This window comes from Lactuca sativa, chromosome 5, assembly GCF_002870075.4.
Source record: "Lactuca sativa cultivar Salinas chromosome 5, Lsat_Salinas_v11, whole genome shotgun sequence".
Lineage (NCBI taxonomy): Eukaryota > Viridiplantae > Streptophyta > Magnoliopsida > Asterales > Asteraceae > Lactuca > Lactuca sativa.
In genome coordinates, this window is record NC_056627.2 from 242879262 (window position 1) to 242951350 (window position 72089).

Consider the following 72089-nt stretch of genomic DNA (forward strand, 5'->3'; position numbering starts at 1 on the left):
TGATTCCTTTGACATTTCTGATTTCTCATCTGCTTCGGTTGATGATGGATGTTGGCTTTTGGTTTCGGTTTTTCTTTGGCTGGTTCACTTTGGCTTTCGGTTGATGATGGATGTTGGCTTAAAGATGTGACTTCTTTTGCTGGGCTTCCTTTTTCTTGAGGAATGTCTTTCGTACCACTAGTACTTGGCACATCAAAGTTATCAGGCTTATTCAAGGGTTCTGGCACGTATCTGCTTTTGCTTTTCCATGAGGTCCTTTCAGACAAACCTACTGTTTCATCAGCATTATCGATTGGAGCTGACCAGAAGAACTCATTGCATCCATCAACATTGTCTTCATTTACAATAGCTGTGAGTTCAGCAGTCTGATGTTCGGTTACGCCAGTGACCTTGTACACATGATTTGGAGTGGTTCTAACTTTTTCATATACAACGGCCTTTTCTGCAAGAATCGGGGACTTTTGTTGGGACAAACGAGCGAACTCCACTGAATTTTCTGAAATTAGATTTTTGTGGTTTTCAGGTTCGCTTTTTACAAATTCTGAGCAGTCAACCGTGTCCTCTACAGAAATTTCACTCATATTGTCATCCTCATTAAGCTCAGATGCATTTTCAACATCAATTTTGTTTTCTAAGCTCAAGTTGGCGTTTAAAGAGTCAAATTTTTGTATGGTTTCGGTTCTCAGTTTCAGTCTATCATTTTCATCCAAAAGGTTTTTAAGCATGTCCTTATGGTCCTTGGATTTAATGAAAGATTCTATTTTGTCCAGTCCATACATATAGGTCGGATTAACATCCTCAGATGATATCACACTCTCACAATTATACGCTTTGGCATCAATTTCATCCTCCTTAAACTCAAGGAAGGGTAAAATCATGCGATGAATCTTTTGTCCTATTTCACAATCCAAATGAAGCTGAGTAATATTAGAGTAAAGGCGTTTAGCAATCAGACAAAACACATTTCGCTGTTTCAAAAGCTTTAAATTGTCTCTTTGTAAATAAATGTTTTCATCTTTTATTTTGATTAATTCCGACTCCTTCAGTTCGATCCACATGCGTCGTTCCTCACTCTTCGAAGATACCCTGCTTAATTGGTCAGTTAGGTTAGAATTGGTGACTCGAGTTTGAGTTAAACTACTATCTAGATGAGAGATTCTTGAATTAACACTTTTTAGTTCTTTTTCATATGAGCATTGTGGGACTTTAAATGAGACAAAAACCGATTGTACCTTCTTAATCAGTTCATCGAGCTCGTTGAACTGCACACTGAGTAGTTTGGCTGTAAAGCACATATCCTGTTGCTCCTTCGGTTCATTATCCCCACCATAATTCACGTAGCCTGTCCCATATCTCTTTTGCGTCGTGCATGAGATCACCAGCCTGAAAGTATCGGACTGAAGGGCGAATCTGATCAATTTTAACGCCTTGATATTGCACTGAAATTTATCTTTTTCATCTTGCGCAATATCTTTAACATCTTTCAGAAGATCATTGTACTCCTTTTGAGTTTTAATAATCCTTGAAGTTGCAGAATGAGAAAACGGTCTAGAAACAATTGCTTCCCAGATGAGGTATCCATTATCCTCAGATCCAATAACATAATCTTCAAAGTGATGCGCCCAGACTTCATAATCATGGGTTTATAGGATGGGAATCTTCGTGGTTGATCCAATGTTGTTCGAAATATTGATGGGATTCGATTGCGACTCATCCATAATGATCGAATAACCTGTTCAAAGATCAGACTTGTAATAAATCAAATTAGGGCAAAACAATAAATATCGAGATACGTCAATAATGAGATGACGGCTCAATAAATATCAATAATTGCGGAATAACCCTAATTGAAACCTTTTTCATAGAAAAGAAGTGTATCGATTACACAGCCTCCTGCTCCGATACCAATTGATAAGTTTAAAAATAAACTTGAAGATCGATTAGATCTATAAAACAGGTAAAGAAATAAATACGTAAACAGCAAGAACACTCGAATGGATCAAACGTGTCGAATGATTAATAGGTAATCCTCAGAAGAGCTCGATAAAGAACATCAACTGTAGAGGATTAAAGGGTTTACAAGAACGATGAAAGAAAATATTTTGTGATCTATCGTAATGCTATCAATCGATCTATCAAACGTTAACCTAATATGCATGCAAGCATATTATTATATACTAAACCCTACAGCTCACGGTTGGACAGGCCCAAACCGGAGATCAAAATATTTGGACTATTAACCGAGCCCAATGACGCAATACAAAAACTGATCTGCTACCCAACACCCTCCAGCCAAAAACCCTTATTTGTGAGTCTTGACCTCTATCAACTTCTAAGCCTCGTAAACCCAAATATGCGACCTTTGGCCACCATTTTGGAGTTCGCAAGCTTTTATGTGTGATTTTGGAGTGTTCCTGAGCATTTGAGGAGGTTAAAGATTATTAAAGGATCATCTTTTGGAGTGGGGCTTGTAGATCCAGAACTTTCTCATCATTTGCCATCTATTGGAGTCCCTTTGGTTTGCATTTATGAGTTTGAGTTTGCCCTAAGAGTTGGACACTAGATTTGGACGTTTTAGGTGTCCCAAATGCATAAAAATGTGATCTTGATTGTTGATATCATCTCTTGCATGTGGTTTAACCATTTTGATGAAGTTGGAAAGTAAGAACTTAGATTTATGACCCATTGAGCCATGGAAAAGCTCAAATTTATCAACTTTATGGATTAAGGCGTGTTTTGGGTCCAGATCTGAGAATTGGACGTCTTGGCTTAAGGGATTAAGACATTTTCTAGGTTAGGAATGGACTGGCTCAGTACGTGGGGCGTACTGAGCTTGTTGTGCGTACACTTAGTGTACCCATTGAGTACGCGGGGCGTACTCAGTTAGAGGAAACTTTGCATTTTGGGCTTTCTTTTGGGCTTAGATGTTTGAGTTTTTAGTGGGTCATTTGAGTATAAGTGTTCTGGACTGGGAAGAATGGTTAGGCTTTAGGCTAAGGCCCATGTAAGGGGTTTGGGCCCAATTTGGTAAATTGGGCCATAGTTGGGCCTTGGTTGATTAATTGGCTTTTGGGCCTTTTAGATTGTGAGTTTGGGACTTAGTCTTAAACCAAGCTAGGTTAAGGTTAAAATGGTCTTTTTACCCTAAGTATGGATTTATGGATATGGATTGGGACCCAAATGTTGATTTGGTGTTGTCTTGATATTGCCGGTTTAGGGATCTGTCAGCTAGCTGCCAGGGATCGTCTGTGTGATTTGGCAGTGCGAGGGTGAGTCACCTCACTATGTTTAGTGGGTCGAAGGCACCAATGCCAGCCCTCGAATTGTTATGCTTAGTATGCTTGTTGTCTGCATGAATCTTGCATGTGTTATGTGTTTTATGTTTACCGAGCGGGGCCCGATGCTAGCTGGGGCCTGATGAGTACATTGTATGTTAGATATTTGTATGTGTTTTATCATTACCGGGTACGACCTGATGCCACACGGGGCTCGAAGGCTAGTCTGTATGCTATTTATCTTTGTGATTATGGCATGTGTTGTGTGTTTATATGTTTACATGTTTATATGTTATATGTTTATATGTTTATACCGGGCGGGGCCCGATGCCATGTGGGACCTGAAGTTGACTAATCTTTATACCGAGCGGGGTTCACTATCGGGGCGGGGCCTGATGCTAGACGGGGTCCGATGACACGGCAGGGCCCATTATGTGTTTATTTATTTATGTATAGTATGTGGTATTTTGGGGAACTCACTAAGTTTTATGCTTACGGTTTTCAGTTTATGTTTCAGGTGCTTCGTTTTTCTAAATTGGAGGAGATCGGGATGATTGCAAGGAACACACCACACATTTCCGCATTCTGTGATTTACTTTCATTTAATATTCATAAAAACATCATTTTTTGTAATTCATTTCATAACATATATAAAAACCCCAAGATCACATAATATAAAAATCCCGCGTGTGTGCACTGATCAGGCCGGCGCCTTCTCGCGATCCTCACTAGTACCTAAAACAATTAACACCAACACTGTAAGCATAAAGCTTAGTGAGTTCCCCAAAATACCATATAACACATATCAGCCACTCGAGGCTATAACTCTGTGGGTCCGTGCACCCATACTCTGTGAACCCTCAGGTTCTAACTCTGTAAACAAGCATAACATAAATCACATAGAAGAATGCAGTGCAACACATAACATACATAGCATACAAATACTCTATCATATAACTCTGGTTACCTACTCAAGGTAAAGTATAGTGAGAAGACTCACCTCGCGTGTCTCGATATCTCACAACCTGGGAATCCCTCGTGCCCGATTCTCCGAGCTCTAATCCTCCTATAACATCATAATGTCCCTAGTTAACACTTTATATCTCTAATGTTGACTATCCCTAAGAAGTCAACACAGGTCCACTCTAGTCAACGGTCAACTTTGACCGGACTCGACGAGTGCTAGGGCGACTCGGCGAGTCTACACGTTCTCACCAATTCTCTAAGATTCCCTTTCTACACGTCGAGTATCCCCCCTGACTCGACGAGTTCCTCCTGGAAGAATCGCGGGGCCACCCCGACTCAACTCGCCGAGTCTGAAGAACAACTCGGCGAGTCCCAGTTCGACTCAGACCACCTATTAACCCTCTCTAACTCGCCCTGACTCACCGATCCAACTCATAACCCGGACAGGACCATTCTAAGGCAATCTTCAAGCTACTCGCCGAGTCTGTTCATCGGACTCGGCGAGTCCATGCCATGCAACCGCTCAAACTGCTTTCTAAGGTCAGATCTGCTCCGACAATTCACAGGTCTGGCCTTCCTAAACTGGTTAATTACGTAAAGCCCTCATTTCGGTGCTCATAATACACCCCATGACTCATAATTTACGTTTTGACCTAAGGCATAAGGATTCCAATCCAAAACCTCCATTGATTCCCTAAATGCTCAGGCATGGGACATTCTGGACTTCCAAGGGTCCCAATATAGGGTTCCAATCGCTTGGGGGACTAAGGAAACACTCAATCTAGCCACAAAAGGGTTCAATAAACCCTAAATCCATATACACATCAACATAGAAGAATGCAACTCGAAAATATTACCTGAATAACGTTGCTCTGTGTCCCCAATCCTCAGAATGTGGCTTCTCTTGTTGTTCCCTTAACCAAGCCTCCTCCTCCTTGCAAAATAACACTTCCAAGATCAATAATGGTCTTCTACCTTGCTCCAGATGCTCACAATCGAATTAGGGTTTCTCTCAAAGGACTAGGATGAACAATGACGGCCATAATGCCCCTTATATGTCCCAAACCTGGACGGTTAGGGTTTCGCTAAACAGCGCAGACTCGCCGAGTCCATATCCGGACTCGTCGAGTCCAGTCGCAAACCCGCGACCAGATCTGCGATCCTACTCGGCGAGTCTGAGCTCCAACTCGCCAAGTCCCCTCTTAAAACACCCAAAAATTATAAATATAACGATACCTGGAATTCCGGGCTGTTACAACTCTCCCCCACTAGGACTAGACTTCGCCCTCGAAGTCTCACTCTGAAAATAGCTCCGGATGCTGCTCCTGCATCTCATGCTCCGGCTCCCAGGTCATTTCCGATCCCTTCCGGTGCTGCCACTGAACTAACACCAGAGGTATCTCCTTATTCCTCAGAACCTTGATCTTCCGATCTCTGATGGCCACTGGTCTCTCAGCATAATTCAGGCTCGCATCCACCTGAATGTCCTCTAATGGAACCACTGCCGACTCATCGGCTATACACTTTCTCAATTGCGACACATGAAAAGTGTTGTGGATCTGACTCAATTCCGCTGGCAACTCCAAACGGTAGGCCACCCGGCCTACCCTCGCAATCACACGAAAAGGCCCAATATACCGGGGCCCCAACTTGCCCCTCTTCCTGAATCGAATCACTCCTTTCCAAGGAGAGACCTTCAGGAGTACGAAGTCGCCGACCTGAAACTCAAGCTCGGATCGGCGTCTGTCTGCATAACTTTTCTTTCGGCTCTGGGCGGTCAATAACCTCTGTCTAACCTGCTGAATCTGCTATGTCGTCTGAAGCACTATCTCTGTACTGCCCATCACTCTCTGTCCCACCTCTCCCCAACAAATGGGGGTCCGACATCTCCTACCATACAACAGCTCAAAGGGCGGCATACCGATGCTCGAATGATGGCTGTTGTTGTAGGAAAACTCTGCCAAGGGCAAATACGCATCCCAGCTACCCCCGAAATCCAACACACACGCCCGAAGCATGTCCTCGAGCGTCTGAATCGTCCGCTCACTCTGACCGTCTGTCTGGGGATGATATGCGGTACTAAAATGCAATCTAGTACCCAACTCCTCATGAAATTTCTTCCAGAACCTAGAAGTGAAACGCACATCACGATCTGAAACAATCGAGATCGGCACCCCATGCCGAGATACTACTTCTCTCACATACACCTCCGCCAATTTCTCTGCTGAAGAACTCTCACTAATGGCAAGGAAGTGAGCGCTCTTCGCCAATCTGTCTACAATCACCCAAACTGCATCAACTCCTCTGGCAGTCCTCGGCAATTTGGTGATGAAATCCATAGTGATCTCTTCCCACTTCCACTCGGGAACCTCTAATGGCTGCAACTTGCCATGCGGTCTCTGGTGCTCGGCCTTAACCCTACGGCAGGTCAAGCACCTCTCTACAAACCACGTGACATCCCTCTTCATGCAGAGCCACCAATATTCTCTCCTCAAATCCAAATACATCTTTGTAGCCCCGGGATGGATCGAGAATTTCGATCGATGTGCCTCCTCCATCAAAGTAGTACGCATACCGCCCACAAACGGTACCCAAATCCGACCCTGAAAGGTCATCAACCCTCGAACATCAGTAACGAACTCTGAAACCAACCCAACGACCCGTTCTCTCTTTTGCATCTCCGGTTGCATAGCCTCAGACTGTTCCCCACGAATGGCATCCAGTACTGGAGCTATCACGGTCAACCTCAAACATACATTTCCTAGTGGAGTGCTCTCCCCCTTACGGCTCAACGCATATGCTACCACATTAGCTTTGCCCGGGTGGTACAGGATCTCGCAATCATAATCCTTGACCACATCCAACCACCTCCTCTGACGCATGTTTAGGTTGGGCTGGTCCATCAAGTACTTCAAACTCTTATGGTCCGTGTATATCGTGCAACGAACCCCATACAAGTAATGACGCCAAATCTTGAGGGCGAACACTACCGCCCCCAGCTCTAGATCATGCGTGGGATATCTCGTCTCGTAAGGCTTCAGCTGCCTCGATGCATATGCTATTACATGCCCTCTTTGCATCAGAACTGCACCCAACCCCGAAATAGATGCATCATAATAAACTACAAAATCCTCCATCCCTTCTGGGAGAGCTAACACCGGGGCTTCGCACAGTCTCTGGCGAAGTGTCTCAAAAGAGGTCTGCTGCTCGGGTCCCCATGAGAATGCAACCCCCTTTCGGGTCAATCTAGTAAGTGGCACTGCAATTCTGGAGAAGTCCTTAATAAATCTCCTATAATACCCTGCCAATCCAAGGAAACTCCTGATCTCAGAGGGTGACTTCGACACCTCCCAACTCATCACCGCCTCAACCTTGGCCAGATCGACCAATATCCCTTCCTGATTAACAACATGTCCTAGGAATTGGACCTCCCGCAACCAGAAGTCACACTTGGAGAACTTTGCATAAAGCTTCTCCGATCTCAAAACCCCAAGAACCTCCCTCAAATGTTCCTCATGCTGCTCTCTAGATCTCGAATACACCAAAATATCATCGATAAATACAATCACTGACCGATCCAACATCGGCCTACATACCCTGTTCATGAGATCCATGAATACAGCCGGGGCATTGGTGAGCCCAAAAGGCATCACCACAAACTCATAATGCCCATATCGCGTCCTGAATGCTGTCTTCTGTACGTCCTCATCCCGCACTTTCACTTGATGATATCCCGACCTCAAGTCGATCTTGGAAAACCAAGATGCTCCCTGCAACTGATCAAATAAATCGTCGATCCTCGGTAATGGGTAACGGTTCTTGACCGTCAACTTGTTCAACTCCCGGTAATCAATGCACATCCGGTGTGAACCATCTTTCTTCTTGACGAACAGAATAGGTGCTCCCCACGGCGAGCTGCTCACCCGAATGAATCCCTTCCCCAGCAACTCCTGAAGCTGCGAGGATAACTCTTGCATCTCTGGAGGTGCAAGATGATAAGGCACCTTAGAGATAGGCGCGGCTCCCGGAATCAAATCAATACCAAACTCCACTTGCCTCACAGGAGGTACTCCCGGCAGCTCCTCGGGAAAGACATCTGGAAACTCATGCACCACCGGTACCTCCTCAACTGAACTCGGTCTCTCGGAAGTCGCTCGCGTATCCATCACATACGCCACAAAACCCTTACAGCCCTGCTGTAGACACTGCCTCGCTCTGGCGGCCGAACAAAAGGCTGATCCCGAATGCGTACCCTCACCGTACACCGAAAGAACTCCCCCACTAGGGTCTCGTATAGTCACCAGCTGACGCTCGCAGTCGATGACTGCGCTGAATCGGCTCAACCAGTCCATGCCCACAATGACACAGACATCACCCATCGCGATAGGAATTAGGTCAATTGGAAACTCAACCCCAAAAATCTCTAACACACATCCCCGGAAAACCCCCGTGGCACAAATCACTCTATCATCAGCTATGGAAACTCTCAGAGGCCGACTCAATGCCTCACGACTAACACTGATATGCTGACTAAAGGCCAGAGATACAAAAGACCGACTCGCACCCGAGTCAAATAACACTAAAGCAGGCACAGAATTCACAAGGAAGGTACCTACGTATAACCTAATATAAGCATAATATTTCAACATCAATATAAATACATGAAAGGAAACGTACCAGCCACCACCTCGGGCGCAGCGCGGACTTCCTCCGCAGTCAGCTGGAAGGCTCTCCCTCGAGCTCTCGGTGCCTCGGTCTTCATAGGCCGACTCTCTGTAGCTCTGGTGGCGGCAGGAGCAGATCCCTGAGGTGCTCCGCGCAGCTGCGGACACTCAGCCTTCCGGTGTCCAGTCTGGTTGCAGTGAAAGCACACTGCAAACCCCTTGGGGCAGTCCTTGGCCATGTGCCCCTCCTTGCCACATTTGTAGCAAGACCCCGCTCGGCAAACTCCGTCATGCCCCTTGTTGCACTTTCCGCAAGTGCGGCCCTTCTGGCTCCCTGGTCTGGGATCAGCAGGCTTGGCCCGCTTGGCGGCCGGCTGCGACTGTGCTGGTCGCCGATCCCTCCCCTGAGACTCCGCCTCCTCCCTGGCCTGAGTCTCAAGCTCGATCTCCCTCTTCCGGGCATTTGCCTGAAGCTCGGCAAATGTCCGGTACGAGGAGTTTGCAGCGAACTCCCAAATATCCCGCCTCAAGACGCTCAAGTAGTGGCTCATACGTGCCTGCTCAGTGGGCACGTGCTCAGGGCAGAACATCGCCCTCTCGTGGAACATCCTCGTGATTGCTGTAACAGACTCAGTACCCTGCTTGAGGGTCAGAAACTCCTGTGCTAAACGCTCCCTCTCCACCTGGGGAACGTACTCATCTCGAAACATGGTGGTGAACCTCTCCCAAGTCACCGTAGAAAGCTCGGCAGGCGTATAATGCGCCGTTGCAAACTTCCACCAGTCCTTCGCTCCCAAGCGAAGCTGGTTCAGCGCGAATCGGACCTTCAAATGCTCAGGAGACGAGCAAGTGAAGAAGCACCCCTCAATATCAGATATCCACGTCATCGCTGCCACCGGACCCGGGGTCCCATCGAACTCTGGTGGTTTTGTGTTGCTGAATTCCCGGAATAGTAACGCGTCCCCACCCTGCGGCCTTGCAGCAGTCACCGCTGCGGTAGCCACTGCAGCAGCAGCCTCAGTAATAGCGGCATAACGCTCGTTGAACGTCTCAATCAGTGTGGTCTTTATGGACCCAAACATCTCCGGAATCTCGGCCCTGATGGCTGCAGCTACCTTCTCCTGGATGATCCGGCGGATATCCTCCTCACTGGTACCACTGCTCTCGGACATGAAACGTGTCCTCACCATGATCTACCGCTAAAATACGACATACAATAAATTTAGAATCCCCACGAACACACTCACACTCGTCAACTCTTTCCTCCTTGATTCTTGGCATTCCAAAGATTCTTATTTGGGCTGCACCCCGCTCCGGTGCTTCCAGTAGTACGGGCCCAATACTACTGTCCGCACCGCACCAGAATACACTCCAAGTCCTCCTCTTCGGATTCCAGGTCTCAAGTACTCTATCATGCGTAGACCACTCTCTAATATATCTATCATAAGTCCCTCGCTGCTACCTACTCACTCTCAAGCATCTCATAGCAGCTCACCTCTCCCTAGACTAAGGCATCACAAATCAGGCCAATCTATTCCTAGTAGCAATGCCTAGCCTACTCTAGCATGCAGATACATCATATCAATATTAACATCACATAATGTAAGGGTATTTTGGGAAATCACCGTTCGGGCACGGACTGATCGTACACACATCTCTTGCTCTACGTCTTTTCAAAAATCTTTTAATCTTTTGAAAATTACATCTCAAATCCTCAGTTTGAGTTCAAATACGCCCGAAGGTGTACTCGAATCCCTCAAACCAAGGCTCTGATACCAAATTGTAACGCCAAGGATTTAAAAATAATTTTTCGCATTTAATAAAGACAAACTTCATTTAATATTCATAAAAACATCATTGTTTGTAATTCATTTCATAACATATATAAAAACCCCAAGATCACATAATATAAAAATCCCGCGTGTGTGCACTGATCAGGCCGGCGCCTTCTCGCGATCCTCACTAGTACCTGAAACAATTAACACCAACACTGTAAGCATAAAGCTTAGTGAGTTCCCCAAAATACCATATAACACATATCAGCCACTCGAGGCTATAACTCTGTGGGTCCGTGCACCCATACTCTGTGAACCCTCAGGTTCTAACTCTGTAAACAAGCATAACATAAATCACATAGAAGAATGCAGTGCAACACATAACATACATAGCATACAAATACTCTATCATATAACTCTGGTTACCTACTCAAGGTAAAGTATAGTGAGAAGACTCACCTCGCGTGTCTCGATATCTCACAACCTGGGAATCCCTCGTGCCCGATTCTCCGAGCTCTAATCCTCCTATAACATCATAATGTCCCTAGTTAACACTTTATATCTCTAATGTTGACTATCCCTAAGAAGTCAACACAGGTCCACTCTAGTCAACGGTCAACTTTGACCGGACTCGACGAGTGCTAGGGCGACTCGGCGAGTCTACACGTTCTCACCAATTCTCTAAGATTCCCTTTCTACACGTCGAGTATCCCCCCTGACTCGACGAGTTCCTCCTGGAAGAATCGCGGGGCCACCCCGACTCAACTCGCCGAGTCTAAAGAACAACTCGGCGAGTCCCAGTTCGACTCAGACCACCTATTAACCCTCTCTAACTCGCCCTGACTCACCGATCCAACTCATAACCCGGACAGGACCATTCTAAGGCAATCTTCAAGCTACTCGCCGAGTCTGTTCATCGGACTCGGCGAGTCCATGCCATGCAACCGCTCAAACTGCTTTCTAAGGTCAGATCTGCTCCGACAATTCATAGGTCTGGCCTTCCTAAACTGGTTCATCACGTAAAGCCCTTATTTCGGTGCTCATAATACACCCCATGACTCATAATTTACGTTTTGACCTAAGACATAAGGATTCCAATCCAAAACCTCCATTGATTCCCTAAATGCTCAGGCATGAGACATTCTGGACTTCCAAGGGTCCCAATATAGGGTTCCAATCGCTTGGGGGACTAAGGAAACACTCAATCTAGCCACAAAAGGGTTCAATAAACCCTAAATCCATATACACATCAACATAGAAGAATGCAACTCGAAAATATTACCTGAATAACATTACTCTGTGTCCCCAATCCTCAGAATGTGGCTTCTCTTGTTGTTCCCTTAACCAAGCCTCCTCCTCCTTGCAAAATAACACTTCCAAGATCAATAATGGTCTTCTACCTTGCTCCAGATGCTCACAATCGAATTAGGGTTTCTCTCAAAGGACTATGATGAACAATGACGGCCATAAGGCCCCTTATATATGTCCCAAACCTGGACGGTTAGGGTTTCGCTAAACAGCGCAGACTCGCCGAGTCCATATCCGGACTCGTCGAGTCCAGTCGCGAACCCGCGACCAGATCCGCGATCCTACTCGGCGAGTCTGAGCTCAAACTCGCCGAGTCCCCTCTTAAAACACCCAAAAATTATAAATATAACGATACCTGGAATTCCAGGCTGTTACACATGGTTTTATGGAATGATATGTATTAACGATTTATTAATTTAAAAATGAAATTTTATGTCATTCTTTTCGGGGTGTTACATATATTTTCTACTCATCTATTACTTAACTCATTAAGTACTTAATATTTATCTATGTTTAATAAAATATAAGTATTCTACATAATACCAATAGTGTCTAGACTTACATACACACTCTTATGATTATACTACATTTAATCATCTTTTAACTCTTTCTACTTTCTCTTAGGTATTTTAAAAAATACATTATCTATCTCTAACCATACATAGGATTATATTATATATAATCCTACCCTTTCTTTATTTACTCTTATGAGTATAACTCATAATACTCATATCTTCTCCTTATACATCTACATACATGCTCATATACATGTCTTACATGTATAACCACATTTACATAACCTTGCATAGGTTTATAATCAATATAATGCTAGTCTTATTCCTTTATGTCTTACATGCTACTCTTATTCCTCTATCAACATAAAATGTATAATATAATTTAAAGAGAAAGAGTGAGAACTATAACTCACATTATCATTTAGTGAAGACTAATTGTCCCACTTTAGCTCCTTTCTTCAAGTGATGCATCTTGATCCATCCTCTTTGCTCTTAGGCCTATTCATACATGCACACAAGTATCTTAATACTTGTTTTAACTTATTTATAACTTATTGACTCTTTAAGTCAAAATAACCACTTAATGGATCATAATTCTATATTTTCATTCTCTGTCTCTTAATCCTAATCAATTAATGAATTAAGCAACCCATAATACCTAATTCATTATAATCTAACATCTAATGAATCACGTAAATATAATCACTAGTTAGGGTTTCAAACCCTGACTCTCATTGGATTAATCTCACTCATGAGGATTACATACACAGCTTGTTTAATGCATCTAAACACCTTCATTAACATTACTAACAAACCTTCTTAATATAATCTAACTTTATTAACTCAAATCATCAAGAACACCATTGAAGCGCTACTAGCATAAAAATGGAGGAGAGGATTACCTCATTAGCTTTTCATTTGTAATCCAAGCCTCAAACACCCTTAATCGACTCTTGATTGTCTCCCATACTCGGAATCGTCGGAGCTTAGCTCGAAAGAGTTTTGGGGATGTTTTTTCGAGAATGAACACTTAAGAGCCTTTAAATCTGATACGTAACCGTGCCATAATCATCTGTTTACCGTGCTGCGGTAACCAGTTGACCTCGGTTAATGATCGCCACTTGATTTTCACGTCGTGGTGCTCTTCCTCTACTAGCATCCTACTTTGACCACCGCATTATGGCACATATATACCACCACGGGGTAAAGTACATTTCCATTTTTATTACAACGGAGTACCGCCGTGCTGTAGTGATCTATACACCGCACCGTGGTAACTACTTGACAGTAGCTCCTTGGCTGATTCTATTTTCAAAGCTTCATGTTTTCTTCATCTTAAATATGTTTTCTATGATCTTTATATCCACGTGAACGTGGGGACATAGTCTACACTTATATTAAGTCATATTTCATTAACTTAATACATGTCTTAATCTATTAAGTCACAAACTTGTCCAAAAAGCATAAAATTCCCATTTTACCCCTTTTGACAATTAATGCATCTTCTCATGCATTCTTTCTCTTGAACATACTCATTTAATCTCCTCTAAGTTACTTAAACTTATTTTGGCCATTCCCATGAAGTCACAACTTCATTTTCTCGAATTTTTCTTATAATTGACCATTTTGTCATTTTAGTCAATATTCAACTAAAAGTTAACTTTCTCCAAATTTCAGGTTCTTACAAAAAAATGTGAAATCTAATATTTTTTTTTAAATAAAAAGGTTAGTTTAAACAGAAAAAATAAATAAATATATTGGCTTCATACATAAAATCTTTTAATAATTGTGGTTTTATAAAAAAAATCTTTTAACGCATATAAATCATATTTGCATTAAATATTTTCTTCTTCCTATTATAATAAAAAAACAGTATTCATCCTATTAGTCATCTTAATTAATGTGATGTCATTTGTCAACCTATTGATTTTTCATTTCAAATTTCTTAGTCTAGTTAAATTAAATTAATAACATTAAAACAAAAATTAAAATAACATTAATACACATTATATGATGATATAATTTCACGTATTTATTTATATCAACGATTATAATTTTATATAACTAAATAAATATCTATTAATTAACAATTTATTTAAAATAATTGATTAATAATTTTTAGTTTTTACTATGAAATTTTAATTAATTTTGTAATCATGGTTCAAACGGGTTATAAAATAGTTTATAATATAAACAAATTATACAATTAGTTTTTAAATTTAAAGACACATAAAAAAGATCTTAAATGTTATTAAGATTAACTAATATTCTTAATTTGTATTTAATATCTCTTTTGATGTTATTACTTTTATCAAACCAAAAAGTAGTTATAAACTAGTTTTTAAAAAACTATTCAAAATAACGTCTCAACAAACTAATCGAACTTTTTAAAATTTACATCTTTCAGCTAGTTTGTCAGTTAATTTTATAAACATTCTTTTTATAAACAAATTATAAATTTGCTCCTACATTTTTGTTTACGTGCTAGTTTTTTAGCTAATCTTTAAAACATTACATAAATATAGAAATCAAAACTCACATCTTCGATCTAATCCATTCACTATTTATTTTTTATCAAAAAAAAAAAAAAGTTCTTCCAATTTACTAATAAGTGATTATTTGTTTCATACAAACTTTATATTGAAACAAACAATGAATGACTCGTGCATTTACAATTAATCACGCATATAACAAATATAACTTGTTCTTTTCAGCTAATTCCTGCACTACAAATAAATCAAAGACTTTCTTTTTCATCATCAACTTCTTTGCTACAAATATCTTTCATGTGATAATGAAAATTTGCATCCTTCGATAGCATCTTCGATTGATAGAAACACACGTTCTTTCCCGATTTTTTCTATAAAATTTGTCACGATTAACTTTTCCATCACTTCAAGTCTCGGATTTACTAAGACAACCTGTATATTAAAAAACATAAATAAATAATTACAAATTAGTCGTAAAATATTTAAATTTTGTTCAAAAAGAAATTAATCTTTAAAATTGAGGGTTGTTAATCACCTTGATATATTTGGCTTCTAGAGTTTTGCGAATTTCAACTAGGGTTTCAACCCCCGTCATGTCAATCGATGAAACTCCTAAATAAACCAAAATAATGATTAACAATATATAAATAATTCCTTAAATTTAATAGAAGAAAATCCTATGGGCTTTGGATCTTACCTCCTAAGTCTAATAAAACATACTCAACATCATCTCCTTGAAGTCGGTTAGCCTTTTCATCTCTAACACATCTCAAAACCCTTCAAAATAGTCCAAAATCATTAAGAAAATAGTAATATTTTAACATTAAGTTTCTAAAATTTTATGATATGCTAAGAATTTATACCTTTCTCTCATGTAACCCGCATTTGCAAAGTAAATTGGAGAACCAATTTGTACAATTACAGTCTTAGAAACGTCAGTGGCATCAGGATATTGTTCTACATCACGATATAAACTGGTATCTGGTATGTTACAAAGCTTCGAACTTGTCGGTCTAGCTATATACAAAAGTGCTCTCACCAATGCCAATCCCACCTACAAAAAATTAAAAAATATATTTATTTACAGTATGTTTGTTACTCATGATAGAACAAGTTATATTGCGTTTGGACTTAAACTTAGGGTTTGTTTTTTTTTTATTTTCTCTATTAAGACCTATATGGGTAAAATGACTTAAGTTTTAACGAGTAATAATGTTTGTGGATAAAGTGTTGTATACGTAAAGCTGTTAATTTTCTATTCATTCTAAAGTGTCTAACCAAAACGAAATGACTATGTTACGTTTACAAAAATACAAATTTAACAATATTCATTGGTTTTAACAATATTTATCATATTTAAAATTCAAGGATTTGAGAGAGAGAGAAAAAAAAAAAGAATAAAGATAAATAGGTAAGGGTTAGTGTCTTAATACACTTTGATTTTCTTTGGCTTAACCCATAAAACTATTTATCCATATTTAGTAAAAGACAAGATTTTAAGTTTTCTAGATTAAGTGCTTATGAAATTTCATTTGAGGAAAAGTTGTAAATGTCTCGCTATAGTTAAAAAAAAAAACCATAAAAAGTCTATCATATTCTATATATTCTGTATACTGTATAGTCCTGTATAGTCCAGTCCAATCAAATTTTATCATATTTTGTCATGTCGAGTCCAATTCTATCAACATGACAATCAAGTAGATAAAAAAAATTATTAGAAAAAAAAAAAAAAAAAAAGTACCGATAACATTAGGCCAACGTCCATGCTAACAAAGGCGACACCAAGGAAAGCAGCCATGCAAATGATGAAATCAAATTTATCGGTTTTATAAAGATGGTAAGCTTTATCATATTCAATAAGACCAAGCATTGCAGACATTATAATAGCCGAAAGTGCAACAAGAGGAGTGTAACTAAACAGTGGTGCTAAGAATAATAATGTTAGCATCATGCATAGTGACATAACTACATTTGCCATTTGTGTTTTACACCCCGCATTGTAATTCACTGCGGTTTTCGAAAATGGCCCTACAATTAAAAAAAATAAAAAGGAAAATCAGTTTAATAACTTTCCTCGATTTTGAATAAATTAATTAACAAACTAAAAAAAACATTATATTTTGGTGAGTAACCTGTAGTTAAATAGCAAGAAGTGAGGGATCCGACAATGTTCATGAGGCCAAAAGCTATCATTTCTTTATTACCATCGATTTGTTCGTTTTGCAATATGGCAAAGCTTCTTCCAATTGCTATTCCTTCCTGTAAATTCCGAAGTTATATTATAAATAAGAATATATTTATCCAATTATTATTATTACAATTAGATTATTATTATTATTATTTTAAATGTATACTTACAGCAAGAGCAACCAAGGCTGTTATAAATCCTGCTTGAAGAGGTGCTGCTATATATTTCCGATCAAAATCTATATTTTTTAGAGAGGGAGGATTAATTCCCTTTTTCAACTCTCCCACCTGTAAAATTATATTTAAGAATTTCTTTATTATTATTATTTTTAAATTCATTAATTAAATTAAATATAAATAATAATTAGACATACGATTGCGATGCCATGTTTCTCTGCATGCCATACATACGCCAAGACGCATCCAATTATCACAACAAACATTGGAGCTATTGCTGAAACCCAAAATAGCTTCGGTTTCTTTTGTTTCTGAAAATATTAATAAATATAAAATAATATTAAAACAATAATTAATCACTCTTTTATAAATCAATCGATAAAAAAATATGTTCGACACTTACTACAAATCTTGCTAGCTGAAGAAAGATTAGGAAGATTGCACCTATAAGCGTGCTTTCCCATATTATCTGATAAACGAAAAATAAATAAATAAAAATTACAAAACCATAATAATATTAAATTATTGTTTTTGTTATTTCTTTTGTGATTATCATTTTTAATTAATTAATTAATGAAAACCTCTTTTCTGTTCTGGAAGATTGCACGAATAACAGATATAACATCAGTATGTGGAGTAAAATGCTTCAAACCAAAAATGCCTTTTAATTGATGAAGGCAGATGATTAATGCTGTTCCTCCCATGAAACCAGTGATTGTAGAATGTGACAAGAAATCTACCAGAATTCCTAACCTGTAATTAAATTTAATTAACAATGTTTGACATCAAATCAAATGATTAGTTATATATGAGGCATGAATTTGAAGTTTGTGTGTGTGAAATGTCAATGAACATGAATACTCACCGGAAAACACCAAGAACTAATTCAATTAGACCGGAGATGAGTGTAGCAGTGAATACGAGATTAAGATAGAGTTGTGGATTTTCCGTTGGGTTGACTTTTGTTGATATGGTTGCAGCTATGATCAATGAGCTTGAAGCTACTGTTCCAACAGCTAGATATTTTGAGCTCCCAAACACAGCGTAGATTAGAGGAGGAACAAAACTCGAATCTGCACATAATAATTGAAATCATGATCTGATAGTGGAAATCAACGTTGTATATGTTTAATCACACTACGTATTCGAGGAAGATCAACGTTGTAATTAATTTATTTATCCTTTGAGGCATTTGGTAGAACACCTTCGGTGCATGTAATTAACAATGCGGAAGAAACTTACATAAACCGATGACAGGGGGAATGTTAGCGAGCTTAGCGTAGCTGATGCCTTGAGGAATGGCGAGGCTAGCGATGGTGATTCCGGCTAAAAGGTCATACAAGAACAGCTTCGCCTTGTAATTAGGAAGCCATTGGAAGATCGGAACGAAATATTGTATAGCTTTCTTAGCCTTCACCGGCAATGACTTCCCCTTGAAGTCGTAGAACGGATCGTCTGGGAAGAACGTTTCCTTCAAATGGGATTTGAACACTGTCGTGAACTTTCGCGGTGCCTCGAAGCTCACTTTGCGAGCTGTATCTCCGGCGTATCCTCCTCTCACCGGCATCATTGAATATTTGTTTATGTATTTTCAATGGATTGATCGATCGAGAGAGGTGATAGAAGTGGAAAGTGGTTCGAATTGGGTATTAATTATACGTGCAAATGTTGGATAAAGCGATGAATTTTGACAGATCCAGAGAAAATTGAAGAATGTCTATATATAGATTCTAATCCAAACTGAATGAACTCGTGGGTGAAGATTGTTGACAGATTCAACAGCAAAATAGTAGGATGGAAACGAAAATGTTTATCCATAAGAGCGAAAATAGTGTTGATCAATTCAGTAATATTAGTAGCCTACCACTACATTATATAACTATTCGTGTCTCAATTACAAAACACAATTCTTATGTGGAGAAATTGTAATTTCATCGACAATTACACCAATGGTTTACGTGGTTTTATCATTTAGTGACTTTTCTCGCCAACTTATTATTATTATTATTATTATTATTATTATTATTATTTTGAAAAAATAAATATAGATCACTCTATGTTTTTAATGCATTTTTGGTCCATATGAAACATAAAATTTAATTTATTTGGTCCCTACAAACTTACCCCAGAATCCTCCACAATGTCGACGAGCACCTCTTACCTTCCACCACCGGCGACCACCTTCAACAACCATTGAGACGCTATGCCTCCTCTTCTCTCTATCAAGAGAAAAGAGAAACACGAAACACATGTGTAGATTTCGCCTCATAACTCATGAACTATGACCCTTGGTTTTTGAAGCAAACCATTGAGAACCAAAAAAACATTCTCTCTCTCTCTCTCTCTCTCTCTCTCTCTCTCTCTCTCTCTCTCTCTCTCTCTCTCTCTCTCTCTCTCTCTCTCTCCAAACTCATCTATTAAACCCTAAAGCCGATGCGACCCCAGAGACTTTTAGACCACTGTCGACCCTGGGAGCTTGAACGATTGACTTGGGGGAGGAGGGGAGTATTAGAAACTAAAATTAACGTTTTTATACATGAAAAAACCAAAAGAAAAATTAGCAATTAAACACCAAAAAGACCTAAAAATTACTTCCAAAAAATACATTACTGTTCTTACACAAAAAAGAAAACATTTTTTTTCAACAATTAAACACCAAAAATAACTGGAAGAAGAATTACAACTCATCCCGACGACCTTTAAGGTCTTTAAATTCATCAATTACCAACTTCGTATCAATGTTTTCAGCAATTTCTCTATGTAAACCACCAAGTTGTTTGCGAGAAAGTCATCTGACATCTTATTGCGAATGCGGTTCTTGAATATTTTCATTGCTGAAAATTGTTACATCCGAGAAAAATAAAGGTATGTCTTGGAACCTTTAAATAAGAATTTTTGGCATAAATGGTCCCTTAGTACGCTGGGCGTACTTAAGTGTACGCTTAGCGTACTACGTCCCTTTCTGGTCGCGGGTGTTTGGGGGTACGCTGGGCATACCATGAGCTACACAGGGCGTAAGCGCCAGAGAAGCAAAACCCTAATTCTTGAACTTGAGGCCTATATAAACGACTTTAAGCTCCTTGGAGTGAACCCTAGAGAGCCTCCACTGCCCTTAAATGTTATTACCCCTCTGGAAACCTTGAGAGAGCATCTTTGAGCCTTATAAGTGTGTATGTGTCGTCTTTAGTGCCCATTTCAAGAGGAGGAGTTGGTGAAGAAAGCTTGGATCAAGTAGGTGCTTCTGGATCTTGCATCATAATCATCTTTCAAAACTTTTGGAGGTAAAAAGCTTGCATCTTTCCTCTTATTTCTTTAGATCTTGCTAGGGTTTTTGTAGTTGGTCCCTTTGATGAGCCTTGGACCTCATTTGTTGGCTTGGTCATCCCTTTTTGATTAAAAAGTCAGATATGGGGTCCTTAAGCCATCTAGAAGCATAAAAATAGGATCTTGGTGGTAGTCTTGACCTTGAGCATGAGTTAAAGACCTTGGGAAGGTCTTGATGATCGTTTTGGAGGTATAAGGAACATGCAAATACATAAAGTTAGCAACTTTATGCCTTAGGACGTGTTAAAGAACTCAGATCTAGCTTTTAGACGTAAAAGATTGGGATATTAAGCAATTAATGGGGAAAGTGCTTACTCGGGCGAACGTCGGGTGTACTTAGTGTACGCTACGTGTAGCCTTTGGGAGCCCAGTACGCGGCGCGTACCAAAGAGGTACACTGAGCGTACGCAAGACAGATTGGGTCGTTCCTGTTTTGGGGCTGGCGACTTTTGGGCCTCAACTTGGTATTTGGGCTGACTGCATTATGTGAAATATGGGTTGTATCTTTGGATTTGGGTCATGGACTTTTGGGAGGGCCTTATTGGGCCAAGAGGCCCATTAGTGATTTTGGACTTGGACTTTGGGCCCATTTTCAAAGAAAGATTAATTGGTTCGCATGAATAGGGTTGGGGCTTGGGTCTTTCCCTCTTGATTAATTTAAGGATCTAATATTAATTAATACTATTATCCAGCCCGTGAGATTCTAAATTATTAGGAGAGCAACTTTGGTTTCAGCAAACGGAGGTGAGTCTCCTCACCATACCCATGGGTCTAAGGCACCAAGGCCGACCCATTATATGAGATGTGTTACGTGTTAGCCATTCTGTGAAACTATGTGTTTTGTGATTATGTTGGTATGGAAGACCTTGGGGGTTCCTGGGGCACTTAGGTATAAGACTTGGGAGGGTTTCCTTAGGGTCCTAGGTTGAAGACCTCGGGGGGTTCCCGAGGCGTTGGGCTAAGACCATGAGGGGGTTCCTATGGCACCCGGAGTAAGACCTTGGAGGGTTTCCAGGGCTTCCCTATGTGTTTGTTTGCATGGTTTATATGTTTTTATGGCCGATTAGCATGTATGAGATACTTTGTGCTTATGTATGGGTGTGCCCTAGGGAACTCACTAAGCTTTCAAGCTTACCATTTGTGGATGTGTTTTAGGTACACTTGAGCCCAAGGGCAAGGGCAAGGCGTGATGGCACGGCGTGCACTCTATCTCTTCTTTCATTACTACCTTTTGGGACACTCTGATGTTTTAAACAAAATGTAATAAAGGTGGATTTGAAAACAATTGTGATGAAATTTATGGTTAATGCAAGTATGTTTATTAATTAAAAAATGAAAAAAAATTATTGTCGAAAATTCGGGCTGTTACAAAATTCCTCTCTTGTTGTTGCAGTAGAAACTGGAAGTGTCAAGATTAACCGAACCACTCTATCAAGCAAATACTACGTCTCATGTTTCTGAGTTTCCACAAGACCCTTGCATAGGTCAGCAATAGTTGATACACGACTTAGCTTGGGATTCTTTGTCATATCGATATTAAAAATATCTAACTGATATCGTAATCGAATTCTCTCTTGCTCCGTAAAATCTTCAGGATAATACTTCTCAACAAGAAGACAAATCTGATCAACACTTATCATTTTAGGGTGTTCTTTTGAAACTAAAGTAGAACTAAGACTTAACAACTTCATCACCTGATCATTGAATCTACTATTCAACTCATGTAACTGTTTGTCCAATGTGGATGTAAACAAATCAACTCGATAAAAATGTTCAAAAGTAAACTGATTATCATTTTTTCGAGGCCGGTATCGAGTAGAAGTATATGGAGGTTTCATATCCGGCATATCTACTTGATGTTTATCACAAAATTTTTTTACCTGTTCAAGTAAAGAATCCCATCCGTTGTTCTTGAAATCATTTAGACTCTCATTTGTTGCTGAAACTAACTCCATGGCATTAAGAATATCTTGGGATTTCTTTTGTAGAGCTTGAGAAAGTATATCGGTTTTTCCCATTACTTCTTTCATCTAGTGAAGAATAAACACAAACTCAAATGATTTCAGGTAACAGTAAGCTGCATCAGCATCTCCGCGTTGAGAATAAGTAACAGATACATCATTAATTATTCTTTGGAGAACAACACAAGTACAATCAAACATGTTAAGCAAACTGCAAATGGGACGAAAATGAGAACCCCAACGTGTATCACCAGCTCTTCTTAATGTCCCAACTTGATTCAATCCTTTACCTGATTCGATTTCACTAAGTTCCAATAAATGTTCAATCTCAGTTGCATTTGCCTTTTGTAACTCATCATGACGCTTACTGGAAGCACAAACTACATTAATTATAAAAATCAAGTTTGTAAAAAATTGGTGTATAGGAATAATTTCCCTTGAAGCAGCCACCAGTGCTAGTTGCAATTTGTGAGCGGAGTAATGAACATAATATGCATAAGGACAATCCTTAATAACAAGTTCATGTATTCCATTCCATTGCCCTCTCATATTACTAGCACCATCATAACCTTGGCCACGGATTTTGCTAACATCAAACTGATAGTGCAAAAGTTGTCTCCACATATTTGTTTTCAAGGTTAATGATAAGGTATCCCTAACATGAACCAAATCCAAGAACCTTTCCCGTATGATCCCTTCTGCATCAACAAAACTCAAAACTATGGCAATTTGCTCTTTTTTAGACTCATCTCGTAACTCATCAACCATGACACAAAAGTATGAATCCCCGACTTCACTATGAATATGCTTCCTAACTTTATTTTCAATAATACTAAGAATTTCATTTTGAATATCTCCAGAAGTATACTTTGAATTATAAGGAGCATTCTCTAATAACATTTGCAACTTCATCATTATAAGATGCTAGAAGTTTTAGTAGTTGAAGAAAATTACCTCGATTTTTGGAATTTGGCGTTTCATCATGTCCTCTTAAAGCACAAGCTTGGAATGTCAACCAACGAACCGTGTCAATTGAAGCTTTTAATCGTAAACAGTTCTTTAATATTTGTGCTTCATTTTGCTTCACTGTGATATTTTCAATGTGTGTTGCTTGGTTCATCAAGTTTTCAGCAAATGTAACAACATTCCTATGTTGTGAACAACCAATGTGCTTCAAGAATGCACATTTTTCCCACCATTAACTTTTTTCCAATTGTCAAATCCTTTAACAGTAAACACATCATAACCATGGCACACACTTGGTTTATCATTAAATATATAAGGACATTATGACATTCTAATAGTCCTCGTGCCCGATTCTCCGAGCTCTAATCCTCCTATTCAACTAACATTCTAACAATACTCCTAACAATAAAAAATCTAAATCAATTAACTAACAAAATAACAAATAACAATTTTAAATAGTTAAGCATTGTCTACACTGAATGAGTTTTTGATTCTGATTTCTAAAATAAATAAATAACTGAGATTTTGATTTCTGGATTCTGAATATATATATATATATATATATATATATATATATATATATATATATATATATATATATATATATATATATATATATATCTGATCGTCAATTGATTGCAGGCTTCCAGCAACATTTTAGAACTTCAGACTTGGAGAATAACTAAATAAGACAGTTGTGATAAGTTTTATTTAATGATCACTGATCTTCTTATCAGCAAGACAGCAACAGTGTCAGCGTGACAGCAAGAAGCAACAGCGAATGCAGGGTTCAGGCTTCAAAAGGGACGAATGAATGAGATCAGTTTTTTGTTTGATTTGGACAATTGGAAAGCACAGGAGAGGCCAAAGCCCAATTTTTTAATTTCTAAGCCTAATATGGATAAAAAAATATATGGACTATTAGCAATTCTAATAAAAAAATCAGGGGGGCCACAACCCCTCCTGGCTCTTTATATACTTCGCCCCTGCGACCGCCTTTGCTCGATCCACTCTGACTTATAAGAACATCAATCTTCACTTTTCCTGTTCCACAAGACTAGAACACCCCTATCCCTACTTCGATTTTCGAATTTTAACTATAAGGTTATGAAATTTCAGTTATAATGGTGGTCGCTTGTATAGTGGATCTATAATCTAATGTAGTTCGTTGGTACTTCTTTGGTCTAGTATCCATTATAGATCTTTGCTTTTCTTGTTTAGGTCTTCACTTTCACTTTCTTTCTTTATTTAGATCTTCACTTTTCCCACCTCAAAATTTTTATTCAGTAATACTTCTTTGGTATCTTATCCATTGTTGTTTGGATCCATGTTGAATCCGATTTTTGATTCACGGGTACATGAATTGATTTGTTTATTTGAATTTTAAGTTTTAATTGGTCTTGATTCCTTAGTTTAATGGATATATGGGGTTTTTTTTTGGATTTGAACATCAATTGGTCTTTTTAATGATGATAGAGGTGGTTATATTTTTCCTATTATGTAAATGCTGGTAATTTATTATGATCATTCTGCCGCAGATGCAGTACTTAAGAACTTAAGAGGTTATTGCTGGAGGTGTTGGTTTTTTTGATGAGTGAGACTTGGGCATTAGCGATAATAGCCAATAGGTAAGTCTGGAAGGAAATGAAAGGGGGGGGGGGGACCATAATATTTTTTAATAATATAAATAATTAATAATTAATAATTTATTAAAAAAGTTAGTAAAGGCAAAATAGCTTTTTTCTGTGTGGTAGGGACTAAAGATGCAACAAAAACATACTATAAAGACCGTCCGAATTAAAAAGAAAAGTTAGGCAAAAAAACATGAATATTACCCCAAAACACATGGACAATTGGTGCAATTTACTTTAAGTTATACAAACAAACCAACAAATTCAATTTTAATTTTTGATGAGATTCATTGAACGAGTGTGATTGATAAGGGTATGATTTTTGTAATCATCTGTAATTGTTCAGTAAACACCTTAAATCTTAGTGATTAACATTTAATTATAGATTCCAAATCACGAGTGTACCACTACAAGAATAAAAGGTACACCGACAAAATCAGTGACATAAGTATTTACTAGCCATTTACCAAGGGACTAGAGAGGGATTAGCAACGAAAAGATTCATCGTTAAATGGTCAGTGAAATTGGTCACCGGGTTTCATCTCCCTCTCATTTTTTTTCGATGATCTTCAATTTCATCCCCCATATTCCTCTCTCCCAAATCTCTATATTCTTAACCTCCTACACCGCAACATCGGCTCTTGGCACCCCAACCCCGTACATTGATGATTTCAGCCATACCTGCCCCAATTATCGTCGATTCTACTACCTCTACACCCATCATTGTTGATTCATGACTTCAAGTCAAGTGTCTTAGTTATAAAGGTTTGGTTAGGGTTAAAAAGATATGGAGAAGCAGACACGAAGTTAAAGGGGATGGTAGTAATGTTGGATTAAGGTGTCTAAGTTCATCACTAAATTGGTATATTATTGTAGTTAAAAACAAATTCCTTTTTGGGTTACCCTCATAACTAGCAATAGCTAGAAATGATATTAGGAGAGAGAAGTATAACTTATTAGATTATTATATAATTAATAAACTAATTGGAAATTATAGAAAAATGATCTGTTAATATATTATGTGATATATTAATTGGAAATAGATAGTTGAATTGTTGATTTATTATATGATTAATAAATTAATATGAGATCAATTGTTAAATAATTAATTTGTTTATTTATATGATAATAAATTAATGTGAAATCAATTAGAGTTGATTAATTATTAATCAGAATAAATCTGAAATTAATTGGGGATTAATTAGAATTACTAAAAGTTGCAAAGGGTAAATTGTAATTGTTCGATAGTTGAACAACAGAAGAACTTCTAGAACCCTCCATGGTATGGACGATTTTGAAGGGTTTCCTAAGGTTTCTGGAAGCCTCCTGGTTGCATAAAAAGAAATGATTTGAATTAGGATTAAATATATTATTTAATTAATTCAAATCTTGCTTTGCTTGGAAGTTAACTAAACTATAAATATGACCCATTGGCTTGCAGTTTTCGTTCACCACAATACCTATAAGCATCACAATGAAATTTCCCTCATATCTCCTCTCTATCCTCCTCATTCTAGGGTTCCTGGTTTTCGGTGTGAGCCATTAAAGGCATCATCCTTTAGATGCTAGCTTTCCAAGACCAACAAACACAGGAGATTGAATTGATTTATTTACTACAACAAATCAAAGGTATGTAACCCTAATCCTATGCATATTTAGATTATAATAGGTTTCCTTTAGGGTTCTTGATGTTCATAGCTTATTGCTATCAATTAGAGAAAACATAGACCATTTATAGGTTGCATGTGTACTTAAGGGTTAAGATTTTCGATTCATATGTATTTTAATAACCTATAAATTCATTCATTGGTATCAGAGCCATTATTTTCTATTAATTGTGCGTAATATGAATGGATCAAAAATTAGGGTTTAACGAAAATAAACCCTATCCCTTTGAAGATTTCGACTTGGCTATGGTTTCTTGAAACCCTAGCCTCTGCCCCTTATTTTCAAAATTGCCTTAGGGTTTCCTAGGGTTTCTAGTTTCCTTAATTATTATTTTGAATGCCTTAAAATTTTGAATAATTAAAACCTGGTAGCCCTATCCCTTAATTTTTGAAAATTAGAAGGTTATAGGATTAAACTTGAATGATTTAATTAGTAGTTTGATTGAAAATAATTATTTAAACCCCAAATGATTTAAATTAATTTAATTAAAAGATAAAGATTAAATCATAATTTGTTTTAATTTAATTAATTTAAAATTTAATAATTAATTTTAAACCTTGTATTTTAAAAAGTTTTAAAATACAACTTATATATATTAAACGTAAATTACTATATGTATAAGAAAAAAAAAAGTCAGCCCAATCGCTAGTAAGCCTGCAACATCCCAAAAACATGACAAAATTTTCATTTTTAAAATCATTTAATAATTCATAATTCATTCAATTCATTGTTTCCAAAAAGACATAGTTATAAGTTAGAATCTCCCAAAATCATTTATCAACATAATATCCAAGGATGATGTGCACAATTACGTCTTCACCTTGCCCAGTCATCTGATGTGCCTGAAACCATAAAATCAAACTGTAAGCCAAAGCTTAGTGATTTCCCCCAAATTACTCCACACAATAATACAATAACAATTACAATACATGCATATACGGTTTGTTGGCCCGTGGCCTCAACCTAACCACCTAGGGTTTGTTGGCATATCGCCTCAACCCAACCATCCAGAGTTTGTTGGCTTACCGCACGAAGCAATACCACCTTAACCCATCTATCCTAGGTTTGTTGGCCTCCCACCTCAACCCAACCACCAATATGTCGACATATGCAACAGATAAACAATAACCAGCAAGTACATGTAATCACACAAATCTACCAATTTAACAGGTTAGTACAACATAGCAACATCCTATATACTAGGATACATAACACAACCTAGTGGGCCGACATTTATGCTTTCGACCCACGAGTACAGTGAGGAAAACACACCTCAATCAGCTGTCAGGGAAAACACGAACTAGAGCTGCTGATACCCGAACTCCTCACACTATCAATTTACTAAAAGACTTAAATCAAAACCAAGGTAAAAACCTCAAACTGACAAGTCCTTAGACTAAGACTAATTTCTCTAAGGGCAAAAGACCATTTTGACCTTCCAATTCCTCACCCCCTCATAGTTGACCAAATGTCAAACTGATCAAAAATTTAACAGTCAATGCATTTGACTTATGCGCTTTGTACTTAGAGTACGCCCTGCGTACTATGCTGATAAGCCATTTCCATTTTTAGCTCTTAATCCATAAAGACCAACCATTTATTGCTCAGATTTGGTCCTAATAGATGTCAAGAGTGATAAATTTCCTAACTTTATACCTTTTCATGGCTTAAAAGAGAACAATACCAAATCTCAAGTCCAAATCACACTCAAATGCCCAAATAATCATGCATGGAAGGATGTGGAGTGACCAAGCTCCCATTTTTATCACTCTACAAGCTCAGAAATGGCAGAAAATGCCGCTCATGAGGTCTGGAGTAGCTCATACTCACTAGACCCAAGATCAAGGGACTAAAAGCTCATAAAACCTATAACAAGATAGATCTATCAAATGAATCATCAAGGTTCAAGCTTTATACCTCCTGGAGGATGTTGAAGAAGAGTAGAGTCCGGATCCACAAGCATTAGACTCCCCAAGCACACCTTCATTGACTTTCTTCTTCACAAAATACACAAGGAATCACTTAAATTCTCCAAAATCCTCACAAGATGGCTAAGGTTTTGATTTTTAGGCTCAAGAGAGTGGATGCTAATGATAAGAAGAACCCCAAGGGGTTAGAGTCCTTAAATAGGGCTCAAAACCCTGAAACTAGGGTTTTTAAGCGCAATTACACCCTACATAACATAGGCTACGCCATGCATAGCCCACTAAAACGCGTCCCACCATTCAACCACTACGCCCTACGTACTTAGAGTATGCCCTATGTAGTGCAATGCTCCCATTTCCAACTCAACTTCAAACAACCATAACTTCTTCGTTTCAACTTCGTTTTCGACGTTCTTTATATGCACGAAAAGGTATTGACAAGCCCACAATCTTATTTAGTTACTTTGGACTAAAAACATATCAAACTAAAATCCTTAATTCATGCAAGAAACCAAAAATATCACCTTTCTAATTTTACCTGTTTGCTTCTAGGCACAGATTGAGGGCTTTAATTACTTAATCCAACACTACCAACATCCGAAAAGGCCTAAACCCTATTCCTTTGAAGTCCAACACCATCACTTGAGCAAATCTCGGCCCAACATCTTGTAATTAGAACATTACTAAAACCTGGTGTTACAATTCTCCTCCACTTAAACTCAATTTCATACTTGAAATCTGAGTTGGTTGGAATTTCGAAAAACTATACTAACACTATATTCACATGCGTCTTCCCCATCGCTTCATAACATCAACACATCCAATTTGAAAAACTCGAGAGACCATGTAGATCCCAGTTGATGTCTGCAACAATCCAAACACTTGAAAGTATTAAACTGCAATAACCATCTCCCCTCCCCCAACTGTATGAACCCACTCATAGCAAACTACTTAAATGGGGGAAATCTCGTAGTTGTGACTTAACTGACTTATACTTCAAAGAAGCGGGAATCCATCAACCTAAATTTCCGAGGACAAACATACTAGCTGATGATCATCCACTCTTCATACTTATCCCAAGTCTCTAACTAGGAACACCACCCGGCCGAGTATAACAATACTCAAAATATTTCGATCAAGAATTGCAACCCAACCCAAGCTCAAAAACCGCCTAAAAATTCCCAGATACACACTTGACTTCCTGCCAAGTCATCACCATCCCACCACTCCCACGAGCGTATCAGTGGTTAATCCATAAGAAAATCTTAGGCAACATACATACTCACATGCACTCAGGGGTACAATTTAACTAAGAATTCATCTAAGGTTCCTACAACTAACTCTACCACCGTCAACTCAGCTCACTTGAAACCGATCTTGCAATTACGAATAAGGATCCACTAAGCACCCCGCGAGGAACTGTCGATAAACAATCATGACTTTTCCAAAAAGTCAGAATCCTACCAAAAAACTGACCCCTACCCATTGGCTATTGAGTCATCTGCGATACCCACCACTAACCGTTATAGTGGTGGGTGCTAGCTCATCATCACATCTTATCACTAAAACCATTGGATACCTACCACTAACACCACTCCACATCATTTTTTTATTTGAATTTAATTAAAAAAGATAGAATGAAAATATAGTAAAAACATATATTTTTTATACTAGTTTTTTATTTTAAAAAAAAATACATTACATTAATTTAAAAAAAAACGATAACTTAAAATAAAATAGAAAAAAACATAAAAAAAATTCAAACACAAACAACCACCCTTAACCCTACGTTATTTTAAACAATGTTTATCTATATCGATGAATTCTTCAACTTTTGTCAAGCTTTAGGATATGCAAAACGTATGTTGTTAGTGTTTTCGTATTGATCCATGGATACATTAACGACATCGATATCATCTTCTTATATATATATATATTTTATAACAAAGTTGTAAATTCCATCGATCTCGCAACATTTAACCCTCATATCGCGCTACTTTTGAACATATTTCATAAAGATTTCGACTTGGACAACCCACTAAGCCATAGAAAACGCGTTGAACTTTTCCCAAAAAATCTCTAGAAATTTGACTATCTCCATCTTCTGAAACCAATACTCATCCTTGTGCTAAGTTCTCTTCTTTCCTTTTCTGACCACTTCATCTTTTTGGGAGCCATGGTTTTTTAAAGAGCAAAGCAACACAAATATGTGAACTTGAATAACATAAGAGAATAATTGTGTGAAATATAAGAAGGTTTGTAGTGGTAAGATTTATAGTGATATTTATATATGTAAAAAATAAAAATAAATGCCCAAATAGCTGTTACACATGGTCAAAGGAAGAGTCAATACTTAATTGGTTTTCATTGGTTGTTATAATTTGTGGTTGGCATCACCTTTGACCACGACCACAACAACCCACGAGGGTCTGGGTTGGTGTGCATGAACCACAATCGTGACCACCTAAACCACCAAGCCTTTCGTGGTATGTATTACAGAAGGCCTTATAACTTGTTTGTTGTTGTTGTAGTAATAAAATTATCATTTTTTATAGTGAGTGTTATATGATAAACAATGTATTATATTTTTTTTAGGGATAGTAAATGAGCAAATGTACTAGTGCACCCGAAACACGTAAGACGCATATAATTTACTTAATAACGTCTTAAAGGTATAATATATTTTGGTTAGTATTTCATATTTTGTTTTTTACTTTTTGGTTTTGTTGTAGGTTTAATAAGCTTATGATTATTGCAAAACCTAGAAAATACATCCCAACACTATTTTCCGTTTTCCATTTTCCATTACACTGATATGATTATTCCAAATCCACAAATGCAAGTGCTTTACTTTGTTTATCATATCATCCTACCCCATTATAAAATTTTATATTTATTGTTTAATTATATTTTTGTTTTCATATCCGTAGTTTATCGTGAAGAAATGAAGGCCAAAAGGCAAGAAGTCAAGAAGATATATAATAAAAATATAGAAGTTTTCCTAAAAAGCAATCCATCCACGAGAGACCTTAATATTTTTAACAATCTATCCATTTTGATACTTTTACATATGTCATTTGATTTTGATATTTTGAATATTTAATTTTGGTAGTTTTTGTACACTAATGGGACATATAATTCTAAGAATTTTGATTTTGTAATATATTATTTCAATTTCATATGTGAATTTATTTATAGAGTATCAAAGATTTAACATAAAATAGTTGGTAGTCAACAGACACTCTATAAATGACGATAACGGCCATACCTGGCAACAAAACATTATTTCGCTAATGCAAAATCATTGACATAATCCATGGGTTTCCTGAGCTAATCAACGATCGATTGTCGGTCATTAGCGTGTTGGTGATTTTAGTGTCACCATGTCATTTTATGTAAATGGAACTAACATGTGAGCTAAGGGGCTTCGGTGCTCTAATATATGCACGAGTTTGTGTGGAGTGCACGCATATATAAGATCGAATTAAAAGCGGGTTCGATGACAAGTCGGGGGTCTGGGGGCAGCGCCCCTGGGTCTGGGGTTTCCAAAGGGGCGGCGTCCCTTTGGCGAGATCTAGGGTCAATGCCCCTAGTGGGATTCAAAGGATAAAGCCCCTGGTTAGGGTCTCGCTGGCTTGCTTCAAAAGCAACCCATGACGGCCCACCCTAAGAAAAACCCTAATCTCATTTATTAAATAAACGAATCTTCTCTTTGAGAAGAGAAACAAAAAATTCTTAAGCTCTCGTTTTCATCAAATAAACATAGAAACCTTCAAGTAATTTGGCTTACGACTTCTGTTCCTAGAATCATAAGTTTCCCCTTGGATTATCCTAGGCTGAATTTCTTGCAACCCAGGCATAGGGTAGAAATATCAGTTCGAAAAGTGTCTCATGATCAAAGTGGTATCTAGATCTCCACTACAAAACCTATTTTTCCAACAACCGAACTGATATTTCCTGTTCCTGGAGATGGGAGACTGAATCTACAAGATGACCACAAAGTTTGCAAAGCTGGAGAAGTTCGAAGTCGTCGACTTCAGGCGTTGGAAGAAGAAGATGCACTTCATGCTGACTACTCTGAAAGAAGCATACGTGATGACTACTCCAAGACCAGCGGAGGCTGAGGAAGGCGTTGTTGACACAATTGAAGAGATAAGGAGGAGACATAAGTAGGACAACGATTACTACATCTGCAAAGGTCACATCCTGAACGGTATCTCTGATGCTTTATTTGATATCCATAGTGAAGTCTTGTGCGCCAAGGAGTTATGGGACACCCTTGAATTGAAATATATCACCGAGGATGCATCTAGCAAGAAGTTTCTTGTTAGTGACTGTAATAATTATAAGACAGACGATTCAGGGCCTGTTACTGAACAATACACTGAACTCATTGGCATGTATGATCAGTTTAAACTGCACCGTATAAATATAGATTAATCCATTGTTGTATCAACCATCATTGATAACTGCCTCCATCCTGGAAAGACTTCAAACATAACATAAAACATCAAAAGGAGGTGTCTTTGGTTCAACTCGCTAGTTACATTCGTATTGAAGAATCTTTTCGTGCGAAGGAAAGTGACAAATCTGATAAACCCAAAGGAAAAGTTGAATCTGGACAGCCCTCGGCTCATACGGTTTAAAACAAACCAAGGTATCATAACCACAAAGGACATGGCAAACGTAAGCAGGAACATTTCCCAAGCAACTCCAATAAAAAGAGAAACGATTTGGTTTGTTCGAGGTGCAATCAAGTTGGGTATTGCAAGCGTGATTGTCATGTGAATTTAGGCAACAATGGTGTTGGAAACAATGGAGCCAATAGGAAGTTGAATGTGTCACAACTAGCATTTTAGCTAGGAGATTCTATTTTCATGTAAACATCAACTATTACAAGGCTTGTACTCTAAGTGAATATCATGCTATATGCTAAAATGAAATCATCTATTTGAATCATAACCCCTGAGTAAAGTTCAAAATCTAATACAATACATCTCATATATCCAACTACGGGTTGAAAACCCTAAAAATCTCGGTTCAAGTTTATTATGGACTAAGATCCTGTTATTGGGCCTAATGGACCAATAAACTTTCAATTTGACTATTTTGGGCCAAGGAACCTTATTTAGGCTCTAATTGGACCCATATTCATGAAACTAAAGTATTTTGGGTCATGTGGGCCTAGAATGATCCATCTTATCTCTAATGGGCCATGATGGGCCATAAATGGTTTCATAAGCGCTAATGGGCCGTAAACTATATTCTTGGGCTTAATTGGGCCGTGAACCCTCATAAGGGCACAATAGGCCGAAAAATCTTTCATATTGGGCCTCATAAATTCGAACTAAGTCAAGAAAAGGCCCAAACTATTTCATTTCCGTTTTCCTTACCCCATTCTCGGCCCACAAACAAATAAAAAAAAGATTAAACATGCATGTGCCACCTAATATTTGCATGGTGCCCTTCCATGCTTAAACACATCAAATAACAAAAAAATCACATACACCCATGCAACATCACTTCAACATTTCCCTCTCTCTTGTCTCTTCATTTTAACTCTCGGGCATAAGGGCCACACCACTAACATCTTTCTTCATTTTCAAGCATAATATTCTCTCAACTCTCCAAAGAAAGTCTCTCATTTTTCCTCCTAAAAATCGTGAGTACTAGGTGGGTTTTCAAGAAGATCACTTCAAGCTTCACATTGTGAACTCTCTAAGTTCGAAAAGCTCCTCAAGAACACATCTAAGGCCGAGATCCCCTCATTTCCTCACCAAAAAAACAAGAACTTCAAATCAAAGTGACTTCATACCCCCTATTTTCGATTTTACTTTGTTTTGGGGGAGAATACAAGTTGTTTGTGTAGATCTATGTATGTATGCATGATTTTGTGTGTTTTCTTTAGTTACATATGTGTTTATGTGTTGTAAACTTCATGAACTAAAAGATCTACTAAAAGATGATGATATTGGTATAACATAACACTTATTTCAACTTATCTTACAAGAAAAAGGTTTAAAATACATTTAGGTTACTTGGATCTAAGAAAAACTTCATGAAAGGGGCTAAAATCGACAAAATGACAAAGTATGGGTTATTTATCTAACTCACGGCTAGTAAGGGGTTCAAAAGGAAATTTTTCGTAAACATGGCTAATCTCGACAATTGAGACCTTATAAGGACCAAAATTGTAAATATTTTCATAAATGGGCCTTATTTGCGCTTTTCACGGTTTTGAGCCCAAAAATTGTAATTTTTGATCTTTTGTGGGCTTAATTGTCATTTTCAAGAAATTTGTGCCAAAAATGTAAATTTTTTATAAGAAGGGTAAAAGTTAGGAAAATATAATAATTTGGGCCAAGAAGATAATATTTTCTATAATGGGCTGAAAATGTATATTTTCACAAAAATCAAGCAAAAAATGATATTTTTGACAAAAGTCAGTTAAGAATGTTATTTTTACAAAAACTAGCCTTAAATACAAGTTTTATCCAAAAGGGGGCCTAAAATGTTATTTTTACTAAAATTGGGCCTAAATTGTAAATTTTTGGCTTAATGGGCCAAGAATGTCCTTTTTACAAAAAGTGGACCTTTTATGCTATTTTAGTAAATAATTGAGCTAATACTAGCAAAATAATAACAAACGGGCTAATTTTTACCATTCTTAGATTATTGGGCCTTAGTGGCCCATTTATATACTTGATAGGTCCTGAATACTCTTTATATGTTTATTGGGCCTCATTGACCCATTAACATGCACGACGGACCTTGGATACTATTTGCGTGCTATTTGGACCTGTAAATACCTTACATGTGAAATGGGCCTTAGTTGTCCTTTTACATATATTTTTGACTCATGTTATATAATTTCATTCCTTTCGGGCCTGAGAATGGCTTACATGTTTAGTGAGCCTCAGTTGTTCGCTTACATGGTTCATTGGGCCTGGGATGAGTTTTATATGTTTCTCGTCGCGTAAATTTGATTAAGGATCTAGTGAGACATGTCGATTGACACCTATTGAATGTGTATAAATCTATACGGGGATGACACCCCACATCTGAGCTGTTCGTTACAGTTAGACTAAAACAGTCTAGGGTGACAAAAACTTTATTCTATTTTCCGTCGGCATTCATAAACGCCAAGACAGGCGAACTTGTCATTATCTAGCATGGTTATAACGACTCACTTAGAGGAAGTAACATTATGAAATTTACGGGAGACCATTCTATTTTCTCTTTGGATTACTCGGGAACATACTCGTGCCGATACTCAATCTCGGGGGTTGATATACCAGCATTCTCTTTTACAGACAACATAGGGTTATCTGGGGGCATTCTATTCACATTCTCTTCATTTACTTTTGGAATTCTATTAAACAAAAACACACATGCATTAATACAAGACCAGACACAAACGTACTAAACTATTTTAAGAAAATACAGGATTTTCTTGTGATTACAAAGTTATACAAATCCTTTTCTCAAACATGCTTATGAACTCACCAATATTTTTATGTTGACCTTTTTAAATTAACTTGTATTCTTAGGAAACCGGTGAAGTAGGTTGGGCTGAACAATCTAATGGATGTTTTGTTATATTTTGTTTCATCATACTTTAATTATTTTGGCATGTAATATTTAAACACAATACTAGATGTAAACAATGTATGTTGTTATATTACATGTGTGATGATGATGATGTTATGTTTCAATTATATACTATGTGATGATACTACAAGGATGAAGTCACGCACAGGCCCCCGGAAGTTTCCGCCGTCTGGTTCGGGGGTGTCACAGATTGGTATCAGAGCATTGTTTATAGTGAACTGGCATATCTAATCATATAGGATATGTAACTATAAATAAAATGGGACTAAAACACTCCGAATAAGATAATACCTAAGCATGCATTAAAATTATAACACTAAAAGTCTCTGGAGGAAATTGAACACCGTGATTAAACTCGGACAGTTATGTAGTCGTATTGGGGATAAATATAGCCTAATCAACTGTATTTATTCAAAATATGACCAACCTGTGTTTGGGAGTAATCATGGCGGGAAATGGATCTAGAAGCTTACCTCGTATCCATGAACTCTAAGGAACTCAAACTTAAACAATTAAAATACTATGGGAGTATTTTGGAAAACATATTTACAGATACTCCCTTTACACACTTCTCACCCCCAATTTTCTCGCGCAGTCGCCAAGGACGAGGCACATCAAGGCATCTTTTACTACCAGGCCCTAGTGTCCTACAAAGTGACCGAGGAAGACGATGTGATGGGTCAGGAGGCAGCCCCCGGTGTTGGGCCTGAGGAGTACATGGAGACGGACTACGAGTTTGGAGAAACCGTCGAGGTCATGGAGGAAGATGGGGACACTAATGAAGTCCCCAACGAGCCTCCTACCTCAGAGGTGAGGCAAGACCACCCCGCACCACCGAGGGACCCCATTAATGGGACTCGCTCCCTAGAGGAGGAGGTTGCCAATCTTAGGCAACGACTATTAGCAGAAGAGGCCCGAGCTGTACAGGTGGAGCACAAGAGGGACAAGGTCGTCAGAGAGATGACGTAGATGGCTGATCTTGTGGCACGACATTTTGGCATGTGATTCCACCACTAAACCCTTCTCGTCGCAGCTAGTACTTGTTCACTCACTACTTCTGGGATTTTACTTATGCATTACCCTATGTATTATCGACTACATGATTAAGTGATTACACTACTCATAGAGTCGTTACTCTGTCGGATATTATTTCACTTCATGTATCGTATGCCTTATGTAGGCAAATTTTCATGTACTCAAAAGATTATCATTAATGAAAATGGCTACATATTTTCTCATGATGTTGTTATCTGCTATGTGTTCTATTACTTTTACTACATGTTGATTGGATGCATTCACTCACTTACACACAACCGAATCACCGACACTGTGCTATAACCAAGAAATCGTGAAACAAAAATACACTGGATACTCAACATCTTTCCGTTCCATGACAGAAAGATGCCTCAAAGACAGACACGCGGAAACCGCAATGCAACACCACCACCACCACCGCCTCCACCAGAGATGAACTCAGCGACATTTCAAGCAACAGTTTCAGCTGCAGTTATAGCAGCGCTGGTTCATATCCACAACGGGAACAACGGTGGAGGAAATAGGGTGTCGGAAGCTCAAACCATGGGATGAACCAGGGACCCACCCGAACCTGTACCTACAAGGACTTCACTAACGCCAAGCCTCGGACCTTCAACAGGAAGGGATGCCTAATAACTCTGAAAAGGTGGTTAGAAAAAAGTGGAATCGGTATTCGAGATCTGCAGATGTCCCGAGGAGTACAAGGTGAAGTTTACGATTTGTACATTCGTGGATCAAGCTCTCTCTTGGTGGAGTGGTCACGTGGAGGCCATGACACTCCCTATGGCGAATGCTATGCCCTGGGAGGAGCTCAAGGAAATGCTGATGGCTAAGTATTATCCAAGGGGAGAAATCCAGAAGTTGGAGCAAGAACTGCGGAATCTCACAGTCCAAAACTCTGACATTGATGCATACATCTCAAGGTACGGTGACTTGTCACTCTTATGTCCAAGAATGATCACGTCCAAGGGGAAAAGATTGAAAGATTCATTTGGGGATTGACCTCTCCAATTCAAGGAAATGAAATCGCAGCAAAACCGGGAACGTATAACAACGCTAAAAGGCTAGCCAAGAAGTTATACGACCATGGAAACAAGAAGGGTGCCAAAGCAGGGGAATATGAAGTTAAAAAGGAAGGTGATAACAAGAAAGGAAAGAACAATAAGCGAAAAGGGCGACAAAACTCAGAGTCATCAAAGAAGCAACAAACAGTAGCAGTCCACGCTGTTACTGCTCAGGTCACCTGTACACCACATGCTCCAGCCTCATCCACCCCAACTGCTAACAAACATTACTCAGGGACCCTACCCAAGTGTAGTAAATGCAATTTTCACCATCATGGAGAATGCCGGGAGATGCATTGCACGAGTTGCAATCGAAGGGGTCATACTGCAAGATACTGTAGAACTCAGCCTCAACAGAACCAACAGTCAAACAACAACAACAATCGCAACAACAATAACAACAATAACAATGATGTGGCCAGTTACACTTATTATGGGTGTGGATAAACTGGTCATTTCAAGTGCAACTGCCCCAAAGCAGACAACCAGGGGGCAGGAGCATCAGGGAAGGTATTGACATTGGGTTGAGGTGAAGCAGTTCAGGACCCAACGGTTGTTATTGGTACGTTTCTATTTAACAACACTTATGCATGCATTTTATTTGATAGCGGAGCTGAGTGAATCTTCATTAGTAACAAGTTCAAACATTTACTAAATCAACAACCCCAGAAGCTCAACGAATCCTTCACGGTGGAAATGGCTAATAGGAAAACCGAAACAACCAAAGATGTCTATGTAGGGTTCACATTAACACTAAACAATCACTCCTTTCAAATATATTTGATGCCAGTAAATATTAGGAGTTTTGATGTGAAAATCAACATGGATTGGTTAATCCCCCATCATGCTAATATTTTATGTCGCGAGAAGTCCGTTCAACTTCACCTTCCCAACCGCGAAACCCTAATAATCTATGGTGATAAACATGGAGCCAATCTTCGTCTTATCTCGTGAAGCAAGGCACAAAAGTGCCTGCACAAGAAAAACTATGCTTTTCTTGCTCATGTTGTGGATAAAACCAGAGAAGAAGTAAACATTAAAGACATCCTAGTGGCATGTGACTTCCCAGATGTATTTCCAGAAGACCTTCTGGGGATACCCCCAGAAAGGCAAGTCGAATTCCGAATCGACCTAATACCAGGAGCCACATCAATTTCCAAATCACCCTACAGGTTAGCTCCCGCCGAAATGCAAGAGTTATCCAGCCAACTAAGCGAATTGTTGAGCAAAGGATTCATCCGACCAAGCTTCTCACTCTGGGGAGCTCTGGTCTTGTTTGTCAAGAAAAAGGATGGATCCTTCAGAATATGCATCGATTATTGGGAATTAAACAAGCTCACTGTCAAAAACCGATACCCACTTCCTCGGATTGGCGATCTATTTGACCAGCTTCAAGGAGCTAGTTACTTCTCCAAAATAGACCTAACATCCGGTTATCATCAACTTCGAGTCCGAGAAGAGGACATTCCAAAAACTGCCTTTCGAACTCGATATGGTCATTACGAATTTGTTGTGATGCCATTCGGTCTAACATATGCCCCCACTGCATTTATGGACCTCATGAAATGAGTCTGCCGCCCATTCCTTGATAATTTCGTGATCGTCTTCATCGATGATATTCTTATATACTCTCGAAGACAAGAAGAGCATGGTCAACGCCCTCGTTAGATCTTAGAAACCCTAAGAGCTGAAAGATTATATGTGAAGCTCTCCAAGTGTGACTTTTGGATCCGTAGTGTAAACCTTTTGGGTCACGTAGTCAGCAAGGAGGGGATCCACGTAGATCCTTCTAAGATAAACGCCATTGAAGGTTGGGCGATCCTAAAAAGACCAACAGAAATCCGACAAGTGTTGGGTCTTGCAGGATACTACCGAAGGTTTATCTAGAATTTTTACAAGATACCCAAACCCCTCACCGCATTTACGCAAAAAGATGTGTCTTTCAACTGGACGGCAAATCAAGAAGCTGCCTTCCAAACCTTGAAGCGAGCCCTCTATAGTGCACCGGTGCTATCCTTACCAAAGGGAACCGAAGACTTCGTAGTCTACTGCGATGCTTCGAATCAAGGGTTAGGTTGTGTCCTTATGCAGTGTGGAAAGATGATAGCTTACACATCCAGACAATTAAAGACGCATGAAGTAAATTACACCGCCCATGATCTCGAGCTAGGAGTTGTGGTTTTCGCCCTAAAAATTTGGAGGCACTACCTCTACGGTACAAAGTGCACCATCTTCACCGATCACAAAAGCCTCCAGCACATTCTAAACCAAAAGGAGCTATACATGAGGCAGCGAAGGTGGGTTGAGCTGCTAAATGACTATGAATGCGAGATCAAGTACCACCCAGGCAAGGCTAACATGGTAGTCGATGCCCTGAGCAGAAAAGAATACTCAGGTCACCGGGTGAAAACCCTATCAATAACCATCCAATCCTACCTAACCTCGCTAATTAAGGAAGCCCAATCGGATGTGTTGAAGGCAGAGAACGTCATGAACGGAACACTGCGTGGGATAGACAAGAACTTTGAAGCCAAGAAGGATGGGACTTACTACTTCATGAATAGAATCTGGGTCCCTAAACTTGGGGGATTCAGATAAATGATCATGAACGAAGTCCACAAGACGCGATATTCCGTTCATCCGGGTTCGAATAAGATGTATATGGACGTTAAGCAACATTATTGGTGGCCAAATATAAAGGCAGAGATCGCCACTTACGTGGGCAAGTGTCTCTCTTACGCCAAGGTGGAAGTGGAGTACCAAAAGCCCTCGGAACTATTACAACAACCAATAATACCCGAGTGGAAATGGGAAAGGATTACTATGTACTTCGTGACCAAATTACCTAAGATGGAAGACAAATTGGATGGTATTTGGGTAATTGTCGATAGGTTAACTAAATCCGCTCATTTCCTGCCAATAAAAGAATCGTGCAAGATGAGATTAACACGGATCTATATCAAAGAGATCATGAGACTCCACAGAGTGCCGGTATCTATAATCTCGGATCGGTATAGTAGGTTTACCTCAAGGTTTTGGCAGTCACTCCAGAAGGCTATGTGAACACAGCTAGACATGAGCATTGCTTACCACCCTAAAACTGATGGCCAAAGCGAGCGGACCTTCTAAACACTCGAAGACATTCTCTGAGCCTGTGTGATTGATTTCAGCAAGTCATGGGATACCCACTTGACCTTAATTGAATTCTCGTACAACAACAACTATCACACAAGCATAAAGGTTGCTCCTTTTAAGGCCTTATATGGTCACAAATGCAGATCGCCTCTCTGCTGGGCTGAGGTGGGTGACACCCAGCTAGTAAAAGGTCAATCATAGGACAACACCCTTACAGGACCAGAAATCATTCAAGAGACTACAGAGAAGATAATCCAAATCAAAGACCGACTCCAAGTGTCGCGTGACCGAAAAAAGAGTTACGCTGACAAATAACGAAAACCTCTGGAATTCCAAGTCGGACATCGAGTGCTATTAAAGGTTTCTCCCTGGAAAGGGATGATCCATTTTGGGAAACAGAGAAAACTAAACCCACGATACATCGGACCGTTCGAGACTCTTGCCTGAATTAGTCCGGTTGCTTATAAGCTGCATCTACCTTCAGAGCTCAACAACGTGCACCCCATGTTCCATGTCTCGAGTTTGAAAAAGTGCTTATCAGATGAAACTCTTTTCATTCCTCTAGAAGAGATCAAAATAAATGAGAATCTCCTGTTCATCGAAGAACTAGTCGAGATAACGGATAGGGAGGTGAAGCGTACGAAATAGAGCCGCATTCCAATTGTGAAGGTTCGATGGAACGCCAAGCGTGGACCGTAATTCACATGGGAACGCGAAGACCAGATGAAGCAAAATTACCCTCACTTATTCTCCCATTCATAATCCTACCTATCGAAAGAATTTGGGGACGAAATTCCCTCTAACGGGGGGATAATGTCACAACAAGCATTTTAGCAAGGAGATTTTATTTTCATGTAAACATCAGCTATTGCAAGGCCTGTACTGTAAATGAATATCATGTTATATGCTAAAATGAAATCATCTATTTGAATCAAAACCCCTAAGTAAAGTTCAAAATCTAATACAATACATTTCATATATCCAACTATGGGTTGAAAACCCTAAAAATTCGGGTTCAAGTTTATTATGGACTAGGATCATCTTATTGGGCCTAATGGACCAATAAACTTTTAATTTGATTATTTTGGGCTAAGGAACCATATTTGGGCTCTAATTGGACCCACATCCATGAAACTAAAGTATTTTGGGTCATGTGGGCCTAGAATGATTCATCTTATCTCTAATGGGCCATAAATGGTTTCATAAGCCCTAATGGGCTGTAAATTATATTCTTGGGCTTAATTGGGTTGTGAACCCTCATAAGGGCCCAATAGGCCGAAAAATCTTCATATTGGGCCTCATAAATTCGAACTAAGTCTAGAAAGGGCCCAAACTATTTCATTTTCTTTTTTCCTTACCCTATTCTCGACCCACAAACAAATAAAAAAATGATTAAACATGGATGTGCCACCTAATCTTTGCCTGGTGGACTTCTATGCTTAAACACATCAAATAAAAAGAGAATCACATACACCCATGCAACATCACTTCAACATTTCCCTCTCTCTTCTCTCTTCATTTTAACTCTTGGGCATAAGGGCCACACCACCAACATCTTTCTTCATTTTCAAGCACAATATTCGCTTAACTCTCCAAAGAAATTCCCTCCTTTTTCCTACTAAAAATGGTAAGTATTAGGTGGGTTTTCAAGAAGATCACTTCAAGCTTCACATTGTGAACCCTCTAACTTCGACAAGCTCCTTAAGAACACATCTAGGCCCGAGATCTCCTCATATCCTTACCAAAAACTAAGAACTTCAAAGCAATGTGAGTCCATACCCCCTATTTTCGATTTTTACTTTGTTTTGGGGGAGAATACAAGTTGTTTGTGTAGATCTATATGTGAAGGCATGATTTTGTGTGTTTTCTTTAGTTACATATGTGTTTATGTGTTGTAAGCTTCATGAACTAAAAGATCTACTAAAAGATGCTGATATTGGTATAACATAACACTTATTTCAACTTATCTTACAAGAAAAATGTTTAAAATACATTTAGGTTACTTGGATCTAAGAAAAACTTCATGAAAGGGTCTAAAATTGACAAAATGACAAAGTATGGGTTATTTATGTAACTCACGGCTAGCAAGGGGTTTAAAAGGAAATTTTTCCTAAACATGGCTAAACTCAACAATTGAGACCTTATAGGGACCAAAAATGTAAATATTTTCATAAATGGGCCTTATTTGGGCTTTTCAAGGTTTCGAGCCCACAAATGCTAATTTTTGATCTTTTGTGGGCTTAATTGTCATTTTCAAGAAAGTTGTGCCAAAATGTAAATTTTTTATAACAAGGGTTAAAGTTGCGAAAATATAATAATATTGGCTAAAAAGATAAAATTTTCTATAATGGGCTGAAAATGTATATTTTCACAAAAATCAAGCAAAAAATGATATTTTTGACAAAAGTCAGTTAAGAATGTTATTTTTACAAAAACTAGCCTTAAATACAAGTTTTATCCAAAAGGGGGCCTAAAATGTTATTTTTACTAAAATTGGGCCTAAATTGTAAATTTTTGGCTTAATGGGCCAAGAATGTCCTTTTTACAAAAAGTGGACCTTTTATGCTATTTTAGTAAATAATTGAGCTAATACTAGCAAAATAATAACAAACGGGCTAATTTTTACCATTCTTAGATTATTGGGCCTTAGTGGCCCATTTATATACTTGATAGGTCCTGAATACTCTTTATATGTTTATTGGGCCTCATTGACCCATTAACATACACGACGGACATTGGATACCATTTGCGTGCTATTTGGACCTGTAAATACCTTACATGTGAAATGGGCCTTAGTTGTCCTTTTACATATATTTTGGGCTTATGTTATATAATTTCATTCCTTTCGGGCCTGAAATAGGCTTACATGTTTAGTGAGCCTCAGTTGTTCGCTTACATGGTTCATTGGGCCTTGAATGAGGTTTATATGTTTCTCTTTGCATAAATTCGATTAAGGATCTAGTGAGACATGTCGATTGACACCTATTAAATGTACGATCGTAGCCTGTAGTTATAACCAGAGTTTCTTCGAGGGAGAGCGGGGGTTTGTGTATAGATCTATACGGGGATGACACCCCACACCTGAGTTGTTTGCTACAGTTACACTAAACCAGTCTAGGGTGAAAAAAACCTTATTCTATTTTCCGTCGGCATTCATAAACGCCAAGACAGGCGAACTTGTCATTATCTAGCATGGTTATAACGACTCACTTAGAGGAAGTAACATTATGAAATTTACGGGAGACCATTCTCTTTTCTCTTTGGATTACTCGGGAACATACTCGTACCGGTAGTCAATCTCGGGGGTTGATATACCAGCATTCTATTTTACAGGCAGCATAGGGTTGTCTGGAGGCATTCTATTCACATTCTCTTCATTTACTTTTGGAATTCTATTAAACAAAAACACACATGCATTAATACAAGACCGGACACAAACGTACTAAACTATTTTAAGAAAATATAGGATTTTCTTGTGATTACAAAGTTATACAAATCCTTTTCTCAAACATGCATATGAACTCGCCAATATTTTTATGTTGACCTTTTTAAATTAACTCGTATTCTCAGGAAACCGGTGAAGTAGGTTGGGCTGAACAATCTAATGGATGTTTTGTTATATTTTGTTTCATCATACTTTAATAATTTTGGCATGTAATATTTAAACACAATACTAGATGTAAACAATGTATGTTGTTATATTACATGTGTGGTGATTATGATATTATGTTTCAATTATATACTATGTGATGACACTACAAGGATGAAGTCACGCACAGGCCCCCGACGTTTCCGCCATCTGGTTCGGGGGTGTGACAGATCGAGTCTTCTGCTCAAGTTAAAGGAGGTCAGTCTTTTACTAACTTTGATCATTCTAATTAGAATTATGTTTACTATGTTTCATTCATTCCTGAATCATTCTATGTACAGGATTATGATGTTGCTTGGTGGATCGACTATGGGGCAACGAACCGTGTATTAAAGGATAAACGGATGTGTGAAACGTTAACTTCTCTTGAAGATGTGTTGGTGCTGAAAAAGAGACACGATTCATTTATTCCTATTTTGTAGTGTTGGTGGCGTTTGTCTTGAATTTACTTCTGGAAGGCTTTTTGATGTTTTGTTTGTTCCCAAGATTCACAAGAATCTTGTTAGTTCTAGTTGTTTGAATTATGATGGTTTTAAACAAGTTATTGAGTCGGATAAGTTTATTTTGTCTAAGGGTGGAATGTTTGTTGGGTTTGGATATTTAAATAATAGAATATTTCGTTTGAATATCGTTGACAAATTATTACCGGTTCAAAATTATGCAGTTGTAACTTCTGCTTCTAATGATGATAAATCTATGCTTTTCCATGTAAGATTAGGTCATGTCAAATTTAAAAGGAAGCATAAGATGTCAAAAGATGGATTAATTCCAGCTTTTGATATGACATCTGATAAATGTAAAACATGCATGCTTACAAAAGTAACAGAACAGCCCTTTCTTAGTGTCACTAGAAATACAACTGTTTTGGAACTTGTACATTGTGACCTGCATGATTTTCACTCCACTCCTTCTTTGGGAAATAAAAAGTATGTAGTCATTTTTATTGATGACTATACTCGGTTATGCTATGTTTATTTGTTACATTCTAAGGATGAAGCCTTAGATAAATTCAAAATATACATAACTGAGGTGGAATTGTAATTGGGCATTCTGGTTAAATGTCTCAGGACTAATAGGGGAGGTGAATATATGGATCCCATATAGTTCCAATCAGTGGGTATCATTCATGAGACCACAACACCTTACACACCCCAACATAATATATTGTTGAACGCAAAAATCGAGTTTTAAGGAAATGGTAAACTCGATGTTGTCATTCTTGGGATTGAGTGAAAGATTATGGGGAGAGGCCATGTTAACAACCATGTGTCTATTAATTATGGTTCAAAATAAAAGGAACAAAACAGTCCCATTTGAACTTTGGTTCAAGAAAATACCGAATCTGAGTTATTTTCGGGTTTGGGGATGTCGGGCAGTTGTAAAACTCACCGAGCCCAAAAAGCAAAATTTGGGAAAACGTGGAATTGATTATATATTCATTGGATATGCAAAACATTCCAAGGCATTTAGGTTTTATGTAATAGAACCTAATGATTTGGGTTTCGATTAACACCGTTATCGAATCACGGGATGCAATTTTTGATAAAATGCGTTTTTTGTCAATTCAAAGGCCTAAGGATCTGAATTTTGGTACTAATAAAGTTCAAAATTCAGAAAGTCGAGATGGTGGTAATGTAGAAGAACCACACTAGCTTCGCAGTAGCAAAAGAGGCCAAATTGCGAAAAAATTTGGATCCAACTTCCAACTGTATTTGGTGGAAAGTTCAAGGGATGAAATTAATCTTGAATACTCTTATTGCTATAGTATTGAAGATGATCCTAAGACATATCAAAAGGCCATGGAGTCTCGCGATAGTACCTTTTGGAAGGAAGCAATTGATGATGAAATATCAATTCTTGAGAACAACACATGGGTGTTGTCTGATTTACCTCCAGGTTCTAAACCACATGGTTGCAAAAGGATTTTCAAAAAGAAAATGAATGTTAATGGGACTATTTAAAAGTTCAAAGCCCGGTTAGTCATTTAAGGTTTTAGACAAAAACTCTATGTTGACTATTTTGATACGTATGCTCCGGTTGCACGTATTTCTACTATTAGATTGTTGATTGCCTTGGCAAGTATCCACAATCTGGTATTCACCAAATGGATGTAAAAACATCCTTTTTAAATGGTGATCTTGACGAGGAAGTTTACATGAAACAACCAGAAGGTTTCATTATGCCCGCTAAAGAGCATATGGTTTGTAAACTTGTCAAATCTTTGTATGGGCTGAAACAAGAACCTAAACAATGACATCAAAAATTTGATGAGGTTATTTTGTCTTTTGGTTTCTAGACAAACCAATGTGAAAAATGTGTTTATAGTAGATTTGATGATGCTGCTAGAGCTGGAGTGATGATTTGCTTATATGTAGATGACATGTTGATCTTTGGTACCGACCAAAATCAAGTAGATGAAACAAAGAAATTATTATCATCTAAGTTTTCCATGAAAGATTTAGGAGAGTCTGCTGTAATTCTTGGAATAAGGATTAAAAGGATGAACAAATGTTTGGTGATGACTCAAAATCCTTATATTGAGAAAATTCTCAAGTAGTTTAATTTTACCGATTGTTCTCCTATGAGTACTCCTATGGATCCAAGTGTGAAATTAATGCCAAATAATGGTCTTTCCATTTCACAGCTGGAATAATCTAAGGCTATTGGTAGCTTGATGTATGTCATGACAAGTACCATACCTAATATTGCTTTTGTTGTGGGTAAGTTGAGCAGGTACACTAGTAATCCTACTACTCAACATTTGACAAGCAATAAATAGAGTATTTAAGTATCTCATGGGAACCATGGATTATGATTTGAGTTACTTGGGGAGTAATTCAGTTTTAGAAGGTGATTCGGATGCAAGTTGGATAACCAACATGGAGGATCATTCCTCAACTTCTGGTTGAGTATTCTTGCTTAGGAGAGATGCCATTTCTTGGGCTTCCAAGAAGCAATCTTACATTACAAACTCAACAATGGAATATGAGTTTGTTGCGTTAGTAGCTGCTAGTAAAGAAGCAGAGTTGCTATAGAATTTAGTCTGTGAGATTCCTTTGTGGTCTAAACCGATAAAACCTATTTCTATCCTTTCTGATAGTGCAGTCGCTTTGGCTAAGGTATATAGCCAGGTTTATAATGGCAAGTGTAGACACTTAGGTGTTAGACATAGTATAATTAGAGAACTAATCATTAATGGTGTGATTTCAGTTGAGTTTGTAAAATCGCAAATTTTTTTTGAAGATCACTTTACTGAAGGTCTGACAAGAGACTTAGTGCACAAGTTTTTAATCGGGATGAGATTAAAGTCCGTTTAATTCTATAACGATGAGACACCCAATTCCCTCCTAATATAATGTTAGGAGTTGATTTAATGTGGAGAACTCATACTTATAGATTGGAACACATGAAGTATTAATCCCACGTATGTGTTCGGTTCTACAAGTTATCCAGGTTGAAGTTTAACTTCTTAATAATTCTTTTGATAAATGTATGTGCAAATACATGGAAAGGAGTTGCCTACATGATTGTGAAGTGTAGCCACTTTTCAATAGGTTGTGGACTTGATCTTGATACGATCATGAAAGGATTGGGACACACAACTTTATAATAATGTCAAGTTATATATTGCTAGAAATTCAATAATATAGTATGTATTTTATTTTCTGGTATTCAAATGGGTTGATGGGTTCAATTCTTAGAACACCCTGATTCTCGAGTATTTGAAAGTGTATGATACTAAATGGAAATTCAATCATTTCGATATTTTCACATGTACTCGTTTGGTTTATTATGATAAGGTTATTTTTGTTCAAGGGTTACACTAAAATAGCGGAGGATTGTTTGTCCTGAAAATGTTTATCAATCTTCTACTAGACTAGTTACATCTAAATATGCATATAATTAACTATATAAGCACTTCAATATATGTCATAATAATATTAATATTCTTCAGCTATAATATAAGTTCAAATCAACTTTCGTTACAATTTGTGTAAATACTTGGTTTGATTCCCTTGGTGCCCTAAACTAAAGGGGTTGCATGAAAAGATAACTTTTGGCTTCAGGCTTGGCGACAGGCTTGAGTCACAGAGGGTGACAGATTAAGCAGTTACTTTAGCTGTTGAGGGACTGATTTTAGATCAATGATCCAATGTGATTTATCAAAATAAATTTCATATGGGTTTCTACTTAACTAAAAATGGTGAACTTCGTATAAATGCAAGTAATAATGGAAAAAAGTTGAATAATATGTTCTGTAAATAAAAATATCTAAACACAATTGTTTCATAAAAATGGTCATCAACTTCGTATAAGTGCAATACTACCAATAGATTATAATCTATATTAACTGTATTTTAATTTTTATTCTAATATTATTAATTTTAAATGTAATTAGAGAGGGAGATTTAAAATTTAAAAATTGAAATGGAGAATCAATAGGTTGACAAGTGATATGACATTAATTACGATATGTTATAGGGTGACACATGACAAAAGGAGAATAAACATATTCTTTTACTAGGTGTGAGACCCATGTATTCCATGAGTTTATTTAAAAGAAAAACTAAATACAAAATTCTAGACATTTGAGAAGTATGAATTTATCAGAAAAATGAGAAAATATTGAATTATAAAAATTAAAATGTTTTTTTCCTTTTAAATTTAAACAAATAATTTAGATAAAAAAAATTAATGAATCTTTAATTTAATAATTTTGAAATTAGAAGGAAAGTTCATTAATAAAATTGATATGCATTTATTATTACATTTAAATACTATCTAGAATTGAATAAAATGAAAAACTCATAAAATGACATGTGGAATATAAATTAATTTAAAATAACCATATGACAAAATAAATGAGAATGTGACATATCACAAAAAATCTTTATTTATTAGGGAAGATTAGAATAGGGAGAGGAAATATGAATACATATGATGTCCTTCTAATTGGGCTAACATATCATGCTACAATGCTACACATACTTAATAAGACATGGATTTAATAAGGAAACTTGTAGCACCCGGTTCCTGGTACGTAAATGTTATTTGAGTATTTCTTTTCTTTTAGCCTTGGACTCGGCGAGTCATAGGTCCGACTCGCCGAGTGGATGCGGGACCCGGGACACGTTTAAGTTGGCGACTCGGCGAGTCCATATCCTGGACTCGGCGAGTCACAGCTGTTGGATGAAACCCTAAGTTTCAGGGGTTTGCACCCTATTTAAGCGACTTATTCGCCCCAGGCCAGCCCCCATTCTCTCCCCAGAGCTCCCAACCCTCATTTATGCTTGTTCTTTGAAGTATTGAAGCTTTGTTGTGTGCTTTTGGAAGGTTTTGAAGGAGGAAGGAAGTAGATCCAGAAGAAGGGAAGCCATCCAGGCATTATTGTGTTCTTCCAGCAGTTCCTTTGAGGTATAACCCGTTTTCCCCATGATTCTTTGCTTAGTACTTCATTTAGGTCTTTCTTGGACAAATCCCCAAGCTTGTATGTGCATTATATGTCGTAATAAGATGTTTGGCCTCTGGATCTAGGCAACATTGAGCTTCAGGAGCTCAGATCTGTTAGCTTTATAGCCCCATGTTGCTTGTTCACCCTAGATCTACCCTCTTGAGACATTTTGAGCCCTAAAATCCATATTGGTGAATATCCACACGTAAAGTTGGAAAGTTTACGTGTGATTCGTGTCCTAGAAGTCCAGATCTGTGAATGGCATGGACTGGAATCGAGCAAATCTGTGTATTTAGTGGGTGCATGGCAACGACTCGGCGAGTCGTTCATATGACTCGGCGAGTCTGTTCGCGGGTCTCCGAGTTTGTCCCCCTTTTCGTAGTGTCGAGTGAGCAGTGAGTCACGGGGTGTGACTCAGTGAGTCGGAAGCTAAACTCATCTATGGAGGTACTCGGCGAGTCAATGCTCTGACTCGGCGAGTTCAAGGCAATCTCCTTAGATTAAGAACAGACTCGGCGAGTTGTTCATACAACTCGGCGAGTCTCAGCATAAGTGTTCTTCGGATGAAAATGGACTCGGCGAGTTGTTCATACAACTCGGCGAGTCTTAGCATGAGTGTCCGTCGGATGAAGATGAACTCGACGAGTTGTTCATACAACTCGGCGAGTAGGATGAAGGACTTGAATATTGGTTAAGAAGGTGAACTCGTTGAGTCGTCGCCTAACTCGACGGGTAGGATCGGGATTCAGGGCAGTCGTTTGGGTAGGGACTCGGCGAGTTGGAAAGCCAACTCGGCGAGTCGGGTCAACTGAAAGTTGACTCTGACTTTGACTTAGGACGTGGTCAGGGGTAAAATGGTCATTTTACCCAAAGGTCAGTGAGCAGTGTTTGATTGAGTATGTTGTGGGAATTGCAGCCGAAGGATTTCCGGAGCAGCAGCAACAGCAGTAGGCAGTCAGTTCCCGATCAGATCAACAGCTACTTCGAGGTGAGTTACCTTCCAATAGCGGTGGGTCTACGGCCACAATGCCGGCCCACCAGTAGGAGTTATTCGTAGATGTTTGTCTCTGTGATATTCATCTAGGTATTGCCTGCGTTGTGTTATGTGCTAGTATGTTATGATGCTATGTGCTAGTGACAGTAGAGGGGAGATAGTCCCCGAAGTATCCGGTCGATAGGACCGAAGGGGAGGCCAGCACCCAGATATGCTAGGCAGTATCCGGTCGAAAGGACCGAAGGGGAGGCCGACACCCAGATATGCTAGGCAGTGTCCGGTCGAGAGGGCCGAAGGGGAAGGTCGGGCACCCAGATATGCCTGACGATATATGTATGTTATGAGATTATTTGGTATGTGGTATGGTGGGGGAACTCACTAAGCTTTGTGCTTACAGTTTTCAGTTTTGGTTTCAGATACCTCCTCAGCTAGGGGAAAGAAGCCGGCGCGGTATTAGCATGTCACACACACACTCTCTGGTTTCCGCATTTACGAGATTTTCTGGGATTTATACTCTGATATTTTGATTGGTTGTCTGATTTGACTTTTAGACACGGTTTACGTTGTATCATGGTTTGATCAAACAATGTTTTAATTATTAATGTCTCTTAAAGTAATGTCTTAAAACGAAATTTTTGGACGTGAAAATTGGGTCGTTACAAAACTTGAAAAGGAGAAACGACATAGGGAAAAAAACACCTAAATTTACAATCGTTTGTGAAAGAAACATGAAATGAATTTAGTGTAAAGTGTCAAAACACAAATAAATCTTCTTTTGCAATTAATTTAACTGTGTTGTACGATAACTAAATCAAGAATCAAATAAGTTGAAACCATGCGAAATAACAGAAGGATAAACCAAAACATGTAAGAGGATATTTCTAAACATCTCATGTGCATCATACATAATAAAGAACAATCCCGCTTTGAACAAATCTCTCTCATCTGAAGCTTTTTAACGTTATTCACAAACCCATCAACACCACCAAATATTACTTCTTTGCCACCACAAACTGGCCATTGTGCAGATTTGGACTCGTCGTTATCCTCCTCCTGTTCAACTCTTCCACTTCTTTCACCTATAGTGTACTACAACATAAATCGAGCCTGTAAAAAATTACAAGTTTATACATTTTTGTGTTTCTTTTTCTCGAAACCAAGACACTCAGCCTAGCCCAAGAACAAATTATTAGGACGCTTAGCTTGCTTATGGTCCTGATCAACAATATAATTTACACAAATTAAATTAATAAGTAAAGAAAATTTTCAATTCCCTCCCACTAATTCTCCATATCTATTTGTTAAATCTATGAACATTGCAAGTGTGTGTGTGTGTATGTGTGTGTGTCTATATATATATATATATATATATATATATATATATATATATATATATATATATATACACATACATACACAATTTTTGTGCTTCTCCCTCGATAGAAATGGGAGAGAGAACAAACAATTAAGGTTCCTAAACTTTCATTCATGATGAAGTTGTAGTATGCATCCTTTTAAGAGCTTCTCAGGGTTCTACTTAACAAAACATATATAATTTAGAAGGAAACTCTGCAACATGTTTAAGTAGTCAAGTTCTTTCATAAAATCAAAATTAAAAATCAAAATCGAGAGAAGATTAGGATGCATCATACGTAATCCATTTCATGATAGAAAGTAATATGTTGACATTCTTGACCCTTGTTGGTGGTGTAAAATCAGGAGAAAACTTACACCTTGAGTGCGCCACCACCTATATGTAATCCATAGGAGGGAGGACGTTACTTTAATGACGTTGTTAAATCGAAAGATAAGTCAACATGGAAGCCTCATAGGAGACGAGAAATGCTTTTTGAGAGAAGATCCTCTAGTGATGGTTTATGAGAATTGATGGATCTTGAAAGATGAAGAAGACTAGTTTCAGCAACGTTGGTGAAGCGGGTCAATGGAGAGGATCGAGTTACATCTTTTCACCATTAAAACCCTAATACATATTTTATGGTTTGTTCCTTCGATCGTGAGAGAGAAATGGAGAGAAGTTTGAAACAAAAAAAGGATTTAGTTAGGGTTCTGATGAATGCAATATATACTTGAGAACATTAAAAGATGACGTTTCAAAATGAGTGACATATAAAAAGAAGAGTATCTTTATTTTTAAATTTTCTTTATAACCTTAAAACATGGCATGCTTTATGTCCTAAATATAATCAAAAGATGACATAACCTCACGACATTCATATTTGTGTGTCATAAATATCTCAGTTTTAACAAAAGATGACATTTATTTTATCACATGCTCTTTTGTCTATCATAAATCCTCTCATGTCGTAATTCGTATTTTATTAACGGACTATTTCTAATAGTGTAGTTGATAGTGCTGTTAATATAATTGACGATGCCATTTTGTAGTGTCCAGGTTTGATATTCAAGATTAATTAGTCCTTGGTGATTAACTAATTATGGCACGAGACTTGTATAATGTTTTTTAGGGGATTGAAGTTTTCTTGTTGAAGATGGAATTTGTGCATGTGAAGGTGGAGTTTGTTGAATTGTGAGTAGAATTATCGCTTTTTGGAAGTTATTTGTTTGCTTGGTTTCCAAGTCTTTAGGATTTGGAATATTACCATTTGTTAGAAGTTTTTGCATAATTTTAAGATTTTAGTTTCTTAGCTTAAAATTATAGACTTATTTTAATCATTCTAACCATTTTTTATTCTTCTCCCTCTCCATCAAGAATTGTGTACAGTTCTCTTTTCTTCCTTCTATCGATTATTTAATAATAAAAGTCTAGTGTCTTGTGGTTTTTCTTGTAAGGTTTCCACCCAATATTTGGTTACTTTATAGTGTTTATCTTCTTGTTTGTTATTTACTACACATTGCACTCATTATTTACTAAGTATTTGTTTCCATACAAACTTTGTATCGCAACAACGGTTCATGCATTTACAATTAACCACATAGATGATAAATACAATACATCTTCTTTTCACCTATTCTCGCAATACAAATGAGTAAAATGCTTTCTTATATTGTCAACTTTCTTCACTACCACATTCCTTTTGGGGTGTGAGTGAAAAATTGCACCCTTCAATTGCATCTTCGATAGATAGAAACACACGTTCTTTCCCAATTTTGTCTATGAAATTCGTAACAATCAACTTCTCCATGACCTCGAGTCTTGGATTCACTATGACAACCTGCAAATATAAACATATATTTAGAATTATTACCAGCAAATATTACTTTTGTTTCATTCTGGAGAATATTATAAACTTAATATATGCGAATTACCTTAATATCTCTGACTTCTAAACTTCTACGAATTTCAACAAGAGTTTCAACTCCCGTGATATCAATAGATGTGACACCTGGATAAATTGGCATAACAAGTATTAATTATTGTATTAAACATCGGGTTGAGAGTCTTGCTTAATATATATTTTGGTCATCGACGATTCTATATTTTATAACATTTACTTAAGTTCATAGAAATTGATCAAAACCTTATGCATCTTACCTCCAAAATCTAGTATAACATGCTCAACATCATCTCCTTCAGAAGCTTTCTTGACCTGTTCATCTCTAACCCATCTCAAAATCCTTCAAAAGATCCCATATCATGTCAAAAAAAAGGTCAGATTTTGATAATATCATATTAATCACATTATCAAAATGGCAAATAGAATCTATACCTTTCCCTCAAGTAACCTGAATTCGCAAAGTAAATTGGAGAACCAAGTTGCAAAATTAGAGTCTTAGGAATGTCAATGGCTCCTGGATATTGTTCCATATCTCGATATACACTAGTGTCAGGTATGTTCCCAAGCTTTGAACTTGCTGGTCTAGCTACATATAGAAGTGCTCTCAATAACGCTAAACCCACCTGTAACATATATAAAAATAATTACCATTTTTCATTCACGTAATAAGTAACATATTACGCATAACAATAAGAAAATGTTTCAAGAATTATTAGAAGAGAAATAAATATATATATACCGATAACATGAGGCCAACGTCCATGCTAATGAAGGCAACACCAAAGAAAGCAGCCATGCAAATGATGAAATCAAATTTATCGGTTTTGTAAAGATGATAAGCTTTATCATATTCAATAAGACCAAGCATTGCAGACATGATAATGGCAGAAAGGGCAACAAGAGGAGTGTAACTAAAGAGGGGTGCTAAGAAGAATAATGTAAGCATCATGCATATTGACATAACTACATTTGCCATTTGTGTTTTACACCCTGCGTTGTAATTCACTGCTGTTTTTGAAAATGGTCCTGCAGTAAAGAAAAGATGTTTTAAAGTATTGTTTAGGATAATTAAGAGAAAGTAATTATTTTTTTTAAAAAATTGGATAAAAGGATTGAAGAAGAAAAAATTAACCTGTAGTTAAGTAGCATGAAGTGAAAGATCCAATAATGTTCATGAGACCAAAAGCTATCATCTCTTTGTTTCCATCAATTTGTTGATTTTCCATTATGGCAAAGCTTCTTCCGATTGCTATTCCTTCCTGAAACATGCACACCCAAAATGTTATTATAATTTATAAATAATGTTTTCTCATAACTTTTAAATATTAGAAGTATAATAATGTTCATGAGGAATTAGTAAACTAAAAACAACAGTTATAATTTTGTTATTATATTTAATTATATTAGATAAGTAATGTTATTTTTATGAAAATAAATATGTGTGCTTACAGCAAGAGCAATCATGGCTGTTACGAGTCCTGCTTGTATAGGTGCTGATAGATATTTGGGATCAAAATCCAAATTTTTGAGGGAGGAAGGATTAATTCCCTTTTTCAAGTCACCCACCTGCAATTTTCGAAATTTGTTTAATTCACCATATATAATCAATTATACCTTGTTTTCATTAAAAAAATTAAACCTTTTTAATTAATCCGCATGAATCATGAAAAAAATATCAGATTTTTTTGTTTAATAAAGAACTCATATTTTCTAATAGATTTTTTGTTTGTTACTTTGTTAGTAGGAAATCGGAACTTATATAGTTGTCTATAAGTATTGAAAAAGAAAGGTTTTACATAAAGAAGTGAAAGGTATGTTGTGGTCTTGTAATATATAGGATGCATGTCAAGATTAAAATATACCTTTTGTAGGATTTAAAAAATTGCTTTTGATTACCTATAGGTTGCATATCCAAATCTAACATACAAAATCAGAATGTCGACAGATGGTCTATTTGTCAAAAGTTAATATGCTAAAAGAGTGGGAATCTAATACACTAATCAACTAGTTTAAAAGAATTTTCTTATAAATGATTATTGCTTAATTAAAAATAAAAATAATAAGATATTGGAAAAATGTTAAAATATATAATGATATTATATCTTGAATCTTAGTGATTAATAACAGATGTTTTTTAAAATTCTGGTATTCAATTACTTGACTAATTATATCCGTAGACTTAAAATCATCATCACAAATATATAAACAGAACAAATTAATGTTTTTTTTTCTTCTAAAAATACGGATATTATCCGTGTAAAAAGTGGTAATATTAATACCACAATAAATTCTATGGTTGACAACTAACTAAAAGGTGGCATACAAATTAAGAAAATAATAATTTGGTGGGAACAATTATCAGTGGATGTGGACTTCCTAGTAAAAGTGTTCACAGTAAAGCAATTAAATGTAACGCTTCAAAATTGGACAACTCTTGCCAAATCCGACTTATTGACAAAATCACAACATTAAATATATTTTAATCATACAGCTTTAAGAAAAAACAATTTATTTAGTTAAAATTCATTGATAAAAGGAAAATTCTATTGTAAATAGTCTCTTTACCATGATGATAATTAATAGAAAAATACATATGTTAACGACATTAAACGTGATTTCAATCATAAAAACTCCATAACTTCAATTTAATTTACTTTCATCCAAGTCATAAAATAATTATTTCTTTTTAATAAGATGTTACTATATTGTAATTAAATTATATACTTATTTAATATCAATCTTGTTAAATTTTGGAGATTATAAGAGTAAGAAACTTACAATTGCAATTCCATGTTTCTCAACATGTGCTACATAAGCGAAGACGCATCCTGTTACCACGACCACCATGGGAGCTATTGCTGACACCCAAAATAGCTTGGGTTTCTTTTGCTTCTGAAAATCCATTTTTGCGATCGTGTATTAACAACTTTATTAAGAAAAATTCCACGTCATTAATATTACAAGCGTACGTCATATTTAGTGATAAGAAATTGTAGCACTAAAAAGAGAAGCAATAACTTCTCTTTTATTTTTTCTTTACTATGAATGTATGTTGTCACTACATCCATTCGCATGATTAATGACATAAAATGATGCAAACCAAAATTTACGGAGTTTCAAATGTATAATTAAAATCGTTGGTATTAGAAAATTACTTACCACGAATCTTGTGAATTGAAGAAAGACGAGGAAAACTACACCCACTACAGTGCTTTCCCATCTTATCTGGAAAAACATAATAATTACAGAAAATTAGAAAAATACCAAAGGGCATATGACGTAGGAGTATCAAATATGTTGAAAAGGTGTATATATGTATATTTAGGAATAGAATTAGTAGGTGTTTGAGTAATTGAGTTAACTCTTCCAAAAAAAAGTAGAAAATTGTTTTCAGATAGTTACGTAGAGTATTGTTTGTACTCGAAACACGACATGTGAATTATTACTGCAATTATTGTTATATTGTCACTTCAATTGTTATCATCGTTTTAATAAAGAGCCTTAAATTGACATAACATGCATGTGTTACTCAAGAATAACCACAAACATCTATAACACAAGATATTAACATGTGTTTGTAACAACAAACATAGTAAGAAAACGGGTCACGTATTCTTATCAAATCAAACATGTAAATCCAAAGAAGCGGGACATATAAGTATATATCAGTTGACAAAAAAATCAATAATATATGGGGCCTTCATAAGTCCCGTATAATTATATTGTTTATAATTCTTCCAATTAAAATAAATCTGTTTTGTATATATATTAATATTAATATTACTATATCTATACCTCTTTTCTATTCTTCAAGATGACACGAATAACGGATACCATATCAGTATGCGTAGTAAAATGCTTCAAACCAAAAATGCCTTTCAATTGTTGAAGGCAAATAAGGGTTGCTGTCCCTCCCATGAAGCCAGTGATCGTAGAATGTGACAAGAAATCGACCAAAATTCCAAGCCTATATTTAATTAATTACATCATAGTACATTAGTTAACTAATATATAATTTAGATGAATTAGTTATACTTAGAATAACAAATTAATTGGAATCTTTATGAGTCCATAAACTCACCGGAAAACACCAAGAATCAACTGAGTTACACCGGAGATGAGTGTAGCAGTAAAGACTAGATTAAGATAGAGTTGTGGGTTTTCAATTGGGTTCACTTTTGCTTCAATGGTTGCAGCTATGATCAATGAACTAGCAGCTACTGTTCCAACAGCAAGATGCTTCGAGCTTCCAAACACCGAGTAGATTAGAGGAGGAACGAAACTCGAATCTGTTAACAGAAAACGGATACAAAATTAATCCATGAAATTATGTTTGCATGAATCGTTACAAAAAAAGTAGAAGGAAGAAGAATGGGGAAGAAACTAACATAAACCGATGATGGGGGGAATGTTAGCGAGTTTAGCGTAACTGATGCCTTGAGGAATGGCGAGGCTGGCAATGGTGATTCCGGCTAAAAGATCATACATGAAAAGTTTACGGGTGTATTTAGGGAGCCATTCGAAGATAGGAACGAAATACTGTAAAGCTTTCTTGGCTTTTATCGGCAATGGCTTCCCTTTGAAGTCATGGAATGGATCGTCTGGGAATAGGGTTTCCTTCAAATCCGACTTGAACGCCGTCGCGAAGCTTCTTGGGGCGGCGAAGTTCACTTTGTGGAATGTTTCTCCGGCGGCTCCTCCTCCTACTACCGGCGCCATTCAATGGAGAGAGAGAGAGAGAGAGAGAGAGAGAGAGAGAGAGAGAGAGAGAGAGAGAGAGAGAGAGAGAGAGAGAGAGAGAGAGAGATGAAAGCGGGGTATTGGAAAGGAAGGTTGTTGATTGGGTATTTATAGAAATTTGGGAGTAATAAATAAAAATAAATGCAAAGAAATTGGATATTTGATTCTATTTTGAAGGAGGTTGAAAAGGACGTGATTAACTTTGACTTCGTATTGACCTTTTTTCCACTTCTTTGAATTTAATGTACATCGTGTATTACATAAACTGATAAAGAAAAAAACGAAAAGGGTTACCTGCTTTGCTAGAAGAAAAAAAATTACAGCATTGGTTAGAGACAAAAAAACGGATAAGAGTTAGTAGTCTATATATATATATATATATATATATATATATATATATATATATATATATATATATATATATATATATATATATATATCCTAAAAAATGTTATTGCCACTTGTCATTCTCTCATTTAATTGGCCACATGTCATTTTGTCAAAATTTTGAAATATATTTATTTTCCACTTGTCAATTACTTCATTATTCATATTCATTTTCATTATATCATTAATTTAGTTTTCATAAATTAAACATACTATAATAACTATTAATTTCAAATTTGAAATTTGAAATTTTAATTTCAAATAAATTTACACTTTAAACCTTTGTATTTAACATTTTATTATAAAAACTCGTTTAGTACACGGGTCTAACAATTAAACATATAATTTTAATTAATTTATTTTTTACATGTTTTTTTTTCATAATTTTCACTTATTTCATATTTCAAATTCAAATTTTTTTTTTCATTTAATCGCTCATATTTAACATTATGTTTTAATTAACCCGTATAATATACGGGTTTTACAACTAGTATATATATATGGGAAAAGTGAATATACCCTTAAGGGTATATAAGCTTAGGTACCCAAACTCACCATAATACGTCGTTTTGTTTGATATATTCATTATAATGTTCTTAAACTTCAATCCTTAACTTGATTTATTTTCAAAATTTTCAAATTTTCAATATTATTTTCCTCTTACATCATATTTTTTGACGAACACCTACTAAGTTATATATATTGTAGTTGAAAATGAAAATTATATAAAAGGAAGATAAATGCGAAATTTATAAAAATATTTGAAATAAATCAAGTTAGAAGTTGAATTATAAGAACATTAGACAATTACAATGTATATAAATGATACAAAACGACATAGTATGGTGAGTTTGGGTACCTAAGCTTATATACCCTTAAGGGTATATTCACTTTTCCCTATATATATATATATATATATGTATATATATATATATATATATATATATATATATATATATATATATATATATATATATACTAGGTGTGAGAACCATGTATTACATGAGTTTAATTAAAAAATAAATAAGTATAAAATTTTAAAATTTTGAAAAGTTTTACTTTATAAGACAAATGAGAAAAATTTTGAATTATTAAAATTAATAAGGTTTTAATGTATTGAATACATTACATATATAAACCATTTCTAATAAATATTTTACATATATATTACCTTACATATTAAACGTGGAATTTTAATTTAATAAAATTAAAAGTACAATAAAATGACAAATAGAAAATAGAAAATTGTAAAATTCTAGAAAATGACATGTGTCCAAATGAAGGAGAAGAGGACATGAAGTTCTTTATTAGGTAAGGATATGTATAAATACTTACTTAATTAAATTTAACTAGTTGTGAAACTCGTATATTATACGGGTTTAATTAAAGCAAAATGTTAAATAGAAACGATTAAATGAAAAGTTTATTTGAATTCGAAATTTGAAATAAATAAAAATTATGAGAAAAAAACATACAAAAAATAAATAAATAAAAATTATTGTTTAGTTATCAGACCCGTATACTAAACAGGTTAATTATAACAAAATGTTAAAAACAAAGGCTTAAACTGTAAATTTATTTGAAATTGAAATTGAAATTTGAAATTTAAAATTTGAAATTAATATCATTATGGTAGGTTTAATTTATGGAAACTAATTAATAATATATTAGATATCGAAAATGAAATAAATAACAAGTGGAAAATAAATATATATCTTTAAATTATGACAAAATGACATGTGACAGATTGAATGAGAAAATGACATGTGGCAAATCATTCTTATTTATTAGGATAGATTATAAAACTAGTTGTGTGACCCGTATGTTATACGGGTTGGATAAAACAAAAAAAAAATATGAAGGTTTAAATAAAAATTTATTTAAATTTGAAATTTGAAATTTAAAATTTAAATTTAAAAGGAAACATATTCAATAGTATATGAGTTGTAATATTGTAATTTAATGGTTATTTTCAAATAAGACAATTATTAATTGAGGTGTAAATATGATGCGTTAACTAAAAAAGATAAAAATGAGAAAATAACATATGGAAAAAACATTTATTCAAAAATACAAAAAAATGACATTTGTCCAAGATAATGAAAAAGTGACATATGGCAAAACTATTTTCATTTATTAGAGAGGATTGTAATCGTATTCTTAAATATTTGAAATAACAGTAAAAGTAAACTTTTAATCGTATTCAAATTAAGCATTCTATTATTGGGCGGGATATATAAGTCCCATTTCGGACAAAAAACATGAAATATTGTTGGATTATCCGATTTGCTTTTAATTTTGAATCAACAAAGTAACCTTTCTATTTTAGAATACCGATGGTTCTAGATGAGAAATCAAATATCTTTTTATTTTATTTTTTCATTTATATTCTAATTTATTAGATTAAGAAAAATATCAAAATAAAACAAAATGGTATATATCATGATTTTATATAAATAAGAAAATAAACAAGGATCAAAAATAAAAATACATTTAATTTCTCTTTTTAAATTAATAATTATCCTTCAAATTTATTTTTACACAGTTTTTTTTGTTAAAACTATCATCATCTAGATATCTTCGGCTTCAATTTGTAAATTTTTAATAGACGATAATTCGATTTATGTATAAAAAAGTAATAATTGTAATAAATAGATAATATTATCGGTCGTTTCTAGTCTTGTATTTTCCTTTATTCTCTTAACTAGGTGTAACACTCATGTGTTACATAGGTTTATTTAAAAAAAAATTAAATATGAAATTTTAAAAATTTAGATAGTTTGAATTTATAAGAAAAAATGAAAAAAATTTCGATCAAACTCTCGTCCTCCTATTATCTTTTATGGAGGAAACATGTAATTTTTCTTCTCAAATATGAAGATTCTCTCTCCTTTATCGATGGCTCCATTCCAGGCCCCACCTCTAATTCCTAGTACAACATAAGGTCGTCCTTAAGACACATTTTTCATTATGTTAAATTCAAAATATACTGAGTGGATCTCTTATGATAATAAAAATCACGACTCTTCTTTTTTCTCTCAAAAGAGGCCACCACAGAAACACTAAGTTGTAGCATCACCCATGTAGTTTCGACGACTCTTGAAGTCGCATATAGTTGCTGATGCAACCCAATTCAGAGATGGGCCAGTTCTCCCAGGAAGCTAAGAAGAGAAAGAGCAATTTTGGAACAATTTTCTGATATCACCTTAAAAGGAATACAATGCTTTTTATAATAACATGAATGAAAAATGCAACTTAAACTACCGAGTCATGGAACATGGAAAGGAACAAGGAAAAACTACCGGTAGTGCTCCTTGGTTACGTACATGCATGCAACAAATAAGGGAAAGTGGCAAAGACTTGTTAACTTGTTATACCCTCTCTTAGTCTAAGTACCGGTTAGGCTTCCTGAAAACATGTTTGGGTCTTGGAGTCTGTTGGGCTATAGATGGCTGGACTTGTGTAGTGAAATGACCCGTATCAATTTCCTCCCTCTCGACAGCGGACTCGTCCTCGTGTCCGACGAACTCTGGAAATCGGACGATGATTTCTTGTAAATTTTCCCAGGTAGCATCTGATGCTTCTTGATTCTTCCACTAGATGAGGACCTCCTTGTTGTTGCTTGAATTGCATTGCTGAAGAATGCGTTCTGGTTTGGGATTGCTTGTTTGAAAATCAATTAGCCAATCACTTGGGAATTCTGAGGAAACTGATTGACTGTGGCTTTCCTTGAGTAGGGAAACATGAAAAACGGGGTGCATATAGGATGCTATATGCAATTATAAATAGTAGGCCACGAGGCCAATTTTTTCTAAAACACGATAAGGACCGAAGTAGCGTTTGGAGAGCTTTTGGTTATCTCTAACTGTGACAGAAGTTTGGCGATAGTTGCGTAGGCGTAAGTAAACTAAGTCGCCGACCTGGAATTGCTTCTCCATTCTTTTTTTTGTTGGCATGTTTGGTCATTCGCTTCCTCGCCTTGCCCATAGCTATTTTCAAAACAGTGATAATGCGTTGATGTTCCACAAGCGAGGCATCGATAGAAGTTGTTGGATTTGAGCCTGGGGTGTAGTCATGGATTGTGGTTGTGTCTCGGCCATACATCGCTTTAAAGGGTGTTATGTTTGTGGAGGAGTGGTAGCTTGTGTTGTACCAGAATTTTGCAAGGTAGAGGTAGCGATTCCATGAGCGAGGCTCGTAATGTACAAAAGCGCTTAGGTAACATTCGAGACATGTATTGACTTCTTCGGTTTGGCCATCGGTTTGGGGGTGGTAAGCACTTGAGTGGCGGGGTTTAGTACCCAATTGTTTGAAGAGTTGAGTCCAGAAGTGGCTTAAAAACAGCGGGTCTCGGTCGGATACAATCAAGTTTGGTAGACCGTGGAGTCGGTATGGTTTGACATTGATGGGTTTAGTATTGTGTAGGAGGAGAAAACGTTGGTCATGGGGGCGAGGCAAGGGAAGGCCATAGGGGGGATCGAATAGGGGCTTAAATTAGGTGATCAGTGAGTTAATGGTGGGGTCCTAGTGAGGTGTTGGTGTTGTTGTGGTGGGGTTAGGGGCTGGTGGTGGATGGAAGATCATAGTTTTGAGTGAGGCGACTGAGTTATTGCGGATGAGTAGGTTAAGGGAGCTTAGGGTGACAGGTGCGGCTAAGGCCTCACCCCAGATAACACATGTGTTGTCATTAACTATGAAAGAGAGTTGCGAGATAGCGAAATCCGCAACTATTGGTCCTAGTGAACTTAACCAGGCAAGGCCAAGAATTACATCAGTGCCAACTACTGGAAGAATAAACAAGGGTACTTGAAATTGTGTCTTGTTTATTTCGATGGGTGTGGATGGTAACAGAGAGTTGCATTCTAACATTTGACCACTTCCAACCATCACAGGAAAAGGGGTAATTGATGTGGGTTGTGTGGGAAGGAGGGAAGCAATACGTGGTTGTATGATATCATATGTGCTTCTACAATCTATAAGGATGGTGATATGGAGATTATGTATATAACTTGTGACTCAGACCAATTTTGGTGATTGTAATCCTAAATTAGCGGCATCCGATAATGAGAGAAAGTGGGGGGGGGGGGGGGGGGGGGGTTGGTTTGGTCAGCATGTTGCGGGTTAGAGGAGTTAGGTTCCTCGAGAGTGAAGAGCCCGGAGTTGGGTAACTGCTCCTTCTCGTCATCATTGCGATTATCGGCTATACGTAGAAACCGGTGAGGACTACAAACGTGTCCGGGGCGGTACTTTTATGGGCACTGGAAAAAGAGCCCTTCGACTCGTCTTTTTTGTAGCGCCTCGGGGGAACGACGGGTAAAGGGTAGAGGGTTGTGGGTTTTTGGGGGCGGATGAGGGTCATTTTGTCTTCGATCAATTGCAGAGTGCTTTGTTAGATAAGCCTGTTAAATAGTTGGTTATCTTTTTGAAATCGGTTTGGTAGGAGGAGATGGTGGTAGTTTGGCGCAACTTGAGTAATATCGCTTGGTGGTTTTCATATGTTGAGGGGCCGAAACAGGTTTCAATTGCTCGAGTGAAGTAAAAAATGAATAGTGCGATGGAGGCATGGTAACGAGCGATGAAACCACCAAAATGATGCAACCCAATTTAGAGATGGGTCAGTTCTCCCAGGAAGCTACGAAGAGAAAGAGCAATTTTAGAACAATTTTATGATATCACCTTAAAAGGAATATAATGCTTTTTATAATAACATGAATGGAAAATGCAACCTAAACTACCGAGTCATGGAACATGGAAAGGAACAAGGAAAAACTACTGGTAGTGCTCCCTGGTTATACGTACATGCATGCAACAAATAAGGGAAAGTAGCAAAGACACGTTAACTTGTTTGACCCTTTCTTAGTCCAGGTACCGGTTAGGCATCCTGATAACACGTTTAGGTCTCGGAGTCAGTTGGGTTGTAGATGGTTGGACTTATGTAGCGGAATGGCCTGTATCAGTTACCATTCTAAAGCCTAACTATAATTAATTTTGGAGAATTCTTGTAACCCTAAGTATAATGTTATACATGTGATTCATTAAACAACAACAATTCGAATCAAAATTCACACGTGAAGCCCTAAACCTAATTCAATGCACTACACTCACTCAACTTTGGGTTTAAAACCCTAACTTTCCGGTTCAAATCTCTTATTAGACCAAGATACCCTTATTGGGCCTAATGGGTCAATAAACCCTCAACTTGGTTCTTTTGGGCTAAGAATACACATTTGGGCCTAAGTTGGACCCACATTCATTAAACTATAGTATTTTGGGTCATAAGACTCTTCATGGTCCTTATTGGGCCGAAAATCACTCACTTTGTCTTTATGGGCCTATTTGGGCCGAAAACCACTTACTTAATTACAATGGGCCGAAAACCCACATCCTTGCACTTATCGGGCCGTAAACTCATATGTGGGCCCACATGGATCGAAAGTTCCTAATGGGCCAATGCTATATCAAGCCCAAGATCCATGTTCTTTTCTTTCCTCCCATTCTCGGTTATATATATATATATATATATATATATATATATATATATATATATATATATATATATATATATATATATATATAAAAAGAAAAAAAAAGAAAAAATTTAATGGAGTTAAAATAGTGACACCTCACTAATGCTTCCCATACATCCATGCAAAATGTCCAACAAATATCTAGACAATTAAGAGATTAGCCATTAAGCAAGGACCTTAACCTCACCTCCTCTCTCTTCTCTTCTTATTCTCATCCCTCCCCTCCCCTCTACATTTCAAACTTCATTTCATTTCTAAATTCTCTCAAAACTCTCAAGAACTCCCTTCCATCCTCTCCAAAAATCGTGTGGTGCTTGAGTAAATTCAAAGTTTCTACTTCAAGAATCATTAAGTTGGTAAGTTATTATCACCCTCAATTGGGTTGTTTCCATTTCATGTTAAGATTCATACTCTTAAGTGTTGGATATAGTGTCTAAGTCCATAACTCTATTTGGTATGTACTTGACCCGACCCGGCATGGTCCATTTGGGTTGCATGGCATTGCAATATTTGGGTAGACTAAATGAGAGAAAGGACACTTGTGATTATTAATATATTATAAGTTCTCATATATTAATAATAGTATTATTTAATTAGTGTTGATCAAGTATTAATTTAGAATTAATTTGGTGTTTAAAATGAGACTAATTAAATATATAGGGTTGATTATGACAATCATCTAATCTTTTATGGTTGCTTTATGATCCATGGTTTATAGAGTTGGGTTACAACCATTTGTAGCTCCATGGATAGTTCATGGGAGTTACAAACCCATGGATCATTAGAAATGAAGATTCATGACAATTAAGGGCATTCATATGTAAACCCTAATTGTGTCAACACTATAAAAGGAGCCCTATAGCTAGCAAATCGGACTACTAGTGAGTTCTAAGAGGGCATAACCAATTTTGAGTGCAAGTGTAATCTCTCAAGTTATTCCAAGTCTTGTAGTGTTGTGTGAAGCATTTGAGGCACAACATTCGGGGTGCTAGGCTCACAAAGTCTTCAAGGAATCCAAGCAACAAGAAAGATATGTACTTCTACTAGTTTTTTTATATTACATATTCCCCATGCATGCTACTTAGGAAGTAAACCTTGAAAAAACAAATTTGCATGTATATTAGAGAAAACATAGATTCAAGGTTTATAGGGTTGCATGTACACCATAGGAGTGTTTTAATGCTCAAAACCCATTAGTGGTATCAGAGCCTAGGATTGTTTTCTGTATATTTGATGCAAACTGCTTGAAAAATCGAAAAACTGTTCACTGTTTGACTGGACTCGCCGAGTGCAAGGGGAGAACTCGACGAGTCCAAGACAAAATTCATCATACTCGTCGAGTAGGATCATGCACTCGACGAGTAGGTGCATGTTGGGCAGTTTTCCTAGTTTTGTTGCTGGAAATGGGCTAGAATCATTATCCCAAATTGTTTTGGACTTGTAAAATCTGTTTTTTAAAGTGGTAATGATTATGTTAACCCAGTTCATATGACTATTATCAATTTCCAAGTTTTATATGTGTTAATATGATTTCTTGAAATTGTTTGCTATGAATATTTGTTCTTATGAGTTTTAGAAGATCATAGGAATTGTGTGTAACCTACATGCTTGTTTAATTCATGATCTTAATGCTAATGATGGTGTCCATAACTTGTCCTCAAGTTATGGATAACCAAAGGTCACTTCTTTAAAAGTTGTCATTAAAGAATAGGAGGTTTCATAAAATGAAGAGTCTTCAACTTTATGAACCATTAAAACTCATAAGTTACAAATTGAAGAGTCTTGAAGTAGTTTCAAAACTTGCTCTCAAGTTTTGGAATTTGTAAAGTCTTACACTTTAATACTTTAATTCCAAATTAAACCTTAGTTTTTTAAAAGGTTTAAAAACAACACTTATACTATTATTATAATCTTATTTATATAGATATGTATAAGAATAAGTCAATCTTACCGCAAATAGGCCTCATTCACGAAGCCAGTCTATATGGGGGTATAAGGTTGTTGTCTATAAAATGGCAGCTTAATGGGTGTCCACTCTCACCCACTGCTTCCTTGACTGGTGGAGGGTCGTTAGCCGAACGGATAGGATAAGACTATAACTCTCATTAAAAGTATAATGAATTATAAAGTAACTATTCATTATTAATTCCCAATCTTAGTTACTTTAGGAAAATGTGAAAGAGGTGCTAGCCCATAAAATTACACTTTGTACCTTACCAAGTCGTTAGTGGAGCGTGTGTGGTTAACCGACACACTAACAAGGACTAGTAAGTGTGGCAAAGGGTAGCTTGACTTTATTATAGATCGGTGGAGCGTGTGTGGTTAACCGGCACATCAATTAGGTAATATAGTTGAGGATACCAAGTCAATTTGTATGGTTATTCACACCTTGTTTGTGATCCTCGGCATCCCAGTCACAAACTTGAGAGGGCACAATCGAGATTCAAACATGTCATTGAAAAGTTCAATGTATCTCAAAAAGATCTAGGAGTTTCAAATCCAGTAAAACCTAATAATAAAATATTTCGTTCTTATGGTGGAAATTGGTAAATCGTCATTTACCTACCTTCAAATATTTTATAGTATGGATTATGACATCCCTCTTCCAACTATAAATAGTTTGTTGGATCCTAGCCTTAATATTTCATTTGGGTGACTTATTAAGGATTCTTCATCTAATTAAACTTGTCCTTATTCATTTCAGATGTCTTCCAACACTACTACTAGCTCAAACCCTACATGCCCCTTTTCCATCATGAACTTGTGTGGAAAGTCACTTTTGATGGGTCTAACTTCAATTAATGGATTATAAACATCAAGATGATTACCCGCTATGAGAACAAGGAAAATGTCCTTGATAAGGAGCCTAGGGTTATCAATGAGTCAACTGCTACTCCTGAGGAGCTTGCGGAGTACACTACACATGAGAGGGATGTTACCAAAGTGTCCTGCATCATGTTGGCTACCATGACTCCCGAAATCTAGAAATCCTATGAAGATTTCTACCCCTATGAGATGCACCTGGATCTGATGGATAGGTACCATCAGAGCACGCGTCAAGAGAAGTATGAAATCATCTCCTCCATGATAACGGCCAGGATGAAGGATGGTGAACCCATCACCGGCCACTTGCAGAAAATGTAAAGTTTCATAGACCAGTTATTGAAGTTGAATGTAGACTTCCCTGAGGACTTGGCGATTGATATCATTCTCCATTCCTTACCTCCTAGTTATGATCAGTTTCGTATGACTTATCATATGAACAAGGAGGAAGTTACACTTAGAAAACTTCAAGGACTTTTAAGGACCACTGAAAGTGTCCTTAAGGGTAAGTCAGCTGTTACTTCTACTCCTACTCCTACGGTAGCCCCTGTTCTTGCAATTGGGCAGGGAAAGGGTAAGAAGAGGAAAAACCCTTCGAAGGGTACCAAGGGTAAGCCCCTTGATGTTTCCTCTTCAATTGGGACAAAGAAAGGTCCCATTACTCATTCCTCAAACCCAAAGGAAACACAATGCTTCTATTGTCAGGAAAAGGGGCACTGGAAGCGAAGCTGCCTCAAATACTTGCAAGATGTAAAGGATGGGAAAGTTAAACCCACCCATGCAAGTATGTATACAATATTGTCTAATAACTCATCTAATGCTAATTCTTGGGTGCTTGATACAGGTTGTGGTATTCAAATTTGTACTGATTTGCAGGGTCTAAGAAGAAGTGAGCAAGTGGAGCACGGGAAGATAAACTTAGTCATGGGCAACATGAAAGCATCACCTGTCACCCATATAGGAGTTTATTCTTTATTGCTTAATAATGGGTTAATGTTAGATTTGAATAAATGTTGTTACTCGCCTAAAATGGCGAGAAATATTATTTCCTTTCATGGCTTGTACAAACAAGGGTTTACATTTTCATTTGATAATAATAAAGGTGATATTAATGTTTATTACAATGATGTATTTTACTTTAAAGCATTACCTTGTGATGGTGTATATGAAGCTATGAATGTTGTAGACAATCTAGGAAATAATGTGTTGTATATTGATTCTTCAAATAGCTTGGATAAAGCATCCTTGTGGCATTGTCGTCTTGGACATGTCAACAAGAAGGGCATAGGCCAACTCCAAAAGGCTGGGGTTTTGGAATCATTTGACCTACAGTCGGATGATAGTTGTGAGTCTTGTTTACTTGGAAAAATGACAAAGTCACCCTTCACTGGTACTTATGAGAGGGGTGAGGGTTTGCTGGACCTCATACATACAGATGTTTGTGGACCCTTCAAATCAGCCACAAGGGATGCTAATCATTATTATTTGACTTTTACTGATGATTATAGTAGATATGGATATGTCTATTTAATCAAGCATAAGTCAGAGACTTTCGAGAGGTTTAAAGAGTTTAAACAGGAAGTCGAGAATCAATTGGGCAGGAACATTAAGATGCTTCGATCCGATCGTGGTGGTGAGTATCTTAGTACAGAGTTCCTCGACTATCTCAAGGAATGTGGGATCATCTCACAACTGACACCTCCCAGGACACCACACTTGAATGGTGTGGCTGAGACGCGTAATCGAACCTTATTGGGTATGGTTCGTTCCATGATGAGTCGATCTTCGTTACCAATCTCGTTTTGGGGGTATTCCTTAGAGACTGTCGCCCATATCCTCAATCTAGTCCCTACTAAAAAGGTTGCCAAAACACCTCATGAGATGTGGACTGGGAAAGTTCCCAATCTAGACCATATCAAGATTTGGGGTTGTGAAGCTTTTTTGAGGCGCGAGTCTCATGAAAAGCTTGAACCTCGAAGTGAGAGGTGTATTTTCATCGGCTATCCACAAAGATCCTTTGGTTACCTCTTCTACAGACCTAGTAATAATGTGGTCTTTGTAGCAAGAAGAGGAGTCTTTCGTGAGAGAGAATTTATAAGCTAAGGGGACAGTGGGGGGCAAATTGACCTTGAAGAGCTTCAAGAGTCAAGTGGTGAAGGAACCTCAAATACTATCGACCAACTTGAGGAAGAAACTCATGTTGAGCCGATAGATGAGTCCGTACCTCCGAGGCGTTCCACTAGAGTTAGGAACACACCTGAATTTTATTATGGTTATCACATCACCACTGAAGGTGATACATTTATTAGTGATAGTACACTAAGAGATTTGGATGAACCTAATAATTACAGGTAAGCCATGGCAGGCCCTGAGTCTGCTAAATAGTAGGAGGCTATGGACAACGAGATTCAGTCCATGTATGACAATCAAGTGTGGGACTTGGTTGACAATGTACCAGGTCGTAAGATAGTTGGGTGCAAACGGATCTTCAAATAGAAGACCGACATGGATGGGAAGGTACACACCTATAAAGCAAGACTGGTGGCAAAGGGCTTTACTCAAACTCCGGGAGTTGACTATGATG

At 37.0% G+C, this 72089-nt stretch overlaps 4 protein-coding genes across 4 annotated transcripts; all 4 read right to left on the reverse strand.

Annotated features, from left to right (window-relative positions):
• Positions 1-15147: 15147 nt before the first annotated feature.
• LOC111897948 (probable sulfate transporter 3.5) lies at positions 15148-19218 on the reverse strand. Its single transcript, XM_023893901.3, has 12 exons — positions 18599-19218; positions 18222-18429; positions 17938-18109; positions 17760-17825; positions 17554-17667; positions 17351-17467; positions 17125-17251; positions 16734-17020; positions 15856-16046; positions 15690-15769; positions 15528-15604; positions 15148-15424 (listed from the first exon to the last, which is right to left on the reverse strand). The coding sequence occupies exons 1-12, from the start codon at positions 18924-18926 to the stop codon at positions 15275-15277; spliced, it is 1917 nt and encodes a 638-aa protein (XP_023749669.1). The 5' UTR covers positions 18927-19218; the 3' UTR covers positions 15148-15274.
• A 2904-nt stretch (positions 19219-22122) lies between these two features.
• On the reverse strand, positions 22123-22698 carry LOC111897925 (uncharacterized). The gene has a single exon (XM_023893884.1). It carries the CDS (start codon positions 22696-22698, stop codon positions 22123-22125), a length of 576 nt encoding a protein of 191 aa, XP_023749652.1.
• Positions 22699-22710: 12 nt separating this feature from the next.
• Positions 22711-23553, reverse strand: LOC111897924 (uncharacterized). The gene has a single exon (XM_023893883.1). The coding sequence runs from the start codon at positions 23551-23553 to the stop codon at positions 22711-22713; it is 843 nt and encodes a 280-aa protein (XP_023749651.1).
• Positions 23554-54653: 31100 nt separating this feature from the next.
• LOC111897966 (probable sulfate transporter 3.5) lies at positions 54654-59793 on the reverse strand. The gene is made up of 12 exons (XM_023893915.3): positions 59417-59793; positions 59110-59317; positions 58824-58995; positions 58188-58253; positions 57807-57920; positions 56478-56594; positions 56161-56287; positions 55768-56054; positions 55461-55651; positions 55286-55368; positions 55060-55136; positions 54654-54965 (listed from the first exon to the last, which is right to left on the reverse strand). The coding sequence occupies exons 1-12, from the start codon at positions 59745-59747 to the stop codon at positions 54801-54803; spliced, it is 1938 nt and encodes a 645-aa protein (XP_023749683.1). The 5' UTR covers positions 59748-59793; the 3' UTR covers positions 54654-54800.
• Positions 59794-72089: the final 12296 nt, after the last annotated feature.

Coding starts and splice junctions, on each gene's coding strand:
- LOC111897924 (XM_023893883.1), bottom strand. CDS start 23,553: ATGAAGTTGCAAATGTTATTAGAGAATGCTCCTTATAATTCAAAGTAT.
- LOC111897925 (XM_023893884.1), bottom strand. CDS start 22,698: ATGGGAAAAACCGATATACTTTCTCAAGCTCTACAAAAGAAATCCCAA.
- LOC111897948 (XM_023893901.3), bottom strand. CDS start 18,926: ATGATGCCGGTGAGAGGAGGATACGCCGGAGATACAGCTCGCAAAGTG. Junction 18,110..18,221: donor TTAGTTCTTGGTGTTTTCCG/GTGAGTATTCAT, acceptor ATTTAATTACAG/GTTAGGAATTCTGGTAGATT. Junction 17,826..17,937: donor TCTTCCAGAACAGAAAAGAG/GTTTTCATTAAT, acceptor TTCGTTTATCAG/ATAATATGGGAAAGCACGCT.
- LOC111897966 (XM_023893915.3), bottom strand. CDS start 59,747: ATGGCGCCGGTAGTAGGAGGAGGAGCCGCCGGAGAAACATTCCACAAA. Junction 57,921..58,187: donor TTCAATTCACAAGATTCGTG/GTAAGTAATTTT, acceptor ATGGATTTTCAG/AAGCAAAAGAAACCCAAGCT. Junction 55,652..55,767: donor ACGTTGGCCTCATGTTATCG/GTATATATATAT, acceptor TATATGTTACAG/GTGGGTTTAGCGTTATTGAG.